A 72,089-nucleotide genomic window follows, 5' to 3' on the forward strand; every position below is an offset into this window, starting at 1 on the left:
TGGAGAATGGGGGGATAATGAGGAGCTGTGCATGGAATGGAGGATGATGAGGAGCTGTGTGGGGAATGGGGGGATGATGAGACGCTGTGTGGGGAATAGGGAGATGATGAGATGCTGTGTGGGGAATGGGGTGATGATGGGGAGCTGTGTGGGGAATGGGGGGATGATGAGAAGCTGTGTGGGGAATGGGGGGATGATGAGACACTGTGTGGGGAATGGGGGATGATGAGACGCTGTGTGGGGAATGGGGGGATGATGAGGAACTGTGTGGGGAATGGGGATGATGAGACCCTGTGTGGGAAATGGGGGGATGATAAGACGCTGTGTGGGGAATGGGGAGATGATGAGACGCTGTGTGGGGAATTGGGGGTTGAGGAGATGCTATGTGGTGAATGGGGGGCTGATGAGACACTGTGTTGGGAATGGGGGGCTGATGAGACGCTGTGTGGGGAATGGGGGGATGATGAGACGCTGTGTGGGGAATGTGGGGAATGGGGGGATAATGAGGAGCTGTGTGTGGAATGGAGGATGATGAGGAGCTGTGTGGGGAATGGGGGGATGATGATCCCTGTTCATCTCTTGCGACAGTATGGCTCCTAGGCCTACCTCCGATTCATCTGTTTGCACGATAACAGTTTTTGTGAAGTTGGGGCTGATTAGGTCCACACAACGCTGACTTCAGGGACTGGAAAGCTTGCTCCTCTTGAGGATTCCACTGGACCATAACCGACTTCTTACCCTTTAACAGGTAGGTTAGGGGTGCTGATCTCCTAGCAAAATTGGGTATAAACCGGCAGAAGTACCCAATGATGCTGAGGAATGCCCTCACCTGTTTTGTACTTAAAGGTTGGGGCCAGTTTTGGATGGCCTCAATCTTATTTATTTGTGGTGTGATAACCCTGTGGCCAATCAAGTATTCTAAGTACCGGGCTTCCAGGAATCCAATCTCACATTTTCTTGGGTTTGCTGTTAACCCCGCGATTCTGAAAGAATCCAGCACTGCTTGAACCTGGGACAGGTGGGTATTCCAGTTGGTACTACAGATGACAATGTCATCTACCTATGCCAATGCGTACGTCCGATGAGGCTCTAACACTATGTCCATCAGCCTCTGTAATGTGGCCAGAGCCACATCTAATCTAAAAGGCAAGATGGCATAGTGATAGAGACCCTCTGGCATTATAAGGGCTGTCTTTTCTTTTGCCGATTCTGTCAATGGGACCTGCCAGTAACCTTTGGTGAGATCAAGCATGGTGAAGTACTGGGCCTCCCCAAGTCTCTCAATTAGCTCGTCCACCCGGGGTTTTGGAAAGAGTCAAACTTTGATAACTCATTTAATTTCCTGAAGTTAATACAGAACCGTAATGACCCGTCTGGCTTCGGAATTAGTACAATGGGGCTAGCCCACTCACTCTGGGATTCCTTGATGACTCCTAACTGGAGCATTTGCTTTACTTTGGCCACAATGGCTTGCCTCCGGGTTTCTGGCATTCGGTACAGTTTCATCTGCACCTTTACCCGAGACTTGGTGAAAATGTCATGCAGGACCACTAAGGCCCAACTTGGCAGTTGTGAGAACACGTCCGTATTCTGTTGTACCAAAACCCAAGCCTCCCGTCAGTGCTGTTTTGTGAGAGCATCATTGATCTTAACGTCATCCTCATCCGCGTCCCAGGCAGATGACTGAGGGTTATCTGATGGTACGACCGGAATCGCCTCTGTGACCAAACATTCCCGGTCCTTCCAGGCTTTTAGCAGGTTCACATGGTACAGTTGTTCCAGTTTTCTCTTTCTGGGCTGGTATACGCTATAATTCACTTCTCCCACCTTCAACCGTCTTTCATATGGCCCTTGCCACTTGGCCATGAGTTTACGCTCTGCGGTGGGCACTAGTACCAACACCCGGTCCCCTTCTTTAAAGGTCCTGACCATGTCTCTTTTATTATACGTGCAGCTCTGCACTGCATGGGCATCCATTAGATGCTCCTTTACTATGGGCCTGACTGCTGCAATCCAGTAATGCATGCTTGCCACGTGCTTGATTACACTCCTGTTCCCACGTCTCCTTAGCTACATCCAGCAACCCTCTTGGATGCCTGCCATAGAATAGCTCAAAAGGGGAGAAGCCCTTGGAATCCTATGGTACATCGCGGATAGCGAACATCAGATAGGGCAATAACATGTCCCAATCCCTCCCGTACTTGGAGACCACCTTTTAGATCATGGACTTAAGGGTCTTATTAAACCTTTCCACCAACCTTTCGATTTGTGGGTGGTACACCGACATGCGTAGCTGTTTAATCCGGAGCAGCTTACATAGCTCCTTGGTCACCTTGTACATAAAAGGAGTCCCCTGATCTGTAAGTGTCTCCTTGCCTAAGGCAACAAAACATTGCAAACAGCCCACGGGCGATTAGTTTTGCTGAGATGTTGCGAAGTGGTATTGCCTCTGGTACCGCGTGGTGTAGTCCATTACGACCAGAATATGTTGATGGCCATGGGCAGATTTCACTATAGGTCCCACCAGATCCATTGCTATCCACTCAAAGGGTACCTCAATAATGAATAGAGGCATCGATGGACTCTGGAATTCCGCAATGGGTGTGGTAAGTTGGCACTCGGGACATGACTCACAATACCTCTGTATCTCAGCATAAATCCCGGGCCAAAAGAACTGCTGCAGTATATGTTCTTGGCTTTTCTTTACCTCTAAGTGTCCCCCCAGCATCTGTGTGTGTGCCATTTCTAGCTTGGCCCAATGGTATGACTGGGGCACCACCAGCTGTTCTTCCACTTAATCTCAGATTTTGTCAATCCTATACAACAAACCTTGGTTAACTGCACACTTAAGCTGGATATTGCAGAGCCACCTGCTCTGCACTTGCAAATCAACACTGACACACTCAAATCTTTGCTGCACGCTTACTTTTATTCTGCACTGAATCCACAGCTATGACTTTGACTGCAATGCACTCCAGTGGCCTCAATACAATTCTATGCGCATCCTGGGGATACATATCGACCCTAGCATATGATCCCCCTTCACTGCCTCACACAACTTATACAAGCCTTATCCATGTGCATTTACAATACTTGGCAGCCAACCCATCATGATTGGTAGTTGTGTGAGCAATTGTTCATCAGTATTTTGCACCTGCTCTGCCTCCACCTTTTGTCACTGGGACTGTTTTGTCCAGCAGTGCATTACTTTTGTGACCAAGTATTAGTATGACTGCTTTTTTCTGTGATGGACTGTATATCTATGTTCTTTTATTATACATATACTATTCTTTTCTGGGAGAATATATTTCTCACTGAATTTTCTTTCAGTTTATCCTTGTGGCAGATGCCTAGCTTGAAGGGGATTGGCAGTGTCCTGATTGCTCTATTTCACATATGTCAAACTCTGGCCCATTGGCCAAATCTGGCCAGCAAGATGAGCAGATTTGGCCTGCGACACTGGGTCTCCCACCCAGCATTGCACTTCCAACTATATCAGCATGCTGGAAGCTGATACAGTTGAAAGCAATGATGGAGGGTCAGCTGATGATCCCTCTCCCATCACTCCCCCTCTGTGTCCGACATCTCAGTGCACCAAGCGCGATGATGTTATTACAATGACCCACTGTACCGAGAAGTGCAGAGGATCTGCAGACACCATGAAGAGACCAGAGCAGTGCAGGAATGAGGAGAGGTGAGTATTTATTTGTTTTAAATGTAGGGCTTATTATACTGTCTGGAGCACTATGTGGGCCCATTTTACTCTAAGGAGATATATGTGGGGTCATTGTACTGTAAGGAGCACTATGTGGGGCCATTATACTGTACAGAGCACTATATGGGTCCAATTATACTGTGTGGAGCACTATGTGGGGCCATTATACTGTATTGAGGACTATGTGGGGTAATTATACTGTATGGGACACTATGTGGGGCAATTATACTGTATGGAACACTGTGTGGGGCCATTATACTGTATGGAACACTGTGTGGGGCCATTATTCTGTATGGAAGACTATGTGGGCCATTATACTGCATGGAGCACTATGTGGAGCCATTATACTGTATGGAGCACTTTTGGTCGCCATTATACTGTATGGAGGATTGTGTGAGGATTACAGTTGGGGAATCATACTGTTGTGAGGTAACCTTTCTTTGTTGAGGGGGATTGATGGAGGGGGTACAGTGGGTTCATAATACCGTGCATGTGGAGGGTATAGTGGAAGAATTCAATGCGGGGGTATCATACTGTGTTTGGGGGCACTTTTGTTTGAATCATTCTTTATTATCTGTATTAGGCTGGTTTCACACTAGCGTACGGGAGGGATGCGGATGGCAGCGTACTTCCTCCCTTCTTCCTCCCTGAAACCCCGCCTATGCTCCGCCTACTACTCCTTGCATGCGCCGTTTTGATGCTGCGCCGACCACAACAAAATGCAACATGTTGCGTTCGGCGCAGTCCGAAGCAGCGTCAAAACGGTGCATGCGGAGGCATCCGCATACATTCGCATGGCCTGCGTACCCAATGTTAAAGATAGGTATGCAGGACAACCCAGCACGCAAGGAGTAGTAGGCGGGGTTTCAGGGAGGAAGAAGGGAGGAAGTACACTGCCATCCGCAGCCCTCCGGCACGCTAGTGTGAAACCAGCCTTAGTCAAGGTTTTTTATCTTTTGTTATTACATTATTATTTAAATAATTATTCTTTTAACTAGGCCATTGGGCCATATGCTTGTTACTGCTCTTACATAAAATATTACATTATTCCAATATTTTACTCTAACATCTATTAATTAAAATGTACTTTGTTCGTAGAACAACTGAGTTAAATTTGTTTCCATACAAAAAAAGTGTTCATCGTTGATAATAAGCTTCCTCAATTGTTGATATTTTAAAAAAAATAAATATCAAGATCGTCCCGCGACTTTGTCCAAGTTTTTAATTTTGTCCCTTTGTGTGTTTGAGTTTGACATCCCTGCTCTATGTCAAAGGTGGGGAGCAGCACCAAGCCACTGTCTTAGCCAGGATATTTAAATACAGGGCTGGGGCAGCCACCTGCATTTTTGCCTTAGTCAAAGGAAAGTCTAGCTACCACTCTGCCCTAAGGTTATTCTTCATTTTGTCTGACTGCTTCACATTTTCTCATAATGTTTCTGCAAGCAAAAGACTGTGCAGTCTTTTCATGTTTTTCTCATGAGTAGTTTATAGTTGTCTGGCTTTATTTATCAAGGTCATCTCTGTTACCTGCAGCAAATAATAGTTTGATATATGTCATAACACAGATAACTACATTATCTTTCTCTATTTAGTTTATGCTATATTTTGCAATTACATTTTGGATATGGCTATTGTGCTGTTCATAAGTATTCTCCAATAGTCCTTAATAAGTATTTTTGAATTGCATATTTTTATTTATGCTTCAAGATATAAGAGAAGGAGACTGTTTCCATCCTTATTCTTTGGCTGCAATACCAGACAAAGCCTATGGACATGACTGGCACTGTATCTTGGGGAAAAAAAGATTATTTTTCAAGTCTTAGAAAATCCCTTCAAAAGGGTTGTCTGGGACCAACACCAAGAAGGCCAAGTTAGGTGGGGGGGTTAAAATAGATAGAAAACAGCATTGCCTGCTTGTTAATGACCCAGTGCTCCCCACTGGGTGTTTATTGGGAGCAGCAATTAAATCACATTGACACGAGTGACATCTGCAGCCAATCACTGGCTTTAGGGCATTGGAGTGGTGGCACCTGAGCGGCCTGGGATGTAGCAGGTAGGTGATGCTTATTTTTTTATTCTTTTTATTCTGGCATTCCTCCAATTCTTAACTGTCTTAAAGAGAACCAGTCACATGAAAAGAATGCTATTAACATACAAATATGGGGTTAATTTGCAAGTTAATAGCATTATGAACCTTCTTGGCCTCCTCACTTAGAGCCTCTCTGCAGGGAGTATATTAATTTTGTTCTTCCTGGCAACATGGAGGTGGCACCAGCGTAGGTTTATTCGTCGCTCTGTGCATAGAGAGTGGCGGCTGTAACAGCGCCCATGGCATTGATTGACAGCCAGCCCTAATGCTGAGGTGCTGTCAGTTAGGGCACGATAAAAGAACAAGTATGGTTTTTTGTCTATCCAATCTTGGGTTTATCAGACAATAATTTGTTTAGTATGTAGCGCCCCCACTGCCGCAGGGCCGAGGGGTACCCGGTACCGGGCCTGTGAGTCTCTGCTCTGGGGTTGTCACGGTGGCTAGGCCCGGTCCGTGACCCTGCTGAGGGGCGTACAGTAATAAATGTAGATGGTAGTGTTGTAACGGTGCAGTTGTGGGGTGCAGGTCGCAGTAAATAACGAGGACACCAGGTTGCAGTCTCTTTACCTCTTTACTGGAGATCTCTGAGTCCTCAGTCCAGAATACGGTTCACCAGGCTGCGCAAGTCCGGCCGGTCCAATGGCACCTCCAGAGTTCACTTCACAGGTGGAAATCGGTGCCTTCCTTCTTAGCACTATGTGTTGTAGTCCTTCCCTGCTGTGCTTACGGAAAGTACCCCACAACCGTTGTGTCTGTTTCTTAAGTTCCCTCACAACTCGATTAAATGATGTTCTTCTAATCTTCCGTCCCTTCCTGATGTTACAGTTAGAACGGCACCCGTTTGTCGGATAGGCCTGGAGTTCTTCCGGGACCCTAGAGACGCCCCTCTCCCGCAATTGCCTCCCAAGACTTCATAGGTGATATGTGTTAGACAGCCCGCCTTAAACTGACTGTCCTGCCGCTGTTTAGAGTATTGCTTGAAGCTGAATGTTATAATACTCCCTCGGCGTTCCGGCCACCGGTAGTGCGCCTCAGTAGGGTGTTGCTCCGGTCTTACAGCACGACCCCTACTGGAATTCTCCTATTGCTTGATCTCGTTTCTCACTCAGCACAATCTATCTCGCTTCTAGTCCTTTCTTGGGACCCGCCGCTTCCCGGAGCTGGCGCGGACCCGTTACATTCTTTTTAATGCCAAGCCTCTGTCAGGATCCCACCCCTGACAGAGACCCTACTGTCTCTTCCTCCACAACACCCTCTGCCACTGGGTGTTGCTTCGTCCAATCCAGTCAGCTTTCTGATCTAACTTCCTGCCTGACCCCCAGTTTACCCACTATGGTGGGGAGTGGCCTAATGAATAGCACCCTTAGCTCCCCCCGGAGGCCCGGCTGTGAAATGTATTGGTGTCTGTGATACCTGATCAGATGAACTCCTTCAGTGCCATCGGACGCACCATAGCTCCCCATAGTGGCGGAGCCACAGTACTGCAACGACCAGGACTCTGGGGCGCTGCACTCCCCCCTGGTTAAACACAGTACTCCGGGACTGGGAAGAAAACAACAATACAAGTTAGCAAAAAGACATACAATTTTGTTGAGTGCAAATAACAATATGTATACTTGAACAGGCTTCCCTTTATGGGAGGTAAGGACACTTGAACGTTACAAACATGGCAAAAATGTCATAGCAACATGCTATAATTAACTTTTCTTACCCAACCGGGTATTCTACTGAGTGCAAACATTATTGAACAATAATTTAACTTTGCCTTTAAGGACATACACTCTTCATCCACTAAAGACCTTCCTATAATCACATTATAAGGCACTTTAACTTTTTCATTCTCCTACTTTGGATCTGCAGGACCGCCTGTCCTATCGGCACCAGACCTACTGCCTCTCCTTTCTGTTACAGGACCGCCCCGTTCAGCCAGGGCCTACTGCCTTTTCAACTACTATACACGGTATAGAACATAACATACTTTCAGTTTTAGAAACACTGAGCCATCTACGTATAGCTCCTAGGAGGACTCACTACCTAACCCCTACGGGTTCACTTTCTGTCCTCTGTAACACATTACTAACTCTTTCTTAACTTTCTATGGAGGACTCAGGGTTTACCTTCTATCCCCATTTCTTATCAACATTATCAACTATCTTCTTAGATCATCAACCTTCATTAATACTTTCTTACTTCCGACTATGCAGGACACTCTGTCTACCCCTAGGGGCCTACTGCATCTTCCTTCTGTCTCTCAATCTTTCTTCTAAGGAACATTATCAGCATTTCTTTACAGTTAACCAGTTTGGTACATATAACTTTTACATGTAAGCATCATCATTTTCTCTTATCAATCATCATTGCTATCTATCAGTCTTTAGGCAATACCATTTCTTTAAGTGCAACACGTGAACATCCCCTTTAAGAGAGGACCAAGTCTCTGTGAGGTAGCGTGTCATGATTCTCAATGGCGAGAGAACATAGCCCAGCATATATGAGAACTAGCTCTTGGAAGATGGAAACTATACTGACCATGAACTAAAACCTGCCGCACAACTAGAAGTAGCCGGGTAGCATGCCTACGTTTTTTTTATCCCTAGATGCCCAGCGCCAGCCGGAGAACTAACTAATCCTGGCAGAGGAAAATATAGTCCTGGCTCACCTCTAGAGAAATTTCCCCAAAAGGCAGACAGAGGCCCCCACATATATTGGCGGTGATTTAAGACGAAATGACAAACGTAGTATGAAAATAGGTTTAGCAAAATCGAGGTCCGCTTACTAGATAGCAGAAAGACAGAAAGGGCACTTTCATGGTCAGCTGAAAACCCTATCAAAACACCATCCAGAAATTACTTTAAGACTCTAGCATTAACTCATAACACCAGAGTGGCAATTTCCGATCACAAAAGCTTTCCAGACACAGTAACGAAACAGCAGCTGTGAACTGGAACAAAAAGCAAAAACAAACAAGGACAAAAGTCCAACTTAGCTGAGAGTTGTCTGGTAGCAGGAACATGCACAGAAAGGCTTCTGATTACATTGTTGACCGGCATGAAACTGACAGAGGAGCAAGGTTATATAGCGACTCCCACATCCTGATGGGAGCAGGTGAACAGAGGGGATGATGCACACAAGTTCAATTCCACCAGTGGCCACCGGGGGAGCCCAGAATCCAATTTCACAACAGTACCCCCCCTCAAGGAGGGGGCACCGAACCCTCACCAGAACCACCAGGGCGATCAGAATGAGCCCTATGAAAGGCACGGACAAGATCGGAGGCATGAACATCAGAGGCAGTGACCCAAGAATTATCCTCCTGACCGTATCCCTTCCATTTGACCAGATACTGGAGTTTCCGTCTGGAAACACGAGAGTCTAAGATCTTTTCCACAACGTACTCCAACTCACCCTCAACCAACACCGGAGCAGGAGGCTCAACGGAAGGCACAACCGGTACCTCATACCTGCGCAATAATGACCGATGAAAAACATTATGAATAGAAAAGGATGCAGGGAGGTCCAAACGGAAGGACACAGGGTTAAGAATCTCCAATATCTTGTACGGGCCGATGAACCGAGGCTTAAACTTAGGAGAAGAGACCCTCATAGGGACAAAACGAGAAGACAACCACACCAAGTCCCCAACACAGAGCCGAGGACCAACACGACGACGGCGGTTGGCAAAAAGCTGAGTCTTCTCCTGGGACAACTTCAAATTGTCCACCACCTGCCCCCAAATCTGATGCAACCTCTCCACCACAGCATCCACTCCAGGACAATCCGAAGATTCCACTTGACCGGAGGAAAATCGAGGATGAAACCCCGAATTACAGAAAAACGGGGACACCAAGGTGGCAGAGCTGGCCCGATTATTGAGGGCGAACTCCGCCAAAGGCAAAAAAGCAACCCAATCATCCTGATCCGCAGACACAAAACACCTCAAATATGTCTCCAAGGTCTGATTAGTCCGCTCGGTCTGGCCATTAGTCTGAGGATGGAAAGCAGACGAAAAAGACAAATCTATGCCCATCCTAGCACAGAATGCCCGCCAAAATCTAGACACGAATTGGGTCCCTCTGTCAGAAACGATATTCTCCGGAATACCATGCAAACGAACAACATTTTGAAAAAACAGAGGAACCAACTCGGAAGAAGAAGGCAACTTAGGCAAGGGAACCAGATGGACCATCTTAGAGAAACGGTCACACACCACCCAGATGACAGACATCTTCTGAGAAACAGGCAGATCCTAAATAAAATCCATCGAGATGTGCGTCCAAGGTCTCTTCGGGATAGGCAAGGGTAACAACAATCCACTAGCCCGAGAACAACAAGGCTTGGCCCGAGCACAAACGTCACAAGACTGCACAAAGCCTCGCACATCTCGTGACAGGGAAGGCCACCAGAAGGACCTTGCCACCAAATCCCTGGTACCAAAAATTCCAGGATGACCTGCCAACGCAGAAGAATGAACCTCAGAGATGACTCTACTGGTCCAATCATCAGGAACAAACAGTCTACCAGGTGGGCAACGATCAGGTCTATCCGCCTGAAACTCCTGCAAGGCCCGCCGCAGGTCTGGAGAAACGGCAGACAATATCACTCCATCCTTAAGGATACCTGTGGGCTCAGAATTACCAGGGGAGTCAGGCTCAAAACTCCTAGAAAGGGCATCCGCCTTAACATTCTAAGAACCCGGTAGGTATGACACCACAAAATTAAACCGAGAGAAAAACAACGACCAGCACGCCTGTCTAGGATTCAGGCGCCTGGCAGACTCAAGGTAAATTAAATTTTTGTGGTCAGTCAATACCACCACCTGATGTCTGGCCCCCTCAAGCCAGTGACGCCACTCCTCAAAAGCCCACTTCATGGCCAAAAGCTCCCGATTCCCAATATCATAATTCCGCTCGGCGGGCGAAAATTTACGGGAAAAAAAAGCACAAGGTCTCATCACGGAGCAGTCGGAACTTCTCTGCGACAACACCGCCCCAGCTCCGATTTCAGAAGCGTCGACCTCAACCTGAAAAGGAAGAGCAACATCAGGCTGACGTAACACTGGGGCGGAAGAAAAGCGGCGCTTAAGCTCCCGAAAGGCCTCCACAGCATCAGGGGACCAATCAGCAACATCAGCACCCTTCTTAGTCAAATCAGTCAATGGTTTAACAACATCAGAAAAACCAGCAATAAATCGGCGATAAAAGTTAGCAAAGCCCAAAAATTTCTGCAGACTCTTAAGAGAAGAGGGTTGCGTCCAATCACAAATAGCCTGAACCTTGACAGGATCCATCTCGATGGAAGAGGGGGAAAAAATGTATCCCAAGAAGGAAATCTTTTGAACCCCAAAAACGCATTTAGAACCCTTCACACACAAGGAATTAGACCGCAAAACCTGAAAAACCCTCCTGACCTGCTGGACATGAGAGTCCCAGTCATCCGAAAAAATCAGAATATCATCCAGATACACAATCATAAATTTATCCAAATAATCGCGGAAAATGTCATGCATAAAGGACTGGAAGACTGAAGGGGCATTTGAAAGACCAAAAGGCATCACCAAATACTCAAAATGGCCCTCGGGCGTATTAAATGCGGTTTTCCACTCATCCCCTTGCTTGATTCGCACCAAATTATACGCCCCACGGAGATCAATCTTAGAGAACCACTTGGCCCCCTTTATACGAGCAAACAAATCAGTAAGCAGTGGTAACGGATATTGATATTTAACCGTGATTTTATTCAAAAGTCGATAATCAATACACGGCCTCAAAGAGCCGTCTTTCTTAGACACAAAGAAAAAACCGGCTCCTAAGGGAGATGACGAAGGACGAATATGTCCCTTTTCCAAGGACTCCTTTATATATTCTCGCATAGCAGCGTGTTCAGGCACAGACAGATTAAATAAACGACCCTTAGGGTATTTACTACCCGGAATCAAGTCTATGGCACAATCGCACTCCCGGTGCGGAGGTAGTGAACCAAGCTTGGGTTCTTCAAAAACGTCACGAAAGTCAGACAAGAATTCAGGAATCTCAGAGGGAATAGATGATGAAATGGAAACCAAAGGTACGTCCCCATGAGTCCCTTTACATCCCCAGCTTAACACAGACATAGCTTTCCAGTCGAGGACTGGGTTATGAGATTGCAGCCATGGCAATCCTAGCACCAAAACATCATGTAGATTATACAGCACCAGAAAGCGAATAATCTCCTGGTGATCCGGATTAACACGCATAGTCACTTGTGTCCAGTATTGTGGTTTATTACTAGCCAATGGGGTGGAGTCAATCCCTTTCAGAGGTATCGGAGCCTCCAATGGCTCCAAATCATACCCACAGCGTTTGGCAAAGGACCAATCCATAAGACTCAAAGCGGCGCCAGAGTCGACATAGGCGTCCGCGGTAATAGATGATAAAGAACAAATCAGGGTCACAGATAGAATAAACTTAGACTGTAAAGTGCTAATTGAAACAGACTTGTCAGGCTTCTTAGTACGCTTAGAGCATGCTGATATAACATGAGTTGAATCACCACAATAGAAGCACAACCCATTTTTTCGTCTAAAATTCTGCCGCTCGGTTCTGGACAGAATTCTATCACATTGCATATTTTCTGGCGTTTTCTCAGTAGACACCGCCAAATGGTGCACAGGTTTGCGCTCCCGCAGACGCCTATCGATCTGAATAGCCATCGTCATGGACTCATTCAGACCCGCAGGCACAGGGAACCCCACCATAACATCCTTAATGGCATCAGAGAGACCTTCTCTGAAAATCGCCGCCAGGGCGCACTCATTCCACTGAGTAAGCACAGACCATTTGCGGAATTTTTGGCAGTATATTTCAGCTTCATCTTGCCCCTGAGATAGGGACATCAAGGCCTTTTCCGCCTGGAGCTCTAAATGAGGTTCCTCATAAAGCAACCCCAAGGCCAGAAAAAACGCATCCACATTGAGCAACGCAGGATCCCCTGGTGCCAATGCAAAAGCCCAGTCTTGAGGGTCACCCCGGAGCAAGGAAATTACAATCCTGACCTGCTGTGCAGGGTCTCCGGCAGAGCGAGACCTCAGGGACAAAAACAATTTGCAATTATTTTTAAAATTTTGAAAGTGAGATCTATTCCCTGAGAAGAATTCGGGCAAAGGAATTCTAGGCTCAGACATAGGTGCATAAACAACAAAATCTTGCAAATTTTGTACTTTCGTGGCAAGATTATTCAAACCTGTAGCTACACTCTGAAGATCCATTTCAAACAGGTGAACACAGAGCTAGGGTTGAGCGAAACGGGTCGATCATTTTCAAAAGTCGTCGACTTTTGGCTAAGTCGGCGTCTCATGAAACCCGATCCGACCCCTGTGCTTGTCGGCCATGCGGTACGCGACTTTCGCGCCAAAGTCGCGTTTCAATGACGCGAAAAGCGCCATTTCTCAGCCAATGAAGGTGAACGCAGAGTGTGGGCAGCGTGATGACATAGATCCTGGTCCCCACCATCTTAGAGAAGGGCATTGCAGTGATTGGCTTGCTGTCTGCGGCGTCACAGGGGCTATAAAGGGGCGTTCCCGCCGACCGCCATCTTACTGCTGCTGATCTGAGCTTAGGGACAGGTTGCTGCCGCTTCGTCAGAAGCAGGGAGAGCGTTAGGCAGGGTCCACTAACCACCAAACCGCTTGTGCTGCAGCGATTTCCACTGTCCAACACCACCTTCGGTGTGCAGGGACTGTGGAAGCTATTTTTTTTTTTTTTTCCCCTCAGCGCTGTAGCTCATTGGGCTGCCCTAGAAGGCTCCGTGATAGCTGTATTGCTGTGTGTACGCCACTGTGGAAACCAACTGCTTTTTTCAAAGCACATATCCTCTTGTTCCTTCCTTTCTGCACAGCTATCTTTTTTGTTTGTCCACACTTTTTATTTAATTTGTGCATCAGTCCACTCCTATTGCTGCCTGCCATACCTGGCTTACATTACTGCAGGGAGATAGTAATTGTAGGACAGTTTTTTTTTTTGTTTTGTTTTTTTTTGTGGGAGATTAAGATTGGCATTTCTGCTACAGTGCCATCCCTGTGTGTGCCATCTCTCACTGAGTGGGCCATAGAAAGCCTATTTATTTTTTCCGTGATTTGTGTTCTAAAATCTACCTCAACACAAAAACAATACATCAATCAGTGGGAGAAAAATATTGGCCTCAGTCAGGGCTTGTGTGCCACTGCTGTGTGTGCTATCTCTCATTCAGTGGGCTATAGCAAGCCTATTTTTTTTTTTTTTTTTTTAATATTATTTGGTTTCTAAAGTCTCCCTGAAAAAAAAAAAAAACCTAAAAAAACAGTGGGAGAGTAATATTGCCCTTTCAGCTTGTGTGCCAGTCTTGACTCCTGGGTGTGCCACCTCTCTCCCTCTCATTCAGTGGGCCATAGAAAGCCTATTTATTTATTTTTTTAAATATTATTGGGTTTCTAAAGTCTCCCTTAAAAAACAAAAAATACATAAAAAAACAGTGGGAGAGTAATATTGCCCTTTCAGCTTGTGTGCCAGTCTTGACTCCTGGGTGTGCCACCTCTCTCTCTCATTCAGTGGGCCATAGAAAGGCTATTTTTTTTTTGGTTTTTTTAATATTATTTGGTTTCTAAAGTCTCCCTGAAAAAAAAAAAAAAAACATACAAAAAACAGTGGGAGAGTAATATTGCCCTTTCAGCTTGTGTGCCAGTCTTGACTCCTGGGTGTGCCACCTCTCTCCCTTTCATTCAGTGGGCCATAGAAAGCCTATGTATTTTTTTTTTTAAATATTATTGGGTTTCTAAAGTCTCCCTTAAAAAACAAAAAATACATAAAAAAACAGTGGGAGAGTAATATTGCCCTTTCAGCTTGTGTGCCAGTCTTGACTCCTGGGTGTGCCACCTCTCTCTCTCATTCAGTGGGCCATAGAAAGGCTATTTTTTTTTTGTTTTTTTAATATTATTTGGTTTCTAAAGTCTCCCTGAAAAAAAAAAAAAAAACATACAAAAAACAGTGGGAGAGTAATATTGCCCTTTCAGCTTGTGTGCCAGTCTTGACTCCTGGGTGTGCCACCTCTCTCCCTTTCATTCAATGGGCCATAGAAAGCCTATGTATTTTTTTTTTTAAATATTATTGGGTTTCTAAAGTCTCCCTTAAACAACAAAAAATACATAAAAAAACAGTGGGAGAGTAATATTGCCCTTTCAGCTTGTGTGCCAGTCTTGACTCCTGGGTGTGCCACCTCTCTCTCTCATTCAGTGGGCCATAGAAAGGCTATTTTTTTTTGGTTTTTTTAATATTATTTGGTTTCTAAAGTCTCCCTGAAAAAAAAAAAAAAAACATACAAAAAACAGTGGGAGAGTAATATTGCCCTTTCAGCTTGTGTGCCAGTCTTGACTCCTGGGTGTGCCACCTCTCTCCCTTTCATTCAGTGGGCCATAGAAAGCCTATGTATTTTTTTTTTAAAATATTATTGGGTTTCTAAAGTCTCCCTTAAAAAACAAAAAATACATAAAAAAACAGTGGGAGAGTAATATTGCCCTTTCAGCTTGTGTGCCAGTCTTGACTCCTGGGTGTGCCACCTCTCTCTCTCATTCAGTGGGCCATAGAAAGGCTATTTTTTTTTTGGTTTTTTTAATATTATTTGGTTTCTAAAGTCTCCCTGAAAAAAAAAAAAAAAACATACAAAAAACAGTGGGAGAGTAATATTGCCCTTTCAGCTTGTGTGCCAGTCTTGACTCCTGGGTGTGCCACCTCTCTCCCTTTCATTCAGTGGGCCATAGAAAGCCTATGTATTTTTTTTTTAAAATATTATTGGGTTTCTAAAGTCTCCCTTAAAAAACAAAAAATACATAAAAAAACAGTGGGAGAGTAATATTGCCCTTTCAGCTTGTGTGCCAGTCTTGACTCCTGGGTGTGCCACCTCTCTCTCTCATTCAGTGGGCCATAGAAAGGCTATTTTTTTTTTGGTTTTTTTAATATTATTTGGTTTCTAAAGTCTCCCTGAAAAAAAAAAAAAAAACATACAAAAAACAGTGGGAGAGTAATATTGCCCTTTCAGCTTGTGTGCCAGTCTTGACTCCTGGGTGTGCCACCTCTCTCCCTTTCATTCAGTGGGCCATAGAAAGCCTATTTATTTTTTCCGTGATTTGTGTTCTAAATTCTACCTCAACACAAAAACACTACATCAATCAGTGGGAGAAAAATATTGGCCTCAGTCAGGGCTTGTGTGCCACTGCTGTGTGTGCTATCTCTCATTCAGTGGGCTATAGCAAGCCTATTTTTATTTTATTTTTTTTAATATTATTTGGTTTCTAAAGTCTCCCTGAAAAAAAAAAAAAAACCTAAAAAAACAGTGGGAGAGTAATATTGCCCTTTCAGCTTGTGTGCCAGTCTTGACTCCTGGGTGTGCCACCTCTCTCCCTCTCATTCAGTGGGCCATAGAAAGCCTATTTATTTTTTTTTTTAAATATTATTGGGTTTCTAAAGTCTCCCTTAAAAAACAAAAAATACATAAAAAAACAGTGGGAGAGTAATATTGCCCTTTCAGCTTGTGTGCCAGTCTTGACTCCTGGGTGTGCCACCTCTCTCCCTTTCATTCAGTGGGCCATAGAAAGCCTATTTATTTTTTCCGTGATTTGTGTTCTAAATTCTACCTCAACACAAAAACACGACATCAATCAGTGGGAGAAAAATATTGGCCTCAGTCAGGGCTTGTGTGCCACTGCTGTGTGTGCTATCTCTCATTCAGTGGGCTATAGCAAGCCTATTTTTTTTTTTTTTTTTTTTTTTTTATATTATTTGGTTTCTAAAGTCTCCCTGAAAGAAAAAAAAAAACCTAAAAAAACAGTGGGAGAGTAATATTGCCCTTTCAGCTTGTGTGCCAGTCTTGACTCCTGGGTGTGCCACCTCTCTCCCTCTCATTCAGTGGGCCATAGAAAGCCTATTTATTTATTTTTTTAAATATTATTGGGTTTCTAAAGTCTCCCTGAAAAAACAAAAAATACATAAAAAAACAGTGGGAGAGTAATATTGCCCTTTCAGCTTGTGTGCCAGTCTTGACTCCTGGGTGTGCCACCTCTCTCTCTCATTCAGTGGGCCATAGAAAGGCTATTTTTTTTTGTTTTTTTAATATTATTTGGTTTCTAAAGTCTCCCTGAAAAAAAAAAAAAAAACATACAAAAAACAGTGGGAGAGTAATATTGCCCTTTCAGCTTGTGTGCCAGTCTTGACTCCTGGGTGTGCCACCTCTCTCCCTTTCATTCAGTGGGCCATAGAAAGGCTATTTATTTTTTTTTTTAAATATTATTGGGTTTCTAAAGTCTCCCTGAAAAAAAAAAAAAAAACATACAAAAAACAGTGGGAGAGTAATATTGCCCTTTCAGCTTGTGTGCCAGTCTTGACTCCTGGGTGTGCCACCTCTCTCCCTTTCATTCAGTGGGCCATAGAAAGCCTATTTATTTTTTTTTTTAAATATTATTTGGTTTCTAAAGTCTCCCTGAAAAAAAAAAAAACATAAAAAAACAGTGGGAGAGTAATATTGCCCTTTCAGCTTGTGTGCCAGTCTTGACTCCTGGGTGTGCCACCTCTCTCTCTCTAATTGTGGGCCATAGAAAGCCTTTTTTTTTTTTTTTTTTTTTTAATATTATTTGGTTTCTAAAGTCTCCCTGAAAAAAAAAAAACATAAATTAGGTGGGAGATTAATATTGACATTAGTGCTTGAGTGACAGTCCTGCGTGTGTGTCATCTCTGTGATTTTGTGCCACAGAAAACAGAGTGTGTAACATTGTGCCTGATTTTCCTTGTAGTCTCACCAACCTGTTAAGGGATATTGAAATCATACTGAAGTTATAGCTCACCGTGTAAGTTGTTTGACAGCAACAAATAAAGTTACTTTGGTTAAGATTTTAAAACAATGAGGAAGTCTGGTGCAAGAGGTCGTCGTGGGCGTTCATTGTCAGCTGGTAATGATGGTAGTGGTAGTGGAGCATCAGGTGGTCGTGGGGATAAAAATATTCCACCTAAGTCTGGAGCTGTGGAGCCAGTTTCGTCGTCAGGCTACACAAGGCCTCGAACGCTCTCTTTTCTGGGAGTAGGAAAACCGCTTTTAAAGGCGGAGCAGCAACAGCAAGTTTTGGCTTACATTGCAGACTCAGCCTCTAGCTCTTTTGCCTCCTCTTCCGAAACTGGTAAATGTAAAAGCAGCACGTCGCTTGTGGATGTTCACGGTCAGGGACAAGTCGCTTCCTTGTCCTCCTCAGCAAAAACTACAACAAGAGAGAAGGATGCAGCAGGCGACACAACGGGTCACTCCATGGAGCTCTTTACACATACCGTCCCTGGCTTAGAAAGTGAAACATTTAACAGGCCATGCCCATTACAAGTATATTCTGACATGGAGTGCACTGATGCACAGCCACAGCCAGAGTACTATGCTGCTCCTTTGACTCAGACCACCACATTGCCCTCTCAGGGTACAGATCCACAATCAGACCCTGATGAGACTATGTTGCCCCGCCACGAACGCTATACCACCGACCGACACAGTGACACAGACGAAGTTGCACACGAGCTCGAAGAGGAGGTAATAGATGACCCAGTTATTGACCCCGATTGGCAGCCATTGGGGGAACAGGGTGCAGGCGGCAGTAGTTCAGAAGCGGAGGTGGAGGAGGGGCCGCAGCAGGCATCAACATCGCAACAGGTTCCATCTGCCGGGCCCGTATCTGGCCCAAAACGCGTGTCAAAGCCAAAACCTGTTGGAGCACAGCGTTGCCATCCGGTTAAAGCTCAGTCTGCAATCCCTGAAAAGGGATCCGAGTCTAGGAAGAGTGCAGTCTGGCATTTTTTTAAACAACATCCAACTGATCAGCGCAAAGTCATCTGTCAAAAATGTTCAACTAGCTTAAGCAGAGGTCAGAATCTGAAAAGTCTAAATACTAGTTGCATGCATAGACACTTAACCACCATGCATTTTCAAGCCTGGACTAACTACCAAACGTCCCTCAAGGTTGTAGCACCCTCGGCCAATGAAGCTAGTCAGCAACGCAACATCCCTTCCGTCACTGTAAGGCCACCATTTTCCGCACCACCGGCAGTATCTGTGCAGGTTTCTTTGCCAGCCAAAAGCAGTCAGGGTCAGGGAATCACCAGTTTTGTAGGAGGAAATATTGCATCTAGGGCACCGGCGGAAACAATACCGTCTCCAACCGTCTCTCAGTCTGCCATGTACACCGGCACACCCGAAAGTTCCACGATCTCCAGCTCTCCAGTCCAGCTCACCCTACATGAGACTCTGGTTAGAAAAAGGAAGTACTTATCCTCGCATCCGCGTACACAGGGTTTAAAAGCCCACATAGCTAGACTAATCTCGTTAGAGATGATGCCCTACCGGTTAGTTGAAAGCGAAGCTTTCAAAGCCCTGATGGAGTACGCTGAACCACGATACGAGCTACCCAGTCGACACTTTTTTTCCAGAAAAGCCATCCCAGCCCTGCACCAGCATGTTAAACAGCGCATCGTCCATGCACTCAGGCAATCTGTGAGTACAAAGGTGCACCTGACTACAGATGCATGGACCAGTAGGCATGGCCAGGGACGTTATGTGTCCATCACGGCACACTGGGTGAATGTGGTGGATGCAGGGTCCACAGGCGACATCAATTTAGGGACAGTTGTGCCTAGCCCACGGTCTAGGAAACAGTTGGCTGTAGGCGTTCGCACCCCCTCCTCCTCCTCCTCCTCGTCCTCCTGCAGAAGCTACAGCTCTTCCACAGAACGCAGTCTGCCAACCACTCCATCGGCAGATGACACTGTTGCACACCAGTTGTCCCATTATGGGCCAGCTACTGCCAAGCGTCAGCAGGCTGTATTGGCTATGAAGTGTTTGGGCGACAACAGACACACCGCGGAAGTTCTGTCCGAGTTCTTGCAACAAGAAACGCAGTCGTGGCTGGGCACAGTAGATCTTGAGGCAGGCAAGGTAGTGAGTGATAACGGAAGGAATTTCATGGCTGCCATCTCCCTTTCCCAACTGAAACACATTCCTTGCCTGGCTCACACCTTAAACCTGGTGGTGCAGTGCTTATTGAAAACTTATCCTGGGTTCTCCGACCTGCTCCTCAAAGTGCGTGCACTTTGCTCACATATCCGACGTTCGCCTGTACACGCCAGCCGTATGCAGACCTATCAGCGGTCTTTGAACCTTCCCCAGCATCGCCTCATCATAGACGTTGCAACAAGGTGGAACTCAACACTGCACATGCTTCAGAGACTGTGCGAACAGAGGCGTGCTGTTATTTATTTGTGGGAGGATACACGGGCAGGCAGTAGGATGGCAGACATGGAGTTGTCAGGTGTGCAGTGGTCTAAGATACAAGACATGTGTCAAGTCCTTCAGTGTTTTGAGGAATGCACACGGCTGGTTAGTGCAGACAACGCCGTAATAAGCATGAGCATCCCCCTAATGCGTCTGCTGATGCAAAGTTTGACGCACATAAAGGAGCAGGCGTCTGCACCAGAGGAAGAGGAAAGCCTTGATGACAGTCAGCCATTGTCTGGTCAGGGCAGTGTACAGGACGAGGTAGCGGGCGAAGAGGAGGTGGAGGACGAGGAGGATGATGGGGATGAGTATATTTTTAATGCCGAACCTTTCCCGGGGGCACAGGAAATTGGTTGCGTGTCACGGCCGGGTTCTGGTTTTTTGAGGGACACAAGTGACGTAGATTTGCCTGCAACTGCCCCTCAACCAATCACAACCGGAGATTTGACAACTGGAACTTTGGCCCACATGGCGGATTATGCCTTACGTATCCTAAAAAGGGACACACGCATTACGAAAATGATGAACGATGACGATTACTGGTTGGCCTGCCTCCTTGATCCACGCTATAAAGGCAAATTGCAAAATATTATGCCACATGAGAACTTGGAACTAATATTAGCAACCAAACAATCAACTCTTGTTGACCGTTTGCTTCAGGCATTCCCAGCACACAGCGCACGTGATCGTTCTCACACGAGCTCCAGGGGGCAGCAGACTAGGAGTGTTAGGGGTGCACACATCAGAAGTGGCGTTGGACAGAGGGGTTTTCTGACCAGGTTGTGGAGTGATTTTGCTATGACCGCAGACAGGACAGGTACTGCTGCATCAATTGAAAGTGACAGGAGACAACATTTGTCCAGTATGGTTACTAACTATTTTTCATCCCTTATCGATGTTCTCCCTCAACCGTCATTCCCATTTGATTACTGGGCCTCCAAATTAGACACCTGGCCAGAATTGGCAGAATATGCATTGCAGGAGCTTGCTTGCCCGGCAGCAAGTGTCCTATCAGAAAGAGTATTCAGTGCTGCAGGTTCAATATTAACCGAAAAAAGGACTCGTCTGGCTACCCAAAATGTTGACGATCTAACATTCATTAAAATAAACCACAACTGGATTTCGAAATCTTTTGCCCCACCTTGCCCGGCCGACACCTAGCTTTCCTATGAAAAGCTCTTGCCTGTGAATTACTTTTCTAATGTCTAATTTGCTGCAGCTGATTGTACAGCATACGACATGTTTACACCTCCCTAAATGGCAAAACTCCCCACACGGGGCCGTGGTATCGCGACTTGGCGCAAGCACCCGTGAGACTGCTGTTTGTCTGAAGAGGTGGGTGTGCTCGCTTTTGGTTGACGGCATTGCTACTGGGTCCCTCATAGTACAATGTAGTGTCTCTGGCGGTGGTGGTGCGCACCCAACGTCAGACACACCGTTGTAACATGAGGGGCCCTGGGGCGGTCCCGCCGGCCTCAAGAGAGTTCCCCCCTACCCCAGCTCAAAATGTGCTCTACCACGTCCAAAATTATGTCGCACAGCTCCACCAATCTTTAGTCTATTCGCTGACATCATTCAATGTCTGGCACTGACAATACAAATTTGTAGACATCTATGATGCAACTTAAAGTAGTCTGTGTCTGTGTCCTATATTGGCACCATTAAATAGTTACTGCCAAATTACTATGTCAGAAACTCAGTAGATGAGCCCACCCCTGTACCTAAGTATGCCACCTTTTTTTTTGTTGTGGTTGTTTTGCGAGACATTAACATCTATTTATATTTTGGGAGTACTGGGACAGACACTCCTTGCACTACTCCTCCACTCACCACCAAGCTGCCTGTGTATCCATGTAACCGCTGTAAAGCTGCCATGAGCCTATTGTTTGTTATTTTAGGCCTTTGAAGCCTGTCTGCGGTCCCTCCTTCCACTAGTCCTCCACTGACCAGACCACTGCTGCCCGTGTACCCCTGGAACCAATTATAAAGTGCCTACAGCCAGCCCATTTTCTTATGTTAGGCCTTTGAAGCCTGTCTGCGGTCCCTACTTTAAATACTCCTCCACTGACCACCAAGCTGCCTGCCCGTGTATCCATGTAACCGCTGTAAAACTGCCATGAGCCTATTGTTTGTTATGTTAGGCCTTTGATAGCCTGTCTGCGGTCCCTACTTTAAATACTCCTCCACTGACCACCAAGCTGCCTGCCCGTGTATCCATGTAACCGCTGTAAAACTGCCATGAGCCTATTGTTTGTTATTTTAGGCCTTTGATAGCCTGTCTGCGGTCCCTACTTTAAATACTCCTCCACTCACCACCACCAAGTTGCCTGCCCGTGTATCCATGTAACCGCTGTAAAACTGCCATGAGCCTATTGTTTGTTATGTTAGGCCTTTGATAACCTGTCTGCGGTCCCTACTTTAAATACTCCTCCACTCACCACCAAGCTGCCTGTGTATCCATGTAACCGCTGTAAAGCTGCCATGAGCCTATTGTTTGTTATTTTAGGCCTTTGATAGCCTGTCTGCGGTCCCTACTTTAAATACTCCTCCACTGACCAGACCACTGCTGCCCGTGTACCCCTGGAACCAATTATAAAGTGCCTACAGCCAGCCCATTTTCTTATGTTAGGCCTTTGAAGCCTGTCTGCGGTCCCTACTTTAAATACTCCTCCACTCACCACCAAGCTGCCTGCCCGTCTATCCATGTAACCGCTGTAAAACTGCAATGAGCCTATTGTTTGTTATTTTAGGCCTTTGATAGCCTGTCTGCGGCCCCTACTTGCAATACTCCTCCACTGACCACAATGCTGCCTGGAGTGCCTGCCTGTGTATCCATGTAACCGATGTAAAACTGCCATGACTGCCTACTGTTTGTTATTTTAGGCCTTTGATAGCCTGTCTGCAGCCCCTACTTGCAATACTCCTCCACTGACCACACCAATGCTGCCCGTGTACCCCTGGAACCTATTTAAAAGTTCATAGAGCCTAGTTATATATTTTATTTACTATTAATAAGGCCATGATGGACTACGCTGTACCACGCTACAAGCTAACCAGTCGACACTTCTTTTGCGAGAAAAGCCATCCCAACCCTCCACCAGCATGTAGAAGACCGCATTGTCCATGCACTCTGGCAATCTGTGAGTACAAAGGTGCACCTGACAACAGACGCATGGACCTGTAGGCATGGCCACGGAAGATTACGTGTCCATTACGGCGCAATGGGTTAATGTGGTGGATGCATGGTCCACAGGGGACAGCCTACTAAGTCTGTCTGCAGTCCCTAATTCAAATTGTCCTCCACTGTCTAAATCGGAGCTTCCACCTTCTGGCTTTCGGCCTATAGTATCAGAAATTAAACTGCATTTGGCCTTCAACTTTGGTTAGGGCCTACTAACGGCTTCTGCCCCTCCCTGGTGTTGCCCTCAACTAAATAAAGCTGAGCTTCAACCTTCTGCTCCAAATTACCATTTTGAAAAATGCAATAGGCTTTTCCGGCCTACTAAAGGTGTCTGTCTGTGTGCCCCTGCCTGGTGTTGTCCTCAACTAAATAAAGCTGAGCTTCAACCTTCCGGCTCTCATTAAGTGGTTTTTAAAAAAAAAATGGTGGTTAGGGCCTACTAACGGCTTCTGCCCCTCCCTGGTGTTGTCCTCAACTAAATAAAGCTGAGCTTCAACCTTCCGGCTCTCATTAAGTGGTTTTAAAAAAAAAAATGGTGGTTAGGGCCTACTAACGGCTTCTGCCCCTCCCTGGTGTTGTCCTCAACTAAATAAAGCTGAGCTTCAACCTTCCGGCTCTCATTAAGTGGTTTTAAAAAAAAAAAATGGTGGTTAGGGCCTACTAACGGCTTCTGCCCCTCCCTGGTGTTGCCCTCAACTAAATAAAGCTGAGCTTCAACCTTCTGCTCCAAATTACCATTTTGAAAAATGCAATAGGCTTTTCCGGCCTACTAAAGGTGTCTGTCTGTGTGCCCCTGCCTGGTGTTGCCCTCAACTAAATAAAGCTGAGCTTCAACCTTCTGCTCCAAATTACCATTTTAAAAAATGCAATAGGCTTTTCCGGCCTACTAAAGGTGTCTGTCTGTGTGCCCCTGCCTGGTGTTGCCCTCAACTAAATAAAGCTGAGCTTCAACCTTCTGCTCCAAATTACCATTTTGAAAAATGCAATAGGCTTTTCCGGCCTACTAAAGGTGTCTGTCTGTGTGCCCCTGCCTGGTGTTGTCCTCAACTAAATAAAGCTGAGCTTCAACCTTCCGGCTCTCATTAAGTGGTTTTAAAAAAAAAAATGGTGGTTAGGGCCTACTAACGGCTTCTGCCCCTCCCTGGTGTTGCCCTCAACTAAATAAAGCTGAGCTTCAACCTTCTGCTCCAAATTACCATTTTAAAAAATGCAATAGGCTTTTCCGGCCTACTAAAGGTGTCTGCCCCTCCCTGGTGTTGTCCTCAACTGAACAAAGCTGAGCTTCCACATTCTGGCTTTCGCCCTATACTATCAGATATTAAACTGCATTTGGCCTACTAGTGTGGTTAGGCCCTTGAAACAGTGTCTGCTGCTCTTGGGTTTGCTACTCCACTGAACAAAGCAATGCCGCCTGTTTAGTCCTGTTACCAATTTTGAACTGCATGTAGCCTACTTTATTCTTTGGCCCTATATCTGTTTCCTCCTCATCCTGCCCATTGCCCAGCCACTGCTAAATGAGTCTGCTGGTACATTGACCTAGACCACTACATTCCCCTTGTACTCTACACAGCCAGAATCTGTCCCTGCTGAAAGTAAGGTTCCCCTTCCCGCATGTTATACCACCTTACACAGGGACAAAGAGGAAGGTGCAGATGAAAGTGCAGGTTCCTTCATCAGGTGGGGGGGCATACTCGTTGGCGACGTCACTGGCACAGGGCCCCTCAGAGTACGCAAAAGTGTCGCTGCTGGTGGGAGGCGCCCCCGCCATGCAAACACACCGCCGTACTTTGAGGGGCCCTGTGCCAGTGGCAATGCGAACGAGTGGGCCCCCCCCTGCTTGCACAGCACTTGCAACTTTTAAATACTTACCTTTCCCTGCAACACCGCCGTGACGTAGTCCGCATTTCCTGGGCCCACGAAAAACTTGAGCCAGCCCTACTCCCCCCACAACTTTCCCCCAATTCCCTATGCCCAACTATTATTATACAGTTAATTAAGATTGGCAAGCTTCAGAAACAAGAATGGATGTTTTTGGCATTAAAATGGGCACTGTAGGTGTTTTCCTGGCCTCCACTCACTGCCGACTATGCTTCCCCATTGACTTGCATTGGGTTTCGTGTTTCGGTCGATCCCCGACTTTTAGCGATAATCGGCCGACTGCACTCGACTCGACTCTGGACAAAATCGGGTTTCCCAAAACCCTACTCGATCTTAAAAAAATGAAAGTCGCTCAACCCTACACAGAGCCATTCAAGGATTTAGAAGGAGAGAAAGAGAGGGAGGCTGCAGTATAGGCAGACTAGCAAGTGATTCAATTATGAGCACACTCAGAACTAGAGGGGAAAAAAAAAAAAAAAATTGTAGCAGACTTCTTTTTTCTCTCCTTTCTCAGCAGTAATTTAACCCTTTTTGGGCCGGTCAAACTGTCATGATTCTCAATGGCGAGAGAACATAGCCCAGCATATATGAGAACTAGCTCTTGGAAGATGGAAACTATACTGACCATGAACTAAAACCTGCCGCACAACTAGAAGTAGCCGGGTAGCATGCCTACGTTTTTTTTATCCCTAGATGCCCAGCGCCAGCCGGAGAACTAACTAATCCTGGCAGAGGAAAATATAGTCCTGGCTCACCTCTAGAGAAATTTCCCCAAAAGGCAGACAGAGGCCCCCACATATATTGGCGGTGATTTAAGACGAAATGACAAACGTAGTATGAAAATAGGTTTAGCAAAATCGAGGTCCGCTTACTAGATAGCAGAAAGACAGAAAGGGCACTTTCATGGTCAGCTGAAAACCCTATCAAAACACCATCCAGAAATTACTTTAAGACTCTAGCATTAACTCATAACACCAGAGTGGCAATTTCCGATCACAAAAGCTTTCCAGACACAGTAACGAAACAGCAGCTGTGAACTGGAACAAAAAGCAAAAACAAACAAGGACAAAAGTCCAACTTAGCTGAGAGTTGTCTGGTAGCAGGAACATGCACAGAAAGGCTTCTGATTACATTGTTGACCGGCATGAAACTGACAGAGGAGCAAGGTTATATAGCGACTCCCACATCCTGATGGGAGCAGGTGAACAGAGGGGATGATGCACACAAGTTCAATTCCACCAGTGGCCACCGGGGGAGCCCAGAATCCAATTTCACAACAGTAGCGTATCTTCTCAAGCTACCAGTCCATACTCAGCAAAGGTTCCAGTGCGGTATCTTCGCAAAGAGTCTTTAAGTAGAACCAGTAGGAGACACCCTTAAGAAAGTGTAAACTATTTACAATAAGTTTGTATCATGCACTGTTCATGATTGCGGCAGTTCTTATAACATTGTGGAACAAAAAGCAAAAACGAAAGTGAAAGCAAAAATAAAAAGCAATAGGGATCCCGGGTAAACAAAGGGATCCCTTTAAGAGTTAACCCAGGACGGGTTTTAGCAGCAAAATAGCAAGGAAATAAACAGTTAACTATTTACAGTTTCAGGTTTCCGAGGCTTAGTTGGACGGCTTCCAGGGCTGCACCTGGCACTTAACCCTTCTTGGCCTGGGCAAAGTGAGGTCCAGGGTTACACCCAGTGCTGGACAAACGCCGTTAATCCGTCTTTCATGTACGATTAAATCATGCGCAGCGATGGAGGTCTGCGCAGCTTGAGTATGGGCATTTGCTGCAGCAGAGGTAGCGGCTGCTGCAAGATCAGTCACTGGAACGGAGTCAGCAGCTGTGGCACTAGCAGTCACTGGAGTGGTGTCGGTCGTCAGGGCAGGGTGGCTCTTCCTACCTGCTTCAGATGCGGTTCCTCCGGTGCCGGTCTGCTCCGTCTCCGCTGGGGTCTGGGACGCTGGCTGCAGGGCCTTGTGCTGCGACGCTGTCATCTCTGCTTGCAGCACCTCGCTTTCCGGCAGGGCCTTGCTTTCTGGCTTCGGAGCGCTGGAACTTCTTTCTTGCTCCGGACCAGACGAGGCTGCCGACAGACGTCTGGCGAGGCTCCCGATGATGGTCTTCTTCCACCCGGCCTCAGTGCTCAGCTGCATCCGCCGGGGTTGATGGATCAGCCCGTCCGCTCCGGTCTGCAGGAGGTCAGCGTCAACTGTGGAGGTCTGGCTGCGGTGCCTCTCCGGGTAGCTGGGGAAGTCCTCGGCTCCGACCCCACGCTCCGGCTCCGGGCGGCTGGCCATGGCGTCCTCCATGTCGCTGAATTCTTCTTCCTGGTCCTTTTCCCGCTCTCTCCTTCGTGGGCGGTTTCGTTTTCTCTGTCTCTGCCCACCATTGAGGATCAGGAGGCGGATCTCGGCTGCTGACGGACACGTCCTCAAGGGGCCGAGATATTTAGACTGGGCGGCCATTGTCTTTCGCGCTCTTCAGCTTGTTCACGCCCACTTCCACGCCCTTCTTCTTCTCCTGCGCTCTCCTTAGCGCTGTAATGGCGGCGGTTTTGGCGCGAACTTTTGGCGGCAAGTGACAATCCACAGTCTTTGCAATAAAGTACAGTCCAAGCACAGTAAATCACAGTTCCAAGGCACACATGACCTGATTCTTCAGGCTTAAGTAGATCCTGTTCGTGACGCCAAGTTTGTAGCGCCCCCACTGCCGCAGGGCCGAGGGGTACCCGGTACCGGGCCTGTGAGTCTCTGCTCTGGGGTTGTCACGGTGGCTAGGCCCAGTCCGTGACCCTGCTGAGGGGCGTACAGTAATAAATGTAGATGGTAGTGTTGTAACGGTGCAGTTGTGGGGTGCAGGTCGCGGTAAATAACGAGGACACCAGGTTGCAGTCTCTTTACCTCTTTACTGGAGATCTCTGAGTCCTCAGTCCAGAATACGGTTCACCAGGCTGCGCAAGTCCGGCCGGTCCAATGGCACCTCCAGAGTTCACTTCACAGGTGGAAATCGGTGCCTTCCTTCTTAGCGCTATGTGTTGTAGTCCTTCCCTGCTGTGCTTACGGAAAGTACCCCACAACCGTTGTGTCTGTTTCTTAAGTTCCCTCACAACTCGATTAAATGATGTTCTTCTAATCTTCCGTCCCTTCCTGATGTTACAGTTAGAACGGCACCCGTTTGTCGGATAGGCCTGGAGTTCTTCCGGGACCCTAGAGACGCCCCTCTCCCGCAATTGCCTCCCAAGACTTCATAGGTGATATGTGTTAGACAGCCCGCCTTAAACTGACTGTCCTGCCGCTGTTTAGAGTATTGCTTGAAGCTGAATGTTATAATACTCCCTCGGCGTTCCGGCCACCGATAGTGCGCCTCAGTAGGGTGTTGCTCCGGTCTTACAGCACGACCCCTACTGGAATTCTCCTATTGCTTGATCTCGTTTCTCACTCAGCACAATCTATCTCGCTTCTAGTCCTTTCTTGGGACCCGCCGCTTCCCGGAGCTGGCGCGGACCCGTTACGTTCTTTTCAATGCCAAGCCTCTGTCAGGATCCCACCCCTGACAGAGACCCTACTGTCTCTTCCTCCACAACACCCTCTGCCACTAGGTGTTGCTTCGTCCAATCCAGTCAGCTTTCTGATCTAACTTCCTGCCTGACCCCCAGTTTACCCACTATGGTGGGGAGTGGCCTAATGAATAGCACCCTTAGCTCCCCCCGGAGGCCCGGCTGTGAAATGTATTGGTGTCTGTGATACCTGATCAGATGAACTCCTTCAGTGCCATCGGACGCACCATAGCTCCCCATAGTGGCGGAGCCACAGTACTGCAACGACCAGGAATCTGGGGCGCTGCAAGTACATGGGTGCCAACTGGTTTTCTACTTCCATGCATAGAAAATTGATGCAGATATTATACGACTATGACCAGCAATTAGTCCAAATTCCTTCATTATCTCCATGCATCATATAAAACAATGATGGAATGAGTTTAATCAAACATGTCTGTCCATTAAACAGGAAAAAGAACATTACTTATAGAGATGAACTGATCTGCTGAGATACAAATTCAACAAATCACACTGACTTTACAGGGAAATTCGTTTGCAGCTAAATTATTCATTGCAAATGTTCCATTTTCCAGACCGGAGAGCTTAATAAACATAAGATAAAAAAAGTAGTAAATAAACAAATAAAACCCACTTCACCACTCACCTAACCAACTGACCCTGCAGCCACTGTCCAGTCTGCGACGCCACCTCTTTTCCCCTGCCTCCATTGCGTGCATTCGGTGTGGCTGCTTCACTCCAGTATATGGCCTTGGGTGCGTTTTGGGCCTACGATGTTACTATACGTAGGGCCGTCACTGGGACGAAACACATTGTAACTTTGTGAAGTCAATATGGGTTGCGATAGCATGGCGCAGGGACATCAGAGGCCTAGTCGTCTTGGAAGTCCTGGCCTGAAGTGAAGAGGCAGAAGAGTAAGCGTGCAACCGGGGGGAAGGGAAAAGGAAAAGGAGGACTGGACAGTGTGTTGCAGGGGCCGCCAGACAGTTGAATGGTGAGGTGAGTAGTATTGTTTTTCTTTGTGTCTTCAGTGAGATAAGGAAAAAGTGTCACTTACCATCCCATAAAAGCGATCCTATATTTATGTATTGTGGTACGTCAACTCCCTTGGCGGTACACGGGGGTAGGAAAAAAAGGAACACTGTCTCTTTAAGTGTTCAGTTGGTTTATTATAAGACAGCACAAAACAACTAGAAGTGGAAAGTAAACATAGCCTTTCCGGCTAAAACAGGAAAACAATAAAGAAAAACAAAAACACTGCAACACAGTCGATACTTATGCAGGTAACATCCCTCTCTGGAGAAAAACCTGTGCAGTCTTTCTTCCATAAAACACAAACCGCTGGAGAATCCTCTCTCCCATCCTGCTGACCAAAGACTGCCTTTAGAGCCCAGTTATGTAAACCGAAGACCATGTGACTCTTTCCATCATGTGACTGACCACATGATTATGACATCACACAGGTCCTGACGGCTCTGCATGCGGAGATGTGGTGGTCCAATAAAACCAGCCCATTATGCAACTTTAACTTAACCCTCACAACACGTAGTGTGCTGGAGGAAAATACTCTTGTTTCATACCATTGACACCATTAAGCGCAGTGACACATATCGCCCCTTCAGTACTTTACCAGTGACTTTGTCACAATATGCATTTAAAAACTGGTTACAGGGAGACACAGGAAGTGCTGAGGTCGACCAATCATCCCCTGCACTTCCTGCGTACCCCTGCAACCAGTTTTTAATGCATACAGTATATGATAAAGGATGGATTTTCTGGTATGGTGAATTCCACTTTTTTCTTATCTCACTGAAGATACTTGTATTTATCCACTGGAAGATGAGCACCACGAGGTCCAAGTGGTCAGACAGTGTGTCCCAGTTATTTGATAGCGAGGTCTTGATCCAGCTGCCAAGGCAAACAGGATGATGGGGTGCATTAAAAGAGGTCTGGATACACATGATGAGAGCATTATACTGCCTCTGTACAAATACCTAGTTAGACCGCACGTGGAGTACTGTGTCCAGTTTTGGGCACCAGTGCTCAGGAAGGATATAATGGAACTAGAGAGAGTACAAAGGAGGGCAACAAAATTAATAAAGGGGATGGGAGAACTACAATACCCAGATAGATTAGCGAAATTAGGATTATTTAGTCTAGAAAAAAGACGACTGAGGGGCGATCTAATAACCATGTATAAGTATATAAGGGGACAATACAAATATCTCGCTGAGGATCTGTTTATACCAAGGAAGGTGATGGGCACCAGGGGGCATTCTTTGCGTCTGGAGGAGAGAAGGTTTTGCCACCAACATAGAAGAGGATTCTTTACTGTTATGGCAGTGAGAATCTGGAATTGCTTGCCTGAGGAGGTGGTGATAGCGAACTCAGTCGAGGGGTTCAAGAGAGGCCTGGATGTCTTCCTGGAGCAGAACAATATTGTATCATACAATTATTAGGTTCTGTAGAAGGACGTAGATCTGGGGATTTATTATGATGGAATATAGGCTGAACTGGATGCACAAATGTCTTTTTTCGGCCTTACTATGTTACTATGTTACTATGTCTTCTGATGGTGCCGAATCGGTCTTTTCTTATTTTTTATTGTTTTTCTTTATTCACTGTTTCTCTAGCCATCTGTGGTTCAGAAAAATGGCTGTTGCAGCAGGCCTCCTTTTTAATTAATTCACTAGGAGCAAATTACAAAAAACTGGAGAATAAAAATTTTTGTAAAATTAGAGGACAATTAAGTTCAACTCAAACATATTTGCTAACTAGTAGTTATTTATACCTTACACTGTACTTCAGAGCTGCATTCACAATTCTGCTGTTGCTACTGAAACCAGTCAATGACTAGTCCACAAACACATCATAAATAGATCAGCTCTGGCCCTAGGATGGAGATTTCCAAGTCGCAATACACACTGGTAGGGCTTGCTCACACTGCCGTATAACACGGCTGAGTGCTATCCAATGTTTTAGCGGATAGCCCTTGGCCCACTGTTAGACTATGGGGCAGTACTGATCTGCGATTATTTTCTTTCCCTCAATTCGGCATGAGAAAACAACAACCGCAGCACGCTGTGAGTGCCTCTGATAGTCGAATCACACTCATCCATTCAAGTCTATGAGTGCGTGTGATGCATCAATCTGCACTAGGATGCCATCCATGTGCGATTACCGTGGACACCGGCAATGGAGGAGATGGAGAAATTACTTTCTCCTTCCTCTCCGTACCTGTGCTGCGATACTCTCATGCCAGAGAATCGGATCACAGGAAGATGACACTCGAATCAAACTCTGACAAAGTTTGATCCAAAGGTCATTAGCATAATCGGCCCGATTCTCTTGCATGACAGAATATACAGCAGTGTGAGAGAGCCCTTAGACTTATTTTTTTCTGCATCCTATTACTTTACAATACCTTTATGCAAATCACTCTAGAAAACTGGAAACACCGAGGCAGCAAAGGATTTGAGATATTTGATTGCAGTAGAGTAAATAGTCATAAAACTTACCCTAATTCACAATGAATACAAATAAAAAGCAACACTTCTGCCAACATCTATAAATTATACCAAGTAATAATACGCATTGTGTAGGGACTGACAAAATGTTTCCAAAGTTTGTCATTTCGTAGCTTACTTCTGTGTTTAAAATCTGAAATAATATTAAAAAATGTGGGACTTCTCCTGAAAAAAGTTGCAAGTGTAAGTTTTGCGAATTTACAGTCTCAATCTATTCATTAAAGCAATAAAAGGTACAATGTATAGCTCTGTCTAAGGCCGGTTTCACACGTCAGTGGCTCCGGTACGTGAAGTGACAGTTTCCTCACGTACCGGAGCCACTGACACACGTAGACACATTGAAATCAATGCATCTGGGCAGATGTCATTGATTTTTTGCCAAACACGGAGACATGTCAGTGTTCGTGAGAGCGCACGGATTACACGGACCCATTAAAGTCAATGGGTCCGTGTAAAACACGTACCGCACACGGACGTTGTCCTTGTGCAGTCCGTGTGCCGTGCAGGAGACAGCGCTACAGTAAGCGCTGTCCCCCCACATGGTGCTGAAGCCGCCATTCATATCTTCTCTGCAGCAGCGTTTGCTGTAGAGAAGATATGAATAATCCTTTTTTTTTGTTGTTTCTCGTCTTTAACATAAAGATCCATGTCCCCACCCCCTGTGCGCCCGCCCGCTGTTATTAAAATACTCACCCGCCTCCCTCGCAGTGTCCTGTCCTGGCCGCACCTTCTACTGTATGAGCGGTCACGTGGGGCTGCCGATTACAGTCATGAATATGCGGCTCCACCTCCCATAGGGGTGGAGCCGCATATTCATTTCTGTAATGGGCGGCCCACGTGACCGCATACAGGAGAAGCTGCGGCCAGGACAGGACACTGCGAGGGAGCCGGGTGAGTATTTTAATAACAGCGGGCGGGCGCACAGGGGGTGGGAGGGGAGAGGATGCCCTAAAGTTTATTTTAAACACAAAAAAACAAACAAAAAAAGATTTTTCATCCCTTCTCCCCAGCGAGCGCTGGAGAGAACGGATGAATGGCGGCTTCAGCACCATGCTGGGGGGACAGCGCTTACTGTAGCGCTGTCTCTCCTGCACGGTCCGTGTGGTACCCAGGCGGCACACGACTGCCGCACGTGTGCCACACGGATGGCCTACGTGAGCTCACGGACACACGGACACGGATAACTCCGGTACCGTTTTTTTCCGGTACCGGAATTATCTGGACGTGTGGGACAGGCCTAAGGGGTAACAGGTGGCGCTATAGAGTTAAGTCCTCTTTTTCTCAGAAGAGGCAATTTGCATAGCTCTGTCTAGAAACCATCAACATTCAACAGTGGCTCTGGAGTGCTGCAACAAAAATTCTTATACTGAAACATACTTATTTTTAAAAGATGTCTATTTTTTCTCTTTGTTTTTACTTTGAAAACAATTTAAAAATATATATTCACCATCCCAAAATTATAGCCTGAATGACATCCCAGAGCTGTATTCACAATTCTGCAGGCTTCACAAATACTTCCAGATCTCTGAGCATTCTTTCTTTACCCAATATCTGCTCAGAGCTTGTTCTAGAGATTTGCATGATTTAAAAAATGTGTTCATTGTATACTGTCTTGGAGTGGAGCACAAGGTCTCAGTGTGTTTCTGTTTGGAAGCTTTGGCTGTCGTCACATGGGTCATGGTGGGTTCAGGGCAGGACCGGACTGGCCATCTAGCAATTCTGGCAAATGTAAGAAGGGCCTGTGTGTTAATGGGCTGCCTTGTCTGCTACGTTGTTAACAGAATCGGTGTTCTCAAGACACCCATACTGTTAAGAGTTGTGATGGAGCACAAAGTTGCTGACTCCGTCACTTACCCCAGCAGGCCACGGTTATCATTAGAAGTATTGGTCTCGTAGTAAATCTTCCTTTCCTCCATCCAGGGTAATATTAGTAATATATCCCATCTGGTTCATGGGGATGAGGACAACATGGGCCTGTGTGATTTCAAATGCCAGACTAGTGTGTGTGTTTGGCCACTGCATGTGGCTCGCGACCATCTTTTAGAGTTGAACGTGGCTCCAAAGTCAGAAAAGTTTGGGCCCTCTGCTCTAGAATATAAGATAGGACGTAATCTAGGATCAATAAAAGTCAAACAAAGGTAATAGGACATATTTACAGAGTTTTCTGCTTTTTAATATAGAATCGATCAATATGTAAATTTAAAAATGTTGACAGGGTGCTGCTGTTAGGAAATAACAATAAAGTGACATTTTGAATATTTAGTGAATGAAACTACTATGGTCATGTAGCCTTCCAGGGACATTATTATTACATTTTTGGCACTAAATGTAGGGTTCCAAGGTGTCCTGTACACTGTAGGTCCTTAAAGGGTTTGTCCACTACTTGCCCCCATTGGTCCTAAATTAGTTACAGACCGGCATATTATATCTGATTTCGTTACATGCTTTCAAGCTGGCATGTTGCTGCCGTTCCTGTGACTCATTGTGTATCCATTGATTTCTTCAGGTGACTTTTCATTGAATCCGCCCCTCGTCAAGGTTCTAGATTTGGTTGAATCACCACCACACCCCCTCAACAGGAGAGTGCATGAAGCGTTGTCGAAATTGAGAGCTCAGAAGATTGATGGTAAGTCGCCGGAAGAAAACCATTACCAGAAATGTAGAGACATTGAATCACTTGACCGACAGAAAGATGCCAGCATACAAGCATGTAACATAAAAACAGTAATAGTAATAATAAAGAATTACAGATATGCTTGATTGCAGCTGTTAGGATATATGGGGATATAGGTTATAAAGAAGAGTACAACACCTTACACAAAAAGGAAATATTAGTGCCTGCTGTCAATGAAGCTACACATTGACTTTCTGCTCTGTACACCACTTGAGTTCATGCCCATTCTGGTCCACATGCAGAAGAAAGCAGCCACAATAAGGCTGGGGTCACACAACAGTATTTTTTCTCATCTGAAAGAATGGGGCTAAGTATGCTAATCATACTCCAATGAAACTCTAATTAGAGTTTGATCAGAGTGTGATTATTGTATATTATGGTTTTTCTTGGATTTGGAGATGATGTAAAAAATATTCCACATCTTCTCTACTAAGTCAGTCCATGAAAATCGGACTTCTCTCAGATGTCATCTGAGTACGGTCTGGTTTTTCCATGGACTCATTGACTTGCATGGCTCAGTGGATCCGAATATTGGATGCAAATTGAGCATGCTATAATGTTTTTCTTCAGACAGACTCTGTCCAAGGAACAAATTGGACATGTGCACGGCCCAATAGACTAACATTGGTCTGAGTTCCATTTGATGTTTTTTTGGAAAGCGCTCATACTGAAAATACAGTCGTCAGCACAAGTCCTAAGTCAGAGATCTCTTTCACATTTGAGCTGTGGCTATCTGTTTACAACAGAAATCATGACTAGTGTTGAGCGATACCGTCCGATACTTGAAAGTATCGGTATCGGAAAGTATCGGCCGATACCGGCAAAGTATCGGATCCAATCCGATACCGATACCCGATACCAATACAAGTCAATGGGACTCATGTATCGGACGGTATTCCTGATGGTTCCCAGGGTCTGAAGGAGAGGAAACTCTCCTTCAGGCCCTGGGAACCATATTAATGTGTAAAAGAAAGAATTAAAATAAAAAATATTGCTATACTCACCTCTCCGACGCAGCCTGCACCTTACCGAGGGAAGCGGCAGCGTTCTTTGTTTAAAATTCGCGCTTTTCTTTCCTTTACTGAAGTCCCGGCTTGTGATTGGTCGCGTGCCGACCATGTGGCCGGGACGCAACCAATCACAGCAAGCCGTGACGTAATTTCAGGTCCTTCAGGATTTTAAAATTACGTCCCGGCTTTGTGATTGGTTGCGTCGCAGTCACATGGGAGACGCAACCAATCACAGCAAGCCGTGACGTAATTTCAGGTCCTTAAGGATTTTAAAATTACGTCCCGGCTTTGTGATTGGTTGCGTCGCAGTCACATGGGAGACGCAACCAATCACAAGCCGTGACGTCACGGGAGGCTGGACACGCGCGCATTTTAAAATGGGCGCGTGTCCAGCCTCCCGTGACGTCCCGGCTTGTGATTGGTTGCGTCGCGATCAACCAATCACAAGCCGGGAGGCTGGACACGCGCGCATTTTAAAATTTTAAAATTTTAAAATGCGCGCGTGTCCAGCCTCCCGGCTTGTGATTGGTTGATCGCGACGCAACCAATCACAAGCCGGGACGTCACGGGAGGCTGGACACGCGCCCATTTTAAAATGCGCGCGTGTCCAGCCTCCCGTGACGTCACGGCTTGTGATTGGTTGCGTCTCCCATGTGACTGCGACGCAACCAATCACAAAGCCGGGACGTAATTTTAAAATCCTTAAGGACCTGAAATTACGTCACGGCTTGCTGTGATTGGTTGCGTTGCCCATGTGACTGCGACGCAACCAATCACAACGCCGGAACGTAATTTTAACATCCTGAAGGACCTGAAATTACGTCACGGCTTGCTGTGATTGGTTGCGTCCCGGCCACATGGTCGGCACGCGACCAATCACAAGCCGGGACTTCAGTAAAGGAAAGAAAAGCGCGAATTTTAAACAAAGAACGCTGCCGCTTCCCTCGGTAAGGTGCAGGCTGCGTCGGAGAGGTGAGTATAGCAATATTTTTTATTTTAATTCTTTCTTTTACACATTTTTACATTAATGTTGTTTCGATACCGATACCCGATACCACAAAAATATCGGATCTCGGTATCGGAATTCCGATACAGCAAGTATCGGCCGATACCCGATACTTGCAGTATCGGAATGCTCAACACTAATCATGACACATAGAATAGCTGGACGATGGATACTACCGGTACCCAAGGAACACTATATTGACTTACACTGGGATCCATAAGGATTCATTCAAGGTGTGTGCCTTTTTTGACTGGAAAAATAGTGCAGTTTTACATATAAAATATGATGCAATCTGCAACAGAGGGGTGAAGAAGAGGCAGCCAGCCCTCAGATGTATGGAATAAAGTAATGACAGAGAAGAGGGTAGCACTTTGGCAACTTCTATACAAATATTTCTGTATTTATAGAATATTGAGCAGTATTCTGGACTATAACGCACGCTTGATATTTTGATATCTGTGGGGAAATAAAGCAATTGATGAAATATGCATAAATACATGTACATTTTCTATAGAATACTGCTAAATCAATCCCATAATGATATTGGACTTCTCACCGCTTCTTCTATTTTAGTAAATTCTTGTGCTCCCCATGAAATAACAAATATGGAGCAATTTCATAGAATGTTCATTTTTGCCATTCCTCTGCAGGCCGTCTTCTAAATTTACGAATCAATCAAAAACAGTATGTTACCCTTTTCCATTACAACAGGCATTTGTCTCTAAAATACCCTTAGGGGTAAGACCCACTTGTCGTTATCATAAATTTCTAGTAAGAACAACAGAGGAACGGAGAACTAAAAAAATAGATGCCGCAAAATTTTCTTTCAGTTTTATGGGAAATACATTTATTTTATAAATCAGATGTGTCTTTAGATTGCATACTGCTATTGATAGACTCTACCAACATGGATGGAGCTTTGATATTGTATTAATTTTTATGAAAAGGAGTCTTCTTGTCACACTTGGTAGATAAAAAAGTGCAATTATTGTTTTGACCATGGATGACCTTAACTAAAATTCAAATTGGCTCCAATGTTAAATTAGAAAATAAACTAACAAAGCTGTAAAAGGAATAATGCATTGGAAGGTTAGGGATAGAACTTACTGCTAAATAAGAGAATTATGCACAAAGAAAATGCTGGCACTGCTGTCACACACCTCTCAGTAATAAATAACGCTTTTCCAGAGATTATTGTCAGTCATGGTGGTTCTCAACTTATGAAAGATGCACAATAAATTTTCTTCAGTAAGACATGGGTAAAAAGCGGCACTTACCACTGATGTCAATGGTGAGCGCTGCTTTTTACCTACCTCTTGCTGAAGAAAACTAAACAAGAAAATGCCACTAATGAGTGGGAGTTCTAACTACTATGTAACAAAAGATGTTATTGGCTTTTTTAGGTCTTTTTGTATTGAAATAGATTTTTTTTACTGAATTCCTGAGGAATATGTACATGCCTTAATAAATAAACTTGGTAACAACCATCAATACGTTTAATATGAATTTGTCCCCTTATATGGCCGCATCTTCCATTTTTTTAAATATATATTTACAATTGCTGTATCTCGTACACAATAGGGATTCCTGAGGTAAAAGTTTTTTTCTTATTGCTATAATCTCCTGACACTTTTCAGTCGTGTCATCTGGGTCAGCTTCCACGGCTTGTATGTTTAGACATATCACTGGAGTTCCGTCTTTACATAATTTTAGGCCAAAAATGATCGGCTAGAATATCCAGGCAAAATAAATGAAATTACAGACTTCGACTCAAGTGCATTGTCCAATGTCCATACTGCAGACAGATTTTCCGACAGAGATGTTCTCCTGCAGGTGACACCTGATTATGTGAAACGATAGTCCGTGTTCATGTAACATGTGCAGTTTATGACACAAGCAATGTCAGTCATCTGATGTGACGTCAATGTCCTTGGGGCTGTTCTGACATGTCGCCACTCTCCATCTGTTGATATGCTGGCTGCTTTTTCTTTTCTGTTGCGATTCGGGACACTCCTCTTCTAATTTTTGACGCTTGTGTTTTGTCCTTCTATTCTGAAACCACACTTTTACCTACAGAAAAACAAATTTGTAAAAAAATATAATTTATTTTAATGGCAGCTAACAATTGCAATCTGTAAAGTAACAATGTTGTGGGCTGTGAAGTGAAATTCTAAGAGGTGTTATAATTTATTTTTCTCTTAATATGCTAAACATGATGTGTGTTTTTCACCAATACCCTAAGGGTATGTGCACACGTTGCGGATTCTCTGCGGATCCGCAGCATTTTTTGCAGTGCAGAAACGCTGCAGATCCGCAATTGATTTACAGTACAATGTAAATCAATGAGAAAAAAAAATGCTGTGCACACGTTGCAGAAAATCCGCTGCGGAAACGCTGCGGTTTAAAAGAAGTAGCATGTCACTTCTTTTTTGTGAATGTGCAGCGTTTTTGTACCCATTCCATTATAGAAAACTGCAGCGGTAAAAAACGCAGCAAATCCGCAAGAAAACCGCAGCAAAAACGCACAAAAAAATGCTGTGGAAACGCACAAAAAACCGCAGGTGCGTTTTCTGACAGGAGAGACAGAATCCGCACCAGAAATTCCTAAGCCTAATCCGCAACGTGTGCACATAGCCTTAATCTGAAAAAACCCTTATCCAAAAATCTGTCAGCTCTGCTGAGAATTTATTTTTTCCTATTAAACATCTCTTAGAACTCGTTCTGCAGTCCATCTATTATTCCTCTTGGAAATAAATGAATAATATGTGAACTTTTGGCTACCATTGCACAGTTGACACTGATCAGAGGACCAATATATATAATGTTTGCATTAGAAATATTAAACCCCAATTGTACAATTTTTTCATACATTTTTTGGAATACGCGTAAATTCACATTAAGCACATTTGCTGCAAAACTTTCTATGAATAAAAATAAATCCCAGTCAATATAAGACAGAAGAAAGAGTACTCCAATAAAGCCGGTTTTGCCTCTAGCATTTTATCGTTGTTCTAGATTAAAAAAAAACAGCATGTGTTTGTATTATTTTTAAGCAACGCTTGGAGTCTGGGAGGAACCTGAAGAACCTGGAGGAAACCCACGAAAACACAGGGAGAACATAGAGACTGCTTGCAGATGTTCTTGGTGGGATTTGAACCTAGGACCCCAGCGCTGCAAGGCCAACGTGTTTCTCATAGCTTCGGTTGCTCTGCTTCTTGTTATGTAACTTTCATGAATCATTACTGTTTCCTGGGTATCCAGGACATTTATCTTGTGTGCTATTTGTTTTCACTAACTGTGTATGTATAGGTTTCATAATTATTATTCTGTTATTTATATACAACCTAACAAAGAGTTTTGAGTTTGCTTACAAATAATTATAATACAAACACATGCATTTTTTTTTCTGGATCTAGAAAAACAATAAAACACTTCAGGCAAAACAGGAACTGTTGGAGTGCTGTTCTTTCTGTTTTATATACACAGACAACAGGGTGAGCATTGGTCATCTCTCCCGAAATACATACCCTCGTTTAGAGAGCCTGAAGGAGCTGTGCTCTCTCTTTGCATCATAACTAGGCTGCATTCATCAAAATTCAGCAGACTGAAATCATCTCTGCCATCGATGAACCACCCAGAAAAGTAGTCAATAATACGATAGGAGAAATACAAATCAAAAGGTTTATATCCGTAACAGCTGCCAAAAAAACATAGACTGCTCTTGGAAGTTATATCTGGAAGGTTTTATGTACATTCACATATTATGGCCCCATATACTTTCCAACAGCCTGTTTAGCCCACGTCTATATGCCTCCAGCTAGATACAATTTTATAGACGCGTTCCTGAAACCATGTGGAATTCACAGTGATAAAGGCTTAGGATGGGTTAAAAGCTAACAAAAAAATCATTGATAGGTCTTTCTGGCACTGTCACAACTAGAGATGAGCGAATATGTTCGGAAAATGGTTGCCGAATCCGAATGTGACATATTCGTGACATATTTGTACCAGACTCATGCCGAATTTATGTTTGACGATCTGTTCCGAACATATTGGTTCATTTCTACTTCCATTGACTCCAATGACGTTCGGCTGTGTTCTGCGAATATTGCAAAAACAATATTTGGCGCCTATCAAAATCGGAAGCGAATTTTGAAAAATTCCCTCATCACTAGTCACAACCCAGAGACATGTGACCACTGGCTGCAGCATTGTCCTGAGTTGAAACAACATAACTGCATAGGCCGAGAAACAGACTGAAGTGGGGTGACAGGGGAAAATTGATGCAAGTACTACTTCTTTTATTTTTTTTAACCCATTCTGAGCCTTTTGTAAAAATGTCTTGATTTCAAGACAATCCCTTTAATTCCAACATTCAACAGATTTAGTGGAAATTAAAATATCAATATACATATTATGGAATTTTATTATTTCACTTAATGTTCAATTGAACAAGTCTATTTGTATTTCTCAGGCTAAAAGAAAAAGGGGAATTTTCATAATAGCATTGTATTAGAAAACTGAGTCTCACATAAGCATTAAGTATACAGAATATATATATATTTATTTATATAAATAAATATACATATATATATATACATATATATAAATATCTCAACATATGTGTAAATATATATATCAGATGCAGATTACACAAATACGGAATATATATATATATATATATATATATATATATATATACATATATGTACATGCATATATTCTGTGTTTGCATGATCTTCATCTGTCCCATAGAGCTTCTTGTGTCCCATGCTATACCTGGGTCTCTGTGAGGCACAAGCTGTTGGCAAGTTGTTTCCTTTCTGTCCCTACTACGTAGTGATTCTTCTCAAAGGCTCCTTCAAGTCGCAAAAGTTGGGATGGAGAGAAAGCAGTCCGTATTCTTTTAGGTTTTCGTGAAAAAGGTCCTTGAAGTAAATAGTTCTCTGGAGTATTTTCCTCACCTTTGTAAAAAAAAAAATAGAAATGTTATATCACTACATAAATGTAGAGAGAAAGAAATAACATTGATATTAGTTGAGTGAGTACATTTTCAAGAATTGTTTAAATCTTTACACAATCTAGAGATCCGGGATCTGTATGGGACCGATGCTTGGGTTCACGCTGCATTTCTTAAAATAGAATATTTGCCTATACAAAGGCAATGTCTGCCGCTGACTACAAAAACCAAAGTGTCAATGTCTTTGTATATACTGTAGAGTAGTTGCATTGAAAAGTGCAATTGACCGTGCTTTTAAGTACAGTAAGTACTGGAAGATTCCGGAAGATTCCCTATGAGTATGACGGTGTATATTTCCTAAAAGTGAATCTCAGACGTGGTGTGCACCGTAAAAATAAATGTTCTATCAAAACGTCACCAACATATTAACACCGAGAGTATAAGGTAAATGGAATCAAAGCAGCATTTACACTAATGCTTATGTTTATGTTTCTTTCCACATTTATCTTCTTTTCTCATCTTCTTTTGCCTGGTAATTCGTGCAAAAATACCTCAGTGTGGTTTATGCATTTATTGATCAATCAGTTTAGGTCTAATGCACAACAAAATGCCAAAAGAAACATCTAGACACCATTATGAACATGCCATTAATTGCCACCACAGTGTTTTGTTTCTTTAATTTTTAATTTCTCCATCCGTAAGCTATCATTAATGTATGTTCAGTATATGATTTAAAACATTTAACGTCTTCAGCCATTTTCAGCCCTGCACCAATCCGTTACCGCATCATGTGAGCATAGTTGTGACTGGCCAGCTCATCACAGCGCCTTCTGCATGTGTGTGTTACTCAGGCCATGGTCACACGGTCAGTATTTCTTGAGTATTTTACCTCAGTATGTGGAAGACAAAACCAGGAGAGGAATAATCAGAGGAAAGGTATAATAGAAATACGTGACCATTTCTGTATTTATCACCCACTCCTGGTTTTGACTTATATATACTGAGGTAAAATACTGACCAAATACTGCTAGTGTGACCGTGGCCTAATAGAAACAAGTCACCACTTCTGTATTATCACCCTCTCCTGGTTTTGGCTTATAAATACTGAGGTAAAATACTGACCAAATACTGCTAGTGTGACCGTGGCCTAATAGAAACAAGTCACCACTTCTGTATTATCACCCTCTCCTGGTTTTGGCTTATAAATACTGAGGTAAAAAACTGAACGTGTAACCCCGGCCTTATTGTAAGACTATGAGACTTTTCTGATTATTGTGATTTTGTTCTTGCTATCTTGTCCCATTTATTTGCAGAATTTACAGTAATCCATATTTTAATATGGTTCTTAGTACAGAAAAGCCTGACTCTGCACATACAACTGCAGGTTTTTTACATATGTTCTTACATGAGTTTTTACAGACTTTCTTTAGAAACCTAAAGAGAGAAAACACACCAAGAAAAAACACACAGTTCAACAGTGTCTTTAAAATCACAATGGCAGGAGTTTTTAGGAAATCACATCCACTTTGCTTGGACAGTTAAATGCAGATTTTCTGCACAAAAAAATGCAACTGAGAAAATGAACTATTTATGCTACCTAGGAACATGGCATAAAGTAGACCACGGATTCATTTTTTGTAGAACTGAAATACATTTTAAATATTCAAACTTCTACAAAATTAATCCATAATTTACTCAACAGTGTGCTTATATATATATATATATATATATATATATATATATATATATATATATATATATATAATTTTTGTTTTCATTTAATTTTTATTTATTATAGAGAGAAATGTTAGTATGTTAATATTTAAAACATTTATCTTTTAACATATACAGAAAGAAAGTATAAATATTTCACTGCATAAATATGTATATATATATATGTATATATATATATATATATATATATATATATATATATATATATATATATATATATATATATATATAGTATATGTATGAAGAATATTCATGCAGCGAAGTACTTCACTTTGCTTACCAAAAATAGAGCCAGGCCCCAAAAGTTGAAAAAATACTGCAAACTATTATTACTCAACGGTTACCCACTCTCATTAGATATAAATAAGACATGAAATAGTGAAAAAAATTATGGCATTGATGGTGCTGATAACTTCACTAAGAAAACTGCTATCATCAATAAAGAAAGATCCTTAGTTGTGATAGAAGTGTACACTTATAATTATGGACATCGCTCACACCCTCCCGGTGGTAAAATACTTAAAAGCTCATCATTTGTCATGAGCTAATGTTCAGTAGGCCAAATGGCAATCAATTTAGAACTGGTCTCCAGGGAATTCAGGTAGCCCTCAGGTCTTCAGGAACTGCCCTTCAAAGCTTCTCCCGCTAGCTACATGAATTAAGTGAACCATAAGAGGTAATTGGGCACTCAACAAATGATTAAGCTGATTGTAGCATGTCATGCACATATATCTCTATATCTCTAGTGTATATATATATAGATATATATACACACACATATACATTCATAGCATATAGTAATATTATACACGTGTGTGTATGTATATATATATATATATATATATATATATTATACATATTATTGTTATTGTTATGTTATTATGTGTTATTTTTATTTATTTATATTTTCATTGTTGTATAGTTTTACATGACTACTTCATATTAATGTGGTGCTATAATATACAAAGGAGTGTGCCAGTAAAAACTTGCAATCTACAGAATTGAGTAATACAGTTTTCTTTCAGGTACAGACTAGTAAATGAAATAGCAAAAAAGAAAAAATACTCAGCTGCTTCTTCACACATAAAATACAATGAGATTCTTTCATGACTGTGCTGTGTCATGCAAAAGCTAAATTAAAAAAAAAACAAGCACCAATTTATATTCACCATCAATGTAGCCTAATAAATACTACATCAATGACAATTGCATGGACATGTATTTCAGGCCAATATGGATGATACTACAAAGATGTAAGGTGTGGCAATATATTAGATAGAAAGACAAACAGACAGATTGGTCAATCTGTGGTGTGATATTATCATATTATTAAGAACTGGTTCCTAAATAGCTGAAATGGATGTAAAGATGGCCATAGAATTGGAAAAACATTGCAGGCACCAGCAGTCCATGTATTAGAGTAGTGATCACCCTTCTTTGCATTTTTTATTAGAAAAGAAAGAGTTTGTTAGTATTCATTTAAAGGGGCTGGCCAAAATTTTGGGAGAATTTGCAGAAAACAGGAAATGCAGTAAAAGTAGAAATTAAAAAAACTAATATATTTTTTTTAAAAATTAACGTTTCCTCATCCAATAAATACTTAATTGTCCCAGTGCTGCCACTGCTCTTTGCTAGCTGTCCTGTAGTGATGACATTCCGATTACCCTAATGTGACCACTGCAGTCAATGACTGGTCCTTATAGTTATTGTAGCATGGTCAAGATGTGACCACTAAGGCCAGTGAGGGACTGCAGCAGTAACTGAGAGTAATGAGATGTTATAACTGCATAACAGCTGGCAAACATGGGCCAAACCACTGGTGCAGCGGGCCTACATTTCTGGAGGTTTATCCGGTGAGTATAATTTAGGTTGTTATCTTAATGCATCCCAAACTATGTGGCCATTTTTTAAAAAATATTTTTAAAAATGTAAGAATTTTCCACTATTTTAATCCTTTTTTTCTCTGAAGCATTATTTTTTATCGAAATCAAAAATTTGACAAGTATTCATGAACCATCTTTCTTTAGACATATCAATGCCAACATGACTACATCCTATTGTACTGTACTATAAATCAATTTTACGTGCATTAGGCACAACATAAAAATAAATATAAATAAGTATAGCTGGTTTACTAAGTCTGGCTTGCTGAGTTATTCCGGTTATTCTTCCCTATATAATGTAGGAATTGATTTGTGCGTAATAAAATCTACTTTCCTGAGAAGACAAGGCAGATCTCTGTCTATAGGTGGAGCACGATTTATGTGAATATGATTATATACGTGTAAAACTGCTCTCATAATAGGCGAATAATACAAGGATAATATAGATATACTTTTATTCCCTATTAGGGCACAGTCAGATGGACAACAATCACATGGCAATACTCAGACTGGCTGGCGGCTCTCCTGACCATACAGGCTGGTACGCTCAGGACAGGAGAGCTGCCAGCCAGTCCATGCACTGCGATGTGATCACCGTCTGTTATCCGGCCGTCTGACTGCGCCCTTATAGGCAGAGCAATAAGAGTCTGTTATAACAGCTGGATGTAGAAAAGTTCTCAAGTAAAATACCCATACCTATAACACAGTAAACAAAACTATACTAAACGCTTGCCAATAATGTTATTAAATTGATGTTGAGACATATTTGCTTATCATCTTATCATATGGACCATTAACATTTCAAGAAAACTATGTACAAAAAAATGCAATCAGATAAAAATATTCAGGAGACATGTATTGTCAAATATATGTAGAAAAGAACTAAAACGTTATTGACTATTTTTACTCTTTGCCGTAAACTTGCCAGACGAAGGTGTCATTTTCCTGCCTAGCAAATAAAAATATCCCACCTTTAATAGTTTTATCTTTTTTTTACATAAAAGTATTTATTCTCACATGTAGGAAAGATGTTACTTTTCACAGTCGTATTATCTGGACCTGGATACATTTCATATCATTGGACCTATGATATCATTCACAACCATTTTATAAGAAATATTACGTTTATCCTACACACGATCACTACTAAGGGGGTAAGAAGATGACCCGTGATTCTCACTGTAAATTAGGAGAATGTTAGGTGCTGTTAATACCATATGCTCGTCAATAAGTCCCACCATTTGTTAATGTTTCTGTCTGCACCTAATGAGCAGCAGGTTAACCTTCCATGCAGCGGGGATACGCTTATTTTTCACATTCATTATCAATTTCATAATTGGCAAATTCTATTTTTAATACTTAACAGTTAATATTTTGCAATGTCTTCGAATGATGTAATTATTGTTACAATTGCTTGTAATTGTTCATGTCTAGAAAAATAAATGTTTCACGCAGACAATCCTTTAAGTCAACAATCAGATAACCTGGGAGATGACACAGCTAAACGCACTACACTAGGGGTCATGTGTCAATTGGGAAACGACAACCTGATAGAGTAAATGAGTCAGTAAATATAATGGTCAGATCGTTAAAGATATACTCATTTTTATTTTTCTTTCAGAACAATTTTTTGCGTAAAAATTTACTAATAAAATGGAAAAATATTGACTTGTAACACTGTAGAGACTAGGTGGCGAAAATAAATTAAATATGAGAATGACAAAAAGGGGCCTGAAAAATCAGTACATACATACAGTAGTAAATGTAAAATGAATACGCAATTATAATACATAGAAAAGAATGTACATTCATAAACGGGATAGAAAGGAGACCATATCCACACAGAAATATGAGCTGTTAACTACATGGATAAGTAGTAATACGTAGTAAGTAAATAATCTACACTGACAGGTATATTATAGAAGGGCAGAGTGAAGTAAAACCCAGTTAAGAGAAGTTTCACCTCATCTATCCCCATGAATAAGCGCTATAGGCGAAACGTACATCAGGGTTATACTGCATTTCATGGTTTATATTTCAATTTTTGAGTGATTTTTATGTTTGTTGGCTATTTTAAGTACTTTTGGTGTTTCTACCCTCCCTGCTCTCTGCTAGGATTTACTTTATACTGCCTTTTATACTGTCATATGTCAGTGTCTATAGTAACTATAGTAAGTGCAGGGGTTGCAATCACCCTGGAGCCTAAGGGGTCCAAAAGGTCCATTTGGCCAATATGAAAAGACCTGTTATAGCTGAGGGTCCTGTTAAAGATTTCGTATTGAGGCCCATAAGCTTCATGCTACACCACTGATCAGTGTACACTAATATGTACACTGTATCCATGTTATTTGTGTCTCAGTTTGGGTTGTGTTGCATCCCATGATTTACATTTACCTTTTGTCCTGTTTTCCAGGCTTACTGGCTGTTAAGTGTATATTTTGGGCGTTTTTACACTCCCTGCCTTTTACTGGGTTTTACTTCACACTGCTCCTATATAATATACCTGTCAGTGTAGATTATTTATTTACTATGTGTTACAACTTATCCATGTAGTTTGCAGCTCATGTTTCTGTGAGGACGTGCCCTTTATATTGGCCTGTTTTTTTAATGTACATTTTTCATATTTATTGTAATAAATGTATGCGTTTTTGCAATGTTTTTTTTTACATATTTTTTTGCAGAATTTTTTCCCACTCATTAGTATAGGTGAAATCTGCAGACAAAACGTGAAAGAATTATGTATTGTGACTGCCCTTCATATTGAAAAATATAGTTGACAATGGCTTTCTTAATAATTGTATTGAAAAAAGTATATAGCAAGATGTATGATGTGATATGACATGATGACTTATGTATAGGACATATGTTTGGCAGAATCTTTTAAGCAGTCCTGTTGATCAGAAGGAGAGTGATAGGAACCTACCCTTGACATGTCATATAAGGTTAGCTGAATAATATGGTGTATTTATTTGTTCCCAGTTTGGATAACATAAGGTGCAGTCATAGGGATAGATTTTAGTAACCTTCAATAGCTTCATACATATGATTGTGTCACAAATCGGTTTGCACTCATGAAGACAATATGAGTAGTGGAGAAAATTAACAATATTTTTGCACTGTGCTGAAAAGCAGCCAACCTTAGCATTAAAAGGGCACAGAGTAATCAATGGCATACCTGTCAATCTACCCTAGTATTTCTCCAGAATTTCCAGTTTTGCATCTGGACCCAAGAGGATTAGTGAACTAGAACACACAATTGTCCTCCATCAGACATTGGATGGGATATATGTTAGATTGACCAAACAATGAGTAGACAATGTATGAGTCTCACTACTGCCTTCAACTGGTTAAACATAGGTCATTTACCCATGGATGGTTTTTAGTGATGAGTGAGAGTGCTCGGATAATAATGTGTTATCCGAGCATGTTTGGGTGTTTTCCGAGTATGTTAGGCGTGCTCGAATATTATGTTCGGGTCCCTGCGCTTGCATGATTCGCGACAACACATCCAGGGATTGCCTGTGTGTTAGGCAACATGCAGCCGCAGGGTCTCGAACATAATATTCAAGCACGCCCAAGATACTCGGATAACACCTGAGCATGTACGCTCATCACTAATAGTTTTCTATAGTAGGGGGCATAGAATTTGGGAGGAAATTTTGGCATCTCAATAACCTACTTTCTCATTAAACATATTTTTCGTTTTAGCTATCTCTGCTATGAAATGTCACATCGACAAAACACAAAGGAATTAGTTTACAAGTAAGTAAACAGTGAAAGAAAAATGAAGTACATGACAAACAAAGGAAACTTTTGGACATTTTGTAAAGTGCGTAGAAAAAGCAATGTGAGTTAAAATTGTACAATGTGCAAAGAAGTGATCGGAAACCTCTTATTCTGCTATCATATTGACTACGTTAGAAGACAGCTGCCATTGGTGGATGGAGGAGCATTTATTAAAGATTGTTGGTACAGTGATACAGTTTGTCAGAAGTTCAGAAAGGTGGAGCTTTTTGGACTTGGAGTGAGCATTCGGTTGCCTGTATGTAATTACCCGTCACATAAATAGCAGGTTCTGCTTCTGGGTAGCAGGGAAGTAAAATAAGTCATTATGTGAATGGTAGTTATCAAGCATTGCTTAGAATTATAGTTAATGTTTCACATAAATGTTAGGTGCTGATCAGGCCGGTTGGTAAACAATTAGTGGATTAGCACATACCTCTACCCACAATGCATCATGTGGCCCGGTAGAATAAACCTGAGGCACATGGTGTCATGGATACTTTTGTTAAACATAGGGAAAACAACCTGATTTTCCTTCTTGATTCATCTAGCTCTACATTGACCACTTTACACCCCGAGGGACTGTGCATTTACTAAAGTCTTATCATTTTATGTTAAATGAACAAGATTGGACTTGCTGGCATGCCACTCTAGTACGCCAAATAGTTGCTTCAATAATTGTATATCTTTCTATAACTATGCCACTGTGACTGCTCCAATACCTGAGCAGTATCACTCCTCCGAGCCAACAGCAAATATATAGACAGACAAGAGGAATGTCACTAATATTTCAGAGAACAGTATGGAATCGTCCAATGCAGCTTTACGGCAGACTTTCTGCCATGGGACAGGTTTACGGAGAATAAACTGCCCACACAACCCTGTTTAGTAGGTCCACAAGGAATGGTCCCCAAGGGCAAGCTTGGCATAAATCATGTAAATGATCCAGTAAACTGTCCTGCATTTATTATAAAATAATGTTTCAACCCACTAAGTAACAAGGTACAAAGACCATTTTTCCTGGTCTTATGTGAACTCCATATGGCAGTTTTATATGGACACGGTATTATTTGTATACCAAATCTTGAATGATGGTACTATGTGAGCACTGTATGGTAGATTTAATTGGATACTGTATGGCAATATCATATGGACTGTAATGTGAGCACTGTAGTTTTACATGGAAACTGTAAGGCAACATCATCAGGACACTTGATTCATGTCTTATGTAAACACTGTATTATATTATTTTTATAGATATTGTATATACAATATAATCTGGACACTTAAGCTATTGAATGAGGGCCTGTATGGTAGTTTTACATAAATACTGTATGGCACTATCATATTGACTGTAGAGCATTGAATGATGTTCTTATGTGAGCACTGTATAGTAGTTTTACATGAATACTGTGAGGCACTATTATATGGACCGTAGAGCTTTGAATGAAGGTACTATGCGAGCATTGTATGGGAGTTTTACATGAATACGGTAAGGCACTATTATATGGACCATAGAGCTTTGAATGAAGGTACTATGCGAGCATTGTATGGGAGTTTTACATGAATACTGTGAGGCACTATTATATGGACAGTAGAGCTTTGAATGAAGGTACTAAGCGAGCATTCTATGGGAGTTTTGCATGAATATTGTGAGGCACTATTATATGGACCGTAGAGCTTTGAATGAAGGTACTATGCGAGCATTGTATGTGAGTTTTACATGAATACTGCAAGGCACTATTATATGGACCGTAGAGCTTTGAATGAAGGTACTAAGCGAGCATTGTATGGGAGTTTTACATGAATACTGTAAGGAACTATTATATGGACTGTAGAGCTTTGAATGAAGGTACTAAGCGAGCATTGTATGGGAGTTTTACATGAATACTGCAAGGCACTATTATATGGACCGTAGAGCTTTGAATGAAGGTACTATGCGAGCATTGTATAGGAGTTTTACATGAATACTGTAAGGCACTATTATATGGACCGTAGAGCTTTGAATGAAGGTACTAAGCGAGCATTGTATGGGAGTTTTGCATGAATACTGTAAGGAACTATTATATGGACCGTAGAGCTTTGAATGAAGGTACTATGTGAACACTGAATGGTAGTTTTACATGAATACTGTAAGGCACTATTATATGGACTGTAGAACTTTGAATGAAGGTACTATGTGAGCATTGTATGGTAGTTTTACATGAATTCTTTATGGCACTATCAAATTGACTGTAGGCCATTGAATGATTGTCTTATGTGAGCAAAGTATGGTAGTATTAAAAAGAATCTATATGGCAATATAACCTTGTCTCTGGGTTATTGAATGATGGTCTTATGTGAGCATTGTATGGTAGTTTTACATGGAAACTGCACGGCAACATCATCAGAACACTTGAGCATTGAATGATGGTCTTATCTTATGTAAACGCTATGTTATATTTTTATGTAGATATTGTATGACAATATAATTTGAACTCTTGAGGTATTAAATGATGGACTTATCTGAATATTACATAATAGTCTTATGTGGATACTGTGTGACAACATCATCTGGACAGTAGGGCATTGAATGATGGCCTTATGTAAACAGTATATGGTAGTTTTACATGGACATTATATGGCAATATTATTGGTACATTGAGCATTGAATGATGGCTTTATGTGAATACTATATGGTAGTTATTTGTGGACACTATATGGCAATATGATCTGGACGCTAGTGTATTAAATGATGTTCTTATGAGAGCATCATATGGTAGTTTTTACAAGGATATGGTATGGTAATGTTATCTGGACACTGGACACTTGCAAGCTTGTACTTTAAGGTGTCAATATATAAAGTAATTCTAATTACATTTATATTCAATACTTTCTTATTATTATTATTATTATTAGCCTGTTCAAACATGAAGAAATTCCTAAAATAGGCACTAAAACTACAAAGCTGGATTATATTGGCTAACAGTTCTCTCTAACATACCATAGTTGTATTGCTTGGGCTGAGACTAGCAGTTTGGCTTTGCATTTAATGTATATGTGTACAACACAAAAAAATTACAATATTTATAACATGACAATAACTTTTCTATGTCCGATTAAGATTACTTTTTTGCATTGCAGTAAAATCTAATAGTTTTGGTTTGGCTTTTTCCATTTCTGTTCTCATTTCTCAATCCTAATGGAAATTATTACAATTTTAAGGTTTTCTGGAGTTGAGGCATTGAAAATTAATTAAAAAAAATGCTAAAAAAATAGATTATTTTTATGGCTTAGATATTTAATAGCGTAAGGCCATTATTTATTTATTTGACTGTTACGACCCCCAATAATTATTTTTTTATTTTATTTTGCGGACAGCAGTGCAGATCCTTATACACAAAGTACAAATCTTTCTTAAATTAAATAAGTGCACATATCATGTCCATATTATTCCAAGGGATTCACATCCAGGTGAAATAAAATATTGCAAGTGAAAATCTTTATCGCTAAAATGAAAAGGTTTTCATGACTAATCTTTTTAACCCTCCTGTTACATGATGATTATTTTATATAGCACCGCCATATTCTGTGACAGTGTATATTGTAAAGCATTTACAGGTAATACATTGATAAACGACAACGCTGTGTACAAAATATAGATTCGGCCACTTTCACTTCACCATAGTCTCCCATATAGAGAAGTATACATGATTTAAGTCCAGTTTATTTGTAGTGATACAAGGACCGGATATTGCAGTCGTCATATGGACCTTAAAATCGTATTGTGGTTGTGTGAATCCAAACTTCAGGATGGTTTTTCTCGTAAAAGATTTCTAGCTATACAGAAAACATTTATAAACAATATAAATAACATTTTTTTGCAATTAATTTTAGCCGTAACCACTAGGCCATAGTTGATATTGAGAAAAAAGCTATAAACTGTAAAAAAGTGAAATTATTGAAAATGATAGAGCCAACTGTTTTTACCAATTATAAATGAAAACGCACCCTGGTTAGAATTTTATTCTAAGTAATGTCACAAGGTATTGCAATAGACAAAGTGTTTCTCACACCTAATTATGCTGATCTTAGGTAATTACAGAGAACTTACAAGCAAACAGATGATGGGGATTTACTTTGCTTGTGCTAAGCCCACAGTGAAAGTGATTATATGATTTTAGTGAATCATCCATTTCTACTTTCCTTCTGGTTCACTTGGATTCTACTCATATAAATATTTACAAATCACTCACAGCACAAAGCTACTGCTGCTATGCCACAGAATGATGGTGGATAGATAGATAGATAGATAGATAGATAGATAGATAGATAGATAGATAGATAGATAGATAGATAGATAGAACAGACAGACAGACAGACAGACAGACAGACAGACAGATAGATAGATAGATAGATAGATAGATAGATATGGGATAGATAGATAGATAGATAGATAGATAGATAGATAGATAGATAGATAGATATAGATAGATAGATAGATAGATAGATAGATAGATAGATAGATAGATAGATAGATAGATAGATAGATAGATAGATAGATAGATCGATCGATCGATCGATAGATAGATAGATAGATAAGGGATAGACAGAGATAGATAGATAGATAGATAGATAGATAGATAGATAGATAGATAGATAGATAGATAGATAGATAGATATAGATAGATAGATATGGGATAGACAGATGGATAGATAGATATAGGATAGATAGATCGATAGATAGATATGGGATAGACAGATGATAGACAGATAGATATGGGATAGACAGACAGATAGATAGATAGATAGATAGATAGATAGATAGATATGGGATAGACAGACAGATAGATAGATAGATAGATAGATAGATAGATAGATAGATAGATAGATATGGGATAGACAGATAGATAGATAGATAGATAGATAGATAGATAGATAGATAGATAGATAGATATGGGATAGACAGATGGATAGATAGATAGATAGATAGATAGATAGATAGATAGATAGATAGACAGCATATGGTGGCTCAGTGGATAGCATTGCAGCGCTGGAGTCGTGGGTTCAAATCCCACCAAGGACAAAATCTGCAAGGAGTTTGTATGTTCTCTCCGTGTTTCCGTGGGTTTCCTCTGGGTCCTCCAGTTTCCTCCCACATTCCAAAGACATACTGATAGGGGATTTAGATTGTGAGCCCCAACGGGGACAGTGATGATAATGTGTGCAAACTATAAAGCGCTGCGGAATATGTTAGCGCTATATAAAAATAAAGATTATTATTATTATAGACCAATACTTTGTGTTTTCCCTCTAATTATTCCCCAGTGTAGCCATGCATAGTCCTCCAGCCACTAGGCCATTAGTACTGTGCAGTAAGGTTTTTTGAGCTTTGTGAATTTTTGATGAAACACATAAGCACTCAGGTCAGATTGCCAGCTCGGTGCGGGAGCTTGTGGGCTTCGGACAGAACAGATATCTTTAGAAGAATATCTACCTAAGACTCACAGTGAAAAATGCATCCTGCAGATTTGAAAATTTGAAGCACCAACTCGAATCCACAGAGAATTTACTGCCACATATTAATAAGATTTGCTTTCTAGAACCTTCACCGAATCTGCAAAGTATAATCCTGGCCCCAGGGCCTGATATTTCCATATTCACAGGTTCCCATGCAATATCCCCACTAACCGTTTGTCCTGATCATCTTGATAAGCTGTATATTTGGATTGTAGGCTTTCCTGGGACAATACATACAGGGGACATTACACAATGGCGCCTTTCAGCTGTCATAGGGGGCTCATCTGTGTACACTGGAATAACCCCTTGTGAAATGTGAGACCTTTATATGAACATATCTGTTTGCCCTTATTGATATGGCCATATAGTCACAAAAATGTTACTCCTTGTACTCTAATTGTCAGTGACAAACCTTACACCCTTGTATGTGCTTCTATATGCTATATACTATAATCAAGGCATAATGCAGCGACCTAATCCTGATAGGAGGAGTTACACAGGAAATTCCCAGTTATAAAATGGCGTGCAGAAGGTAAAACAGTAGCGTTATCCATTTGTAACCATATTTTCAACCCTTTTTTGAAGTTCATAATATATATATACATTTCTTGCATGTATTGCTAGAAATGGCATTGAAAAGTGATATCCCACTGGTTTCTGTTTGTCCGTGGCATCAAGATTAATTTTTTTGTGCTTCAACTGATCATAACATATATCAAAACAGCATCAGTTGTCATTTGGTTTCTGTACCACGTTTTACTGTAAAACCGGTGAGCTGGATAATAAAATGTAATGTAACAATTTCTGACCCGCCACTGTCAGCGCAAACACTGGGACATCAAATGAATAGGGACGATCCTATTGAAATCTATGAGATTCGTTCCTACATCAGTTTTTCTTTGGCAATTTTGTAGCACAATAGAATTTTTTTCAAAAAGCAGCCAGCTGGAGAAAAGGAATCTAGGCCTCCTTGGTGCCTGGGATTAAACAATGACATTTTTAAATGTTTATCAGGTAGATCAAGAATTAATTTGATATTTTTGGGGTTATAAATATATATATACGGTACATATGTTATTTTTTATATACATAATTCACAATAAAAGCATTTATTATATAATTCTAGTCCAATAATTTTATAATTCTAATACCATCATTTTTTTTATCAGTACATAGTGCTGCAAGAACCAAACAAAAAATATACATATATGTATATATTTATGCATTTTTGTACACACACACACATATATATATATCTACACACACATAACGTATATATATATATATATATATATATATATATATATATATATATATATATATATCTTGAAAAAGAAAGAAATAGTGCTAAATACTGAAGGACTGAAAATTCACTATACTGATGTATTTTTACAATAATAATAATAATCTTTATTTGTATATAGCGCTAACATATTCCGCAGCGCTTTACAGTTTTGCACACATTATCATCATTGTCCCCGATGGGTCTCACAATCTAAATAACATCTCTTTCCTATACTTGTTACTACTTTAGTATTTGGAAAATGGAATTGACTATAATAATAGATACACATTTCCTCTTGAATGTAAAAAATCTGAAAAGACCTGTTTCATATAGGTCTAGATACATAGTGTAGCCAAATGTACATATTATCTCTATAAAGGTGGAATGTTGTTATATTAGTCATAGACAGATACAATGTTATACTCACATATGCATAAATCTCTTTTTTGAATTAGCGAACTAGATATCACATTCCTGCATTACCTGAAATTAGGTACTGGACGTCTAATGTGGTGTAGAGTATGGACTTCACCGATTCCAAGGCTCCTAATATATATGCATTTATTAACTATATATATACTCAGTAAATGGTAAATGTTAAACACTTCTAACAAATAATTAAATGAATATATATTAGGAGACTTTTAAACTGGAAAGTCCATACTATGTATATTTGTAAATATATATATAGCGAAAGAGTTAGATATAATGTATCTATATGTGTATATATATATATATATATATATATATATATATATATATATATATATATATATACATTTTAACTAATAAGTGCCATGAGAAAATTAAAGGTTCAATGAAATGAAAGTTCCCTCCATGTATTTGGTTGCTTGTCAACATGAATTCCTTTGCTATGTTATCAACATAAAAAACAGTCTAGCATTCTTTATAGCTATCTACAATACATATCAATACATGTAACCTTAATATCTACTATCTGCCTGTGTATTTATCGATATGTGCCTCTCTATTTCATTTTGTCTATGTTCAATACGCTATCATCTGTCCTCTATCTATCTAGAAAATCAGAAAAAACAGGCAGCATTCCAAAAATAAAGTGAAAAACCCTGGCTTTACTGATCCGTAAGCAACAATGTTTCTGCAGATTTCTCTGCCTTTCTCGAGCTATCTATCTATCTCTCCCATATCTATGTCTATCTATCTCATATCTATCTATCTATCTATCTATCTATCTATCTATCTCTCCCATATCTATCTATCTATCTATCTATCTATCTATCTATCTATCTATCTATCCCATACCTATCTATCCCATATCTATCTATCTATCTCTCCCATATCTATCTATCTATCTATCTATCTATCTATCTATCTATCTATCTATCTAATATTTTTCTCCCCAGGTCTGTGATTCCACTTTCTTGCAGGGGACGCTCACATCCGATGGTGCTGACATATACAGTGGGGCTGTGCTGTGATCTGCCATTCCACTAGCCCAGTATGTGGAGCTCCGCAGGTTGGCAGGGTGTTAATTACAATCTGTAAGGTGTGACACTGATCTGCGCCATTTCCCTGTGCTTGTACTGATAGAGATGAGTCTGTCAGTTCATTAGCAGTAACTTCCAGGAATCAGCATTTCCACCATACGGTTCATCGTGCTGTAAAATGGGGATTTATTACTCTAAGAAAACCTCCACTGAGAAACGAGTTAATACTCTGTAGAAAGCAGTAAATTGAGAATATTATTTAACCCCAGCCTACATTTGGGTGAGGGGTCTGGGCCAGGCGTTTCAGTACCTCCACCCTTGATGGTATCTGTAGGTGACCTACATAACATATTTTATCACCAATGTCTGTCCATGATCTAATATAATCTAGCTAAGCTGCACACATTTGTGGGGGGCTTCCCCACACGGACCCCCTTTGCCCCCTGTGGCAGGACTCACCTGGCAGTCGGTGCCGTAGGATCCAAGGGCAGAAGCTGAGCGGGTCCCTGTGCAGAATGCGGTGCTGTGGGATGCCCAGGGTGTGCCCATAAGGATTGGGAGGCGGCTCTGGGAAGACCAAATCTGGGGCCCCCAGAAGACGGATCCCTGGGCGAAGAGGGGCAGGAGGCAAGCCTGGCTCTGGGTACTTGAGGGCAGTCGGTCTGAGAGGCTCCTCTGGACTTCGGTCTGGACCCACTAAAGCCTCAATAGAGAAGCCTTTCCTGGCTGGAGGCAGGAACATGGTGCTGCCCCTGGGGCAGGTTACTGGAGGCAGGGGGTGGAGGGCATCACCCAGTAGCACCTGTAGTAGAATCCTGGGCCAGTTCCTACAGTGTACCAGCTCTCATGGAGTCAGAGATCAATTCTCCTAAAATCCTGGAGGCACTTGTAAGATGTAGAAGAGGACTTCACCCCCTGTGCAATGATTCTGGCCAGGTCTTGACTTTATGATGGTGTCCTCCTCCAGGAACTAGAACATGGTCTTCTGGAAAGTCGCTCCACTGGACAAATGTATGTAGCAGTCATATATATATATATCTATTGTATCAGATATGGGCACACACTGACCACAAGGACTAGAAGGCAGCAAGTAGAGAAAGCAGGAGAATGGAGGGAGTGAGTGGAGGCCAGTGAGTGGGATGTGTTTGCTTCTGACTGCTCTCCTCCTCTTATCTGCCCTCAGCTCCAGTCACACCAATAGCACAGAGGCTGGGAGGTGCAGCAGACACATGTCACCCATGCTGGAAAGTCTCCTAGACTCCTACCTGCTGCAGGTTGTCACCAGGTCCTGGTAATTATCATCTGCCCCCACAGACCATGAGATATAATCTATAGAATGCTCTGCTAGCAATGTTCTGCGAACAGCTCTGATCGCAGCAGTCCTGAGCATACAGAAGAAACTAGGGTTAGATATATAGCAATATGGTATATATCCAGGTCTGCACAGGCAGCCTATATACATTGAAGTTTACTGTATTTCATCCTGAAATAATACCAAATATAATCGGTCCTCTTAGAACCAACGATATATAATACATAATGCTATGAAAGAAAATACCATTACATGTCACATAATGTATTCTGATAGTCATTTATGCCATCATTAGGGTCACATGTAAATATGGTTAATATTTAATATTATTATTTAACAGTAAATATGGTTAATATGGTTAATAGCTGATTACTAGCACACACTGAAATAGAAGACGAGAAGTATGAACCCGGTATAGTCTGTTCAAAGGAAAATTCAGGGACATTTATGTGGAAGAAAAGGGGGAAAAAAGTGTAGTAGTAATAATAATAATATTATTATTATTATTTATAATAATGATAATTATTATTATGGATGTGACTATTATAGCTATTATTAAACTTCATTATCATCAGGATTTAGGATGCAGTTATAGTGCATATAATGGGCGCTTATCACTATTTGCTGGCATAAAGTATCATCAGATTTTCCGGTGCCAGAGCTGCCAGTTATTTGGTGGCACGGAGCTAAGCAGAAGTCTCTAGATCGTTAGATCATAAATTAAGAGATCAGGAAATGAAGTGATAAGGCTTTTTCTAGTAGTGTAATGCCACAAGGATTTGTGTAATTGTCTTAATAAATGTGCGATCATCTCAACGTTATCCTATAAACGAATGTACAATAGGAATAACATCAACGACACCTTTATAAATAGGACTGGCACCTCTATTTCATACTGAATTGTTATGGGGTTTCATAGTTTACAATTAAGGCAATATTTTTAGATTATAATATCCAAGTTATTGAATGAAAATAAATTATCGTAAAAAAAATCAACAATTTGAACCGATCCTTCACACCAGAAATACATGAACACTAAGTAACAATGTGACACAGTGGGTGTAATGGACAATTAATCTGGACTTATATAATCCATTTATTAATTCTATGTTTTTACATTTTTGATGATCATTAAATGTTAAGTGGTATGTCTTAATATTTGTCTCATATTATCAATGCATCAAATCTATTATCTATCCCATATCTATCTATCTATCTATCTATCCCATATCTATCTATCCATGAAATTAATTGATGCAAATTTAAATAAACGGTATGTGCACTTATTTGTTGCATGAAAAAGGTTCTGACCATTAAATTAAATGTCACCACATGGGCCAGTCCTATTTATTTTTTGAAGTATTGCCTTCTATCTATCTAGAGATTAAAAAAAAACAGAAGCAGCACGTCAATTGCAAAAGTTATGGTTTAACAGCATACAATGGCGAGTTTTGGTTCAAGATGAGAACCTTTTTAAGGCTTGTTGAAAAAAGTTCTCATCTTGAACCGAAACATTGCCACAATTTTTTTTTTATTTTCCCAATAGGTGTACTGCTCCGTTTATTATCTCTATATAGGAGGAATGGTGTTTGCCTGAGAGGCTTGGCAGCCCTGTTCTCTTGCAGGTGCTGCTTCCTTTTTCTTATCTATCTATCTATCCATCTGTCTATCTCATATCTTTCTCATATCTATCTATCTCATATCTATCTCATATCTATCTATCCTCTATCTATCTATCCTATCTATCTACCTATCAAAAATCTATCTATCTCATATCTATCTATCTATCTATCTATCTATTATCTATCTATCCTCTATCTATCTATCCTATCTATCTACCTATCAAATATCTATCGATCGATCTATCTATCCCATAGATATCTATCTATCTATAGATAGATAGATAGATGTGGGATAGATAGAGATAGATAGATATGGGATAGATAGAGATGGATAGATAATAGATATGGGATAGATAGATAGATAGATAGATAGATAGATAGATAGATAGATAGATAGATAGATAGATAGATAGATGAAAAAATGCAGGCAGCACTCCGTAGCTTAAAGGTGAAAAAAAATGAAAAAGGCTGAAGCTGAGCTGAAACGTTGCCACAGCATGTGGGTTTGAAATAAAACCACATTCTCACCTTTAAGCTATAGAGTGCTGCCTGCATTTTTTCATCTATCTATCTATCTATCTATCATCTATCTATCTATCTATCTATCCCATATCTATTATATATCCATCTCTATCTATCCCATATCTATCTAATCTATCTATCTATCTATCTATCTATCTCTATCCCATATCTATCTATCTATCTATCTATCTATCTATCTATCTATCTATCTATCTATCTATCTATCTATCTCTATCCCATATCTATCTATCTATCTATCTATCTATCTATCTATCCCATATCTATTATCTATCCATCTCTATCTATCCCATATCAATCTATCTATCTATCTATCTATCTATCTATCTCTATCCCATATCTATCTATCTATCTATCTATCTATCTATCTATCTATCTATCTATCTATCTATCTATCTATCTATCCAATATCTATTATCTATCTATCTATAGATGTATGTATGTATCTATCCCATATCTATTATCTATCCATCTTTATCTACCCCATATCTATTTATCAATCTATTTCCCATATTATCCTATTACTAGTTTGTATGGGTTGTGCAGAGGTGAGTGTTCTTTTTTCTATGTTTGATTTTATTTTTAGCAAATTGTTTCATATTCCTTGTAAATTGATGCATGTCTTAGGCCTGTTTCACACATCAGTTTTTAGCCGTCAGGCACAATCCAGCTAATTTTAGAAAAAACGGATCCGTTGCAAATTGTGAAAAACTGATGCGACGGATCCGTTTTTTTCTGCTGGATCCAATTTTTTTTTCTACTCGGGATAGATTTCTTTAAAAAAACGGAAATGGTTGCCGAATCCATCATTTCAGCTCACGTTTCATATGTTTTTCGCTGGATCAGTCGCTGTGCGCTTTTTCGCTGGACAGAAAAAATGTTCATCTGTACGTTTTCTTCGGCCGCCAGAAAACTAATTTTGGACGGATCCGGCAAAAAACGGAAGAAACGTGAGGCCATCAGGCACAATCCGAGGCTAATACAACTCTATGAGAAAAAAACGGATCCGGCAACAATTTTTGCCGGATGTTTTTTTCAAAATTCGCCGGATTGTGCCTGACGGCAAAAACCTGATGTGTGAAAAGAGCCTTAATGTCTCCTTATTTGACCTACGATTTCACAAATATTGTTAGCGGTCATAGAAAAAGGAAAATGCTTAGGTCAACACATATGTTCCTACAGCCAGAGGCAGATTGTGGCTCTTTTGTAGATCCTCTGGTCCAGGCATCCTTTGTAAACCAAAGCTAATTTGGAAGGCCAGGTTTCTTGACCATAAAATGAGCTTACGCTTTGTATAAATCACATTCCATCTTGGCAAACAAGTGTTTCAGTTACAGCACACACTGAAATGTCACACTTGTAAACAGATTGCTATAATATGTATATGAGCCACTTGACATGCATAATATCCTTGAAGGGGTAGTGAACTTACACAGCTTATAAAAAGAGCTGCTGACATCAAATATGTATGTAAATGTGTCAGAGGGTTATAGTCACAGAACATGTGCGAGATAAAGTAGTGATCATGGGGACAAATATTTCTTTTGAAACTTCATGTCAATCATTCATGACATTAAAGAAGACTACAGCCTGCCAATGGTAAATTGTGGGTTATGTATCAATGCCATTGTGACAGTTATCTATCCTATTGGTATTGAAAACAATTGTGCTTGGCATGAGCAAAACTATCCCCCACACTGATAGCTTTTACATACTGTATGTTCTCTGGAGAAATGTGCCAGTGAGCAGCACCGGGTACGATCTAGCATGAGTCCGTTGGGTGGGCTGTATTCCCCAGTGTTATGTGATGTGATAAATGCAACATACACTTTGCCACTCCATCAGAGTACACTGCTCAGACTTCATTCATGTACAGTACATGGAAATAAAATAGACCTTAGATTAAAAGTCTTTTCCAGGATTAGAAAGCAAGGTTGCATTTATTTCGGAAACAGCACCACCCATGACTAATGGTTGTGTTTGGTATTACAACTCTACCCCATTGAAGTGAATGAATCTGAGATGCATTCCACAATTTCCACACTGACTGCTGGTTTCTTGACCCTAATTTATAGTCTCCTCGACTTCTATGACCCACGTTCAGTCCAGGAATTGCAGTTTGTATAAGGACCAGGGGTGCAACTTTAATAGGTGCAGGGATTGCACTCACACCCAATCCCTGGAGACTAGAAGGGCCCCAAATGTCCCTTTGTTGGGGATTCTGCCTTGTGGCTCACAAGCTTCAAGTTCTGCCACTGATAAGAACCATTAAAACACAGATGTATAGTGATGTCACAAGTGGTGTATTTTTCTGCAGATTTCTAAACTGAAATGGACATATCTTCCACACTTTTTCCTGTGTTTCTATGCGGAAGAGCACCAAAAAGAAGACAACTAAATAATGACGTGCCAGCAGTCCATTGAAATGAATTGGTAATATCCGCGGCAAAAAGGTGCGTTTTTACGACAGAAATCGACTTGCTGCAAATTTAAAAAACGCAACAAAAGCCAATTTTTGGAGAATTCTGCTAAAAAAAAGTTCCATATGGATAAAATTGAACAAAAACTCATCCACCTTGCTGGTACTGTAAAATGATATGGATTTTATGTGTGGAAAATACAACCATAACATTAGCACAAAATATGCAGTGTGTGAATCCAGCCCTTGGAGGCCTCCTTCACACACTATTTTTAATAATTTTTTTTACAAACAATTTCAGTGGTATTTTTTTTTATTATGTATCACTTTGTTTTCTGATATTTTTAATGTCCCTTTGAGAAACACATGAAGCAAAATTAAAGAAAAAGCTACGAAACCAAACATACACTATAGATGTAGAATTATGGATAGTTTACACTAGCTTTTAAGATATCATCTTGATAAAATGCTTTTAAGCAATAAGATTTCTAAAGACATTACCAAAACGTACTAGAAGTATAAAAAAGACTGAGGTCACCTTCACACGTTCAGTATTTGGTCAATATTTTACCTCAGTATTTGGTCAGTATTTTACCTCAGTATTTGGTCAGTATTTTACCTCAGTATTTGGTCAGTATTTTACCTCAGTATGTGTAAGCCAAAACCAGGAGTGGGTGATAAATACAGAAGTGGTGATATGTTTCCATTATACGTGGCCTAAGGCAAGGCTTCCATGATGAACTTTTGGTAAGCTTTTGTAGATTTCCTGCACCATTTTTGCACCTCTTAGCTTAATTACATTACTTGTGTTTTTGAGTGAGGTTTTTTTTACATACGTTTTGATCGCTTTTTTGAAGCTTACCTGATTTTGTTACGTCACATTTAAACAAGCTGCTTTGTTCTTGATACTTTAAGGTATTTGGTTTTGACAAACCTTTTCTGATACAGTTACGTGTGGTTTTAGTCTTTTTCTGAAGAAGAGACGTCCTAAAAACACATGTGCTTTTTTTACCTCTGATTTTTCCACATCCAATGCAATTCTATGGGGAAAATCTGCACCTAATAATACCTTTTTTAATGTTTCTTTTTCTGTGGATAAACTTATCAGAAATTATATTAAAAATCACCACACATAGAACATGCTGTGTTTGGAAAACAATATCAAGAACCTAAGGGTACCGTCACACTAAACGATATCGCTAGCGATCCGTGACGTTGCAGCGTCCTCGCTAGCGATATCGTTTAGTTTGACACGCAGCAGCGATCAGGATCCTGCTGTGATGTCGCTGGTCGCTGAATAAAGTCCAGAACTTTATTTGGTCGTCCGATCGCCGTGTATCGTTGTGTTTGACACCAAAAGCAACGATACCAGCGATGTTTTACACTGGTAACCAGGGTAAACATCGGGTTACCAAGCGCAGGGCCGCGCTTAGTAACCCGATGTTTACCCTGGTTACCAGCGTAAAAGTAAAAAAAACAAACAGTACATGCTCACCCAGCGTCATACCTCCCCCAGCGTCTGCTTCCTGACACTGACTGAGCGCCGGCCCTAAAGTGAAAGTGAAAGCCGCTGTGCTGTTAGGGCCGGAGCTCAGTCAGTGTCAGGAAGCAGAAGCTGGGGGACGCTGGGTGAGTATGTACTGTTTGTTTTTTTTACTTTTACGCTGGTAACCAGGGTAAACATCGGGTTACTAAGCGCGGCCCTGCGCTTAGCAACCCGATGTTTACCCTGGTTACCCGGGGACCTCGGCATCGTTGGTCGCTGGAGAGCGGTCTGTATGACAGCTCTCCAGCGATCAAACAGCGACGCTGCAGCGATCGGCATCGTTGTCGCTATCGCTGCAGCGTCGCTTAATGTGACGGTACCTTAAAACTTGTCACAAAACCTTGCTCTGTTTGTAGTGTGCTTAATACATTCCTAGTCACTTACCGCCAACATTTGGCTGCATCATTTGCCACAAAAAAAACATAGCATTTATGTAAGAAAAAAAACTATATGAACCCACCCTTAGGTCACTTTCACATGGAATTATTTTGGCAAATACTTTTCATCAGTACTTGTAAGCCAAATCTAAGCGTGGGTTCAAAACACGAAAGGAATGTAAATCTTTCCTTTATACAGATAAGGAGGATTTGCAGCTAATCTGCGCTGCTGGTATCCTATATAATAAATCCAAATCCAGACCAAAAGTTCTTCTTTATTTAGTCAACGCGTTTCAAAGTACTACAGACTTCTTCTTCAGGAGAAGAAAAGCAGAGCTCACACCACCATGCAGTTACATTTATAGTGATAAAAGTTCAAATCTTGTCTAAATGGACACACGGAGGACACCTGAAGTGTCAAAGTTCATCAGGGAAAAACAAGGAAAAAGGATTTTATACAGGTTGGTAGTATAGATTTAATAATATATGGATTAATTATGTCTCAATTATACATTCTTTTTCATTTCCAGCTGAAGAAAATGTAAAAAAACGACGATGTATTTAAAAAGTAAAATTATATATATTTGTAGTTGAAATGGATTTGAATCTGAAAATGTTCTAATGTTATGTTGCACCAATCTCAGAGCAGCATTAGATGAAGTTAACATGGAGAATTAATTCTGTCATGAAATAAAGAAAACATTTAAAAATATATATATATATTTTTTTTTTTAACTTTTTTTTAACAAATCCATTATATATATATATATATTAACTTTTTAAAGACATTTTTTTTCTTTTTATCTTCTTCAGTTAGAAATAAAAAATAATGTATAATTTAGATGTCAATAGTTTGTATATTATTAAGTCTATACTATCACCCTGTATAAAATCCTTTTCTTCAAACAATCCTTTTTTTCACTGATGAACTTTGACACATCCAGTGTCCATCGTGTGTCTATTTGGCTCCAAGATTTGAACTTATATCACTATAAATGTAACTGCATTGTGGTGTGAGCTCTGCTTTTCTTGTTCTGATGAAGAAGTCTGTAGTGCTTCGAAACGTGTTGACTAAATAAAGAAAAAATACATGTACTTTCGGTCTGGATTTGGATTTATTATATGGGTTAACAGCAGGGCAGATAATCCGCAAATCCTCCTTATCTGTGTTTTCCCGGTCTGATGACCCATTGGACCTGCAGCAGCTGGATGTATAAGTGTGAAATGTTGTGTGTACACAACTAAATCAGGTTAGTATAACCTTATTTGAACACCTTTATCGCACATGGATAAAACCCTATTGTGCTGTCTTTTTCCTCCTACTTTGAATCTTTCCGCTATAGTACCTTTCCTGTAAGGCCGGGATCACACATACGCGAGATACGGCCGAGTCTCTCAGGTGAAAACCCAGCTCTGGCGCCGGCACTCCGAAGTGGAGCGTGCAGCTCCATGTATTTCTGTGCGGCTGCACGCTTCGCCCCAGAATGCCGGTGCCACAGCTGGGTTTTCACCTGCGAGACTCGGCTGTATCTCACGTATGTGTGATCCCGGCCTAAGTCTCACTTCTGGTTTTGTCTTAAAAATACTGCTGTGTGAAAGTGACCTAAAGATAAAATTGTTGGCCACCTATATATTTGCTCAGCCTGAAAATTCCTGCAATAAATATGGTTAATAGGGCTGCTAATGAAAGCTTCTAAGGGTGCATCATAAAGAGTAAGATGAGACCCCCCACTACACTGTAGGAACACCATGAGCAGTAGTGATTCTGAGGTTCAGCATCTGCCTAAGGGTGCAGTCAGACGGCTGTATAAATCGGATCAAGATTGGACCACAATGCATGGACTGCCCAGCGGCTCTCCCTACTCGAACATGACAGCTGCATAGAAATATATGAAGCGGTCATGCTCAGGTAGGGAGAGCCTCCGGCCAGTCCGTACATTGCAGAGAGATCTTGATCTGACTGCGACCCAACTGAAAGTGTCAGTGAGATGTTAGGCCATCTAGGAACAGCGTTAAAGAATGAAATTATTAGCAATTCCCTTGATAAGTAATAAGGCTAGGTTCATATTCATACAGTGCATTCCATTATACATATACTCCTGAGTTGCAAAACAGCCCCAAACCTATATTCAGACATATGTAGCAGCGTAACTAGAGACAAAAATGGGCAAGATGTAGACAAAAAAATGTATAAGTTTTGTACAGTTTATATTGTATCATGTTTTTTATTGGACGTACAAAAATACAGTGGTCCATGTTCCCCCTATATGTATGCAGTTCTATATTATTCTCAATGGGAGACCTATGTATAACAGTACGTTTCAATACAACTAAAATGTATACTTTTTTCCATTTGTACTAGTAAATACTAGTTGAGAAAAAAATAATAAAAAAAAGCAGATGCACAAAGGTGAAAAGGTGAACCTAGTTAACTAAAAGATCTCTGTTAATAAATGCTCATAAAGTAATTCCCAAATAGTAGTAGTAATATGGATTAATGTAAACTTTCACTGAGTTTTATTTTTTGTTTTTAACATTTTTCATCATGTTTTTTTTTACTTTCACATATACAGACCCAGTGTTGCCGTACATACCCATTTAGTCAAATTGCAGATTGAATGCACCATCTCAATATCTGAAATGGACCAGACTAGTTTCTGATGCAATTTTTTTCCACACAGATTTCATGTGCACTGGCACATTGGCCACCATTGATCTATTTAAGGTCCATTTTGCACTTGCAAAGTGCGGAGATAAAAATTGTTATCTGAATTAGGACATATTAGTCAGCAGAATACAGCTAGGTAACATTAATAGTTCCATATGTACCATAACATATAACAAATGTATTAACTGTGCGCATAGCAATACACCTATGCATCATGAAAAAGAAATCAGCATGGTTATTGGTGACAGGGGTCAAATGAACATTTTTAGGAATAAAAAAAAACCTAAGACTTAGAATCAAACCATGGTATAAGTACTATATGGACATAGTATAAAGACTGGAGCAGGTGTATTATGTCCTGTTTTATTGCTTTTCATCCCTATCATTATGGCCAATCATTGTTCTTGCTTTTTTAGCATGTTCAACTTTAATTTCTAATATCGTTGGAGTTCAGAGCATCATTAGACTCAAGATTTACATCATCCTTGAGAACTATTTTTAAAGCCAAGGAAATTTTCGGTGATATATGCCACTTGTAAAGCCGACAATTATACTATATAGCAGTATACACGATTCGAAGGCCAAAAAACTATTGTTTTCACCTGTGTTAGGTTTGTGTAGGTATATGGAGCCATTAACTTTTTTTCCAGTATAAGGGGATAAAGGATTGAAGAGACACAAACAATAGTGCTTCATTCGAGAAAATGCAAGAAAATATTGCCATCTGTTGATCAAAGATGATAGCGAAAGTGAAAGATGAGAGAGTTGTATTAGTAGGAACCCAAGAGTGAAGTAAATGTTCCCTCAGGGAAGAGATTGGAGAAGATACCAGGTCAGGTGACACCTGTAGCACAGTTAGTGAAGGGGAGGCGTTAGTGCCAAAACCTTGTAGCAGGACAGACATGTAGTATAGCAAGCTGGCTTATAGCCGCCATTATGAGAGATCAGATGAGAATAAAGAGCTGACCTGAGTAGTCAGATGCAAGTGGAAAACAGAGGGGCAAAATCTGGGTGATTCGAGGCCAGAAGCTAACTAACTGAGAAAAAGCCCTTTTAAAAAATAACTTTTATTCGGTAAGTATAAAAATGTATACCCCACCAGTGTTGAAGGTGCACTTGTGCATAATAACTTTCTAAAATCAATACAACCCAAGGAGTTAGATATTAATAGCGAGGGATCAATATGATACCCCTGGAATGATCACTACATGTAGATAACAATACTCAAAAATTTTTTATTGGACTTAAAATAGGTCCTATCTACACTACTCCTCTCAGATATCTGCACAGTTCCTCATATAAGGCAGTTTAGACAAGGTATAATACCCTTGAAGATTATATCCAAATGCATGCCATCTATAGGGATTCCTATAATTGTGTTCAATAATCTTTGCGTACAAAAACACAAGGTGCACTGATATAAGTGCAGTGTCCCTTACTATATATATCTGTCTGGTGGTCTACCTACTTGCGGGGTTTGGCACCCTAAGATGACGAGAAGTGGCGCCCCTGCTCGTACGATGGTTCTCCTTAAGCTCCTATTCACACCCTGGCAGTCCGCAATAGAAGAAACAGGAAGCCAGATTGGCGTGTCCAAGTTTTCACTGTTGGTATCTTATAGGCAGCTTAGCAAATTATTCTTCTGATACCATAAAAAGAAGTATCCAAAACATAAAAATAGGAGCTTTTGTATAAAAAATAGGGACAGTGTAAACAGGCACACAGAGGAATCCTGCATACATTGTAATCAGATGTCTGTAAATGGGTTTAAAGGGAACCTGTCACCCCAAAATCGAAGATGAGCTAAGCCCACTGGCATCAGGGGCTTATCTACAGCATTCTGTAATGCTGTAGAAAAGCCCCTGATGTATTCTGAAAGATGAGAAAAAGAGGTTAGATTATACTCACCTAGAGCGCAGTCCGATCCGATGGGTGTCGCAGTCCAGGGCCTCCTATCTTCATACAATGACGTCCTCTTCTTGTCTTCACGCCCCAGCTCCGGCGCAGGCGTACTTTGTCTGCCCTGTTGAGGGCAGAGCAAAGTACTGCAGTGCGCAGGCGCCAGGCCTCTCTGACCTTTCCCGGCGCACTGCAGTACTTTACTCCGCCATCAACAGGGCTGACAAAGTACTCCTGCGCCGGAGCGTGAATACAAGAAGAGGATGTCATCGTAAGAAGATGGGAGGCCCTGGACCGCGATGCCCATCGGACCGGACAGCAACATGACTGCCCCTGGGTGAGTATAATCTAACCTCTTTTTCTCATCTTTCAGGATACATCGGGGCTTATCTACAGCATTACAGAATGCTGTAGATAAGCCCCTGATGCTAGTGGGCTTAGCTCATCTTCGATTTTGGGGGTGACAGGTTCCCTTTAAGTGAGTCCCAAATATGCCAAGGACACATTCATATGATAATGTACTGACAAGCATCATTCATGTTCATATTGATGTCACACAAGTTGATCACTTTAGGTATAACAACCTAATGAACGCATAGATACTGATCAACTATAATTTAATATAAATGATAGTACGCATCATGTTAATTATTTATAGATTTGTTGCACAATACTGTCAAATTATCACTAGTGTTGAGCATTCCGATACCGCAAGTATCGGGTATCGGCCGATACTTGCGGGTATCGGAATTCCGATACCGAGATCCGATACTTTTGTGGTATCGGGTATCGGTATCGAAACAACATTAATGTGTAAAAGAAAGAATTAAAATAAAAAATATTGCTATACTCACCTCTCCGACGCAGCCTGCACCTTACCGAGGGAACCGGCAGCCTTCTTTGCTTAAAATGCACGCGTTTCCTGCCTCCCATGACGTCACGGCTTGTGATTGGTCGCGTGCCGCCCATGTGGCCGCGACGCGACCAATCACAGCAAGCCGTGACGTAATTTTCAGGTCCTGAATGCCTAATTCTAGGCATTCAGAATTTGAAAATTACGTCACGGCTTGTGATTGGTTGCGTGCCGCCCATGTGACCGCGACGCGACCAATCACAAGCCGTAAGGTAATTTTCAAATCCTGAATGCCTAGAATTAGGCATTCAGGACCTGAAAATTACGTCACGGCTTGCTGTGATTGGTCGCGTCGCGGCCACATGGGCGGCACGCGACCAATCACAAGCCGTGACGTCACGGAAGGCAGTAAACGCGCGCATTTTAAGCAAAGAACGCTGCCGGTTACCTCGGTAAGGTCCAGGCTGCGTCGGAGAGGTGAGTATATCAATATTTTTTATTTTAATTCTTTCTTTTACACATTAATATGGATCCCAGGGCCTGAAGGAGAGTTTCCTCTCCTTCAGACCCTGGGAACCATCAGGGATACCGTCCGATACTTGAGTCCCATTGACTTGTATTGGTATCGGGTATCGGTATCGGATTAGATCCGATACTTTGCCGGTATCGGCCGATACTTTCCGATACCGATACTTTCAAGTATCGGATGGTATCGCTCAACACTAATTATCACAGGTGCTGTCAAGTGTTGATTAACTCATCAAGATGCCTGATATGGCCATCCAAAGGTAACAGTCATATCAATGATCATAAGTGCCTGGGCACCCCATGTAAAAAAAAAAAAAGATACAGTTAGAAGCAGATATAGCAATGATATGCAGTCAAATTTGCTCAAACCAGGATAAATCTGCTTATTTTATTCATGGCGGTGTCCACTGTCGGCACAGCTATACCAAGCGCCACATACTCTCAACGTGTTTCTCCCTTCTGCGGGATCATCAGGAGAGGTCAGATAACCAGCTTCTTGGCAACGGTCCAACATCCAAATAGATGATGCTGCCCAGAAACGAGATCCAAGCTCGTGGACCGAGTCGAGACCAGAGATGAGAGACCAGATGCGTGAGAGCGAAGCCAGGGCTGAAAGAGAGACTAGGCCGCATAGGAAGGAAGTTCGTGTGAGCCGCAGACGTACAGGTGTAGATCTACAGTACAGTGTAGGGACCCCTGCAGTGTTTCAGGCAACAAAGATGGCCAGTATGCCAAGCATACTGTGCACCAAGTAACTCATAAAACTGGGACTTGCT

The 72,089-nt window shown here is 41.6% G+C and overlaps 1 protein-coding gene across 1 annotated transcript; it reads right to left on the reverse strand.

Annotated features, from left to right (window-relative positions):
- Positions 1 to 37,073: 37,073 nt before the first annotated feature.
- LOC143776365 (homeobox protein EMX1-like) lies at positions 37,074 to 58,691 on the reverse strand. Its single transcript, XM_077265679.1, has 3 exons — positions 58,009 to 58,691; positions 41,716 to 41,900; positions 37,074 to 39,006 (listed from the first exon to the last, which is right to left on the reverse strand). The coding sequence occupies exons 1-3, from the start codon at positions 58,289 to 58,291 to the stop codon at positions 38,839 to 38,841; spliced, it is 636 nt and encodes a 211-aa protein (XP_077121794.1). The 5' UTR covers positions 58,292 to 58,691; the 3' UTR covers positions 37,074 to 38,838.
- Positions 58,692 to 72,089: the final 13,398 nt, after the last annotated feature.

The sequence above is a fragment of the Ranitomeya variabilis genome, chromosome 5 (assembly GCF_051348905.1).
Source record: "Ranitomeya variabilis isolate aRanVar5 chromosome 5, aRanVar5.hap1, whole genome shotgun sequence".
NCBI lineage: Eukaryota > Metazoa > Chordata > Amphibia > Anura > Dendrobatidae > Ranitomeya > Ranitomeya variabilis.

Excerpts from the sequence above, each read along its gene's own strand:
- LOC143776365 (XM_077265679.1), bottom strand. The coding sequence starts at position 58,291 with ATGTTCCTGCCTCCAGCCAGGAAAGGCTTCTCTATTGAGGCTTTAGTG. Across the intron at positions 41,901-58,008 it reads CCTACGGCACCGACTGCCAG|GTGAGGAAAATACTCCAGAG; the intron begins GTGAGTCCTGCC and ends TTTTTTACAAAG. Across the intron at positions 39,007-41,715 it reads TGTGCCTCACAGAGACCCAG|GTAAAAGTGTGGTTTCAGAA; the intron begins GTATAGCATGGG and ends GTTTTTCTGTAG.